Below are 68,483 nucleotides of genomic sequence, written 5' to 3' on the forward strand. Positions count from 1 at the left end.
TGTAGAGAGATAAGGCCAGTGGGTCATCTATAAGATCCGTGGTTAGGTTCTTAACCAATCAGCACATTCCATCCTTCTGGCCACAGGGTCTGGTTCCAGAAGGACATGTAACCAAAGCTGGGCCAATGAGATTTAAGCTTAGGGCTGGGGGTGTGCACGTGTTGCTGCTGGGGATATCTTGGCCCCACACAGGGAAGCCTGCTAGCAGAGCCAAGAGACAGAGAGCGAATCCATCCTGAGGATGTCATTTGAGCTCCTGGATCCAGCTATGCCTGAAAGATACACCCATTGAACATTTCTGTTCACGAGTCAATAAATCCCTTCATTTGCACTAGCTAGTTTGGTTTGGGTTCTCCATCCTTTGCAACCGAAAGAGGCCTGTCGGAAACAACTTGGTTCTCGCTGGGGCTAGGATCAATGCAGTAATTCAGTAGTCTGTGGGGCTAGTCTCATTATTCTGCTAGGGAGACTGGGGAGCTTCTACCCAGTGTCCAAGCTAACAGCCACCGGTCCCACATGGAGAACTTGGCCTGGGGACTGTTGTTCTCTTCTGGCTGAAGCTAAGACCCATCTCCTACCCCAGCCCTGAGGGACCCAAGAGTGTCTCTTGTCCTGTGTGTCCCCACACAGTCCTGGGAAATGTGGGCAAATGACCACCCAAGTTTCTTCCTCCATGGTAGGGGGATTAACAATACACACACCCTCTCTCTCCACCATTCTCCCACATCTTGGCCCCTTCTTCCCACCCCCACCCCCGATGTACTTCACTGACCCCTACCCTCCCATAACAGGTGCTGCCTGGAACACACCAGGCTCCACTCAGACCTCACCGTCAGGCACCTATATCTCTTTAGGCCTGGTGCCTGTTCTCCCCAAAGTGCCAGTGAATTCAGACCCTTCAGGGGCAGCCCTCAAACAGTGCCCGATGGAGGGAGTTGGAGAATCACTATCCCAGCTCTCCCCACCCCCCACCCAGGTAGGACATGTGTCCTATGCAACCTGCCAGGATTCCCCAGCAGGACTGAGCCCCACGTGCCTCTGGTGGGCACTTGCTTGATAACAAGAGTGACAAACTGTCCCAAATGGCCCAGGACTAAGGGTTTCCTGGGACACAGGGTTTTGAGTGCTGATACTGGTAAGCTCCAGGGAAGTTGATTATCCCAGCAATAACTCATCGTTGACTGCTCCTTCCCTTCCCTCTGTCATTTCCTTGCTCCCCTACAGCTTCTTTCTCTAAAACAAATGCACTCAATCCTTGTCTCAGGCTCTGCTTCTGGGAAACCTCCCCTACTCGACCTCCTTTACCCTCTTCCCACAGCCCCATGGGCTCAGCCACTCCTGAGCTGGGCATTCATGAGGGTCAGATGTGCTTAAAGCTTTGTCCACTACCTGGTATTTGCCTTGTGAGAGCCCTTCCAGGAAGGAAGTGTATTCTGTCATCTCTGTCTTATGTGAGGGAAAACTGAGGTTTGGGCAGGAAAACAATTTGCCTGAAGACACCTTGCTGGCAAGTGGTGCATCTTGGGAACTAGGACCTGGGGCAAAGGTCGGCTTCTTCTCCCCATGCTGCTGCTCTGGGGTAGAGGGCGTGGAATGTGCCAGGCACTGTCTCACCCACCCCATGTGGATTATCTCCTTTGATCCTTATACCGCTCCTGAGGGGTGAGACAACCATCGCCCCCCTTCCCGACTTTGCAGAGTAGGAAACCAAGGCCCAGAGAGGTGGCAGGGCCCAGGTTCAGGCCCAGGCAGGCTGGCGCTGAGCACATATCCTTAACCACCGGGCTGGTGCCTCAGTACGTGTAATTTCCTTTCAGGCGGCGGCCGTGGCCATTCGGGGAGGAGGGGGAGGGGCCCAGATGGCAGACCTGGCTGAGAGCCCCCAGGCTGGCATCTGGGCTGGTGGGCTGAGCCCAGACCTGCCCTGACCCCTTGCTGCCAGCCCCAGTTCCTTGGGGACCCTCCTGTGGCTTGAAGCATCCTCCACTCCTCTGCCCCCACCCCTATTTCTGTGGTTGGCCCAAATACCAGACAGGGCGAATCTTAGCTTTCCCCCAAGCATTCCATGCTCCTGTGGCCCGGCCCAGGCTGGCCGAGGTTACGCAAGCAGCGCTGGGGTGGTTGGTGGGGGTGGGACCGAGGGGACGGGCTGGCGTGTCCTCACCACCCCATCCGGCAGCCCGCCCACCCTCCCCAGGGCGGGGAAGGGGGTGGGCCAGCTAGTTCTCCACATCCCCCCTCCAGCCCCTGGGAGAACAAGCTGGGTGGAGGGTGGCCCGTGCCAAGAGATGGGGGGCCGTGGCAGCCACGGAAGAAGCTCCAGGAGGTGACTGCCTGGTTTCCATTAGGGAGACCTGGTCGGCATTTCAAGCAAGACGGCAGAGCTGGGGCTGGCTATGGTAAGGTGGGGGGGTGGGGGGAGAAGAGGGCAGGGGAGGGAGGGGAGTCTGCCTGCTCCCCCTACCACCCCCACCCGATGTGGGGATGCTCCTGTCTCCATGGTGACCTGGTGCCCGGTATGGGGACACCCTGACCCATCTGTCCCTCTGCAGCGGCTGAGCCTACTGCTGCTGCTCCTGCTGCTTTCCGGCCCCCGACCCACGCCCGGCATGGAGGACGCTGCCTTCCCCCACATGGGGGAGAGCTTGCAGCCCCCGCCCCGGGCCTGCCCCCCGCGCTGCTCCTGCCCCCGGGCGGACACAGTGGACTGCAATGGCCTGGACCTGCAGGTGTTCCCAGACAACATCACCAGGGCAGCTCAGCACCTCTCCCTGCAGGTGGAGCCCGGGGCGGGGTTGGTAGGGTGAGCGTGCGGCGTGCTGGGGTTGAGGCGGGTGGGGTACGGGGTCCGTGGGTGGGAGTGAGGTGTTGGCAATGGTGGAAGCTGGCCTTGATGAGTGTTGGGGTCTGTGCATTGGGGGCAAGAGGAGGTGGGGGTACAGATATTGGAAGTAGGAGGGGCTGAGGGTTTGGAGGTATTAGAGGTCAATGTCTTGGCAGTTACAGGGTTTTGGGGCGTCAGAGAAATGGAGCATTTGGGTCAATTGTGGGGGGGATGGAGTATCAGATGTCAGCGTCTTTTTTGGTTATGGGGTTGCTTGGGGTCAGGGGGCAATTACAGGAACAGATGGGGTGCCGAGGGTCAGCATTTAGGTGGTTACAGGGTTGTTGTAGATGCAGAGTAACGGTGCTCTGGGGATCAAGTGTAGGGGTGAAGGGGTGGCAAGGCTCCCTTGATTAAGGCAATGGGGGTCTGGCCGCCGGCTGAGGCTCAGGGGTCTGACTCCCTCCCCCCCAGAACAACCAGCTCCAGGAGCTCCCCTACAATGAGCTGTCGCGTCTCAGCAGCCTGCGGACCCTCAACCTCCACAACAATCTCATCTCCTCTGAGGGTGCGGGGTGAAGGGACTCCTGGAGGCAGAAGGCCGGAGGCCGCCCCTTTCCTCCCCTGCCGGCTCTGTGGGCAGCTCTGCGGTACTTCCCAGAACTGTCCTTTGCTGAGCAGGATGGAAACTCGGGGCATGGCGGGGGCTGTGGCTTTGGAGGGCGGGTGGGGAGGTGTGTGGGAAGGCGCCCGGAGGGGCCTCCGCTGGTCCCCAGACAGGAGCCTAGGGGCAGCTGGGGGCGTGGACTCCCTCACTGCCCCGCTCAGGGCCAGGCCCGGGGTCTTCTCACTGCCCGTCCCGCCCCCAGGGCTGCCCGATGAGGCCTTTGAGTCGCTCACACAGCTGCAGCACATTTACGTGGCCCACAACAAGGTGAGCGTCCCCGCCTGCCCCGGCCCCGGAGGCCTGGCCCGGCTGGGCACACAGGGCAGACAGGACAGCTGGGGGCCGCAGGGCAGGGCACCGGGACCAGTGTGGCTGTGCTCCCACAGCTCTCCGTGGCCCCCCAGTTTCTGCCCCGCTCCCTCCGAGTTGCGGACCTGGCTGCCAACCAAGTGACAGAGATCTTCCCGCTTACCTTTGGGGAAAAGCCTGCGCTCAGGTAGCAGCCCCTGGCTCAGCCCGGACCTCTCACACCTCAGATGTGCCTGGGGTCACCCCTGTCCCTGGGAGCCTGAGGGGATCCCGCCCCTGCCCGTGGGGGTCCAAGGGCCCAGAGCCCTAGCCTGGCGGTGTCTGAGGTGGGACACCCAGGAAACTCCGTCGGGAGACGTCCAGACTGAGGACGTGTGTACACACACACGAGCACACCCGAAGGCAGCTCTGGGGAGCGGGGTAGGAATGGGGGTCGGTGGGAAGGCCCGGGGCAGGCTGGTGGCCGGAGCCTGGCTCCCCTCAGGTCCGTGTACCTCCACAACAACCAGCTGAGCAACGCCGGCCTGCCCCCCGACGCCTTCCACGGCTCTGAAGCTGTGGTCACCCTCAGCCTCTCCAGCAACCGGCTCAGCTACTTGCCGCCAAGTCTGCCGCCCTCGCTGGAGCGGCTCCACCTGCAGGTGCCCCCCTCGCCCCGCCGCCCCCACATTCCCGCCTCCTCAGGGGGGCCCCCTTGCCTCTCTCCTGGGGGAGCCCTCCTCCTCCTCCTCACAGTCAGGAATATCTTTGAGTCTTGTCCACGGGTCATTCACAGGGGCTCTGAACAGCCTTGCTAAGTGAGCTCCTTGTCACTCCCTTACTCAAGAGCCTTCCGTAGCTCCCCGCTGCCCTTGCTCCCTGACCACCCCCCCCCCATTTCATTCTCTCCTCCCTTCCCAGAACAACTTCATCTCCAAGGTGCCCCGAGGAGCCTTGAGCCGCCAGACCCACCTCCGCGAACTCTACCTCCAGCACAACCAGCTGACGGACAGCGGCCTGGATGCCACCACTTTCAGGTGGGGCCCAGGACAGGGTAGGAAAGGGGTGCAGCCTCGTGCTGGCAGGAGGGGTTGAAGATTCAGAGCCTGGGTACCCCAACCCTCTAGCCCCCTCTGGCGCATGACTCCCAAACTAGGGCCTCGTTGGGTGAGCTCTTGCCAGTGCACCGGGCTCAGCCAAGCAGCTAGAGGCCGTCCCTGCTCCGGGCTGCTCTGTGCTCAGTTCCACCATCCAAATGTCATCACCGCTGCATGCCCATCTTGGACCCAGAACTCTGTCCTGCACTCCACACCTACCCTCAGGCTGGCGTCTGCCCTGACCTCAGCAAGCGGGCCTCCCGCCCAGATCTCTCAACTCACCCAGGCCCAAGCTGGAGTCTCCAGCTTCTATCTCGGGACCGCTCCTCAAGCCCCCACGCCCCACTCGCAGCACCCAGCCCGATGCCGGCCCTCTCTCCCACCAGCAAGCTGCGCCACCTCGAGTACCTGGACCTGTCCCACAACCAGCTGGCGTCGGTGCCTGCCGCTCTGCCCCGCTCCCTGGCCGTGCTGCACCTGGGCCGCAACTGCATCCAGTGGGTGGAGGCCGCCCGGCTGCGGGGGGCCCGGGGCCTGCGCTACCTGCTGCTGCAGCACAACCAGCTGGGAGCAACGGGGCTGCCCGCTGGGGCTCTGCGGCCGCTGCGGGGCCTGCACACGCTGCACCTCTATGGCAACAGGCTGGAGCGTGTGCCCCTGGCTCTGCCCCGCCGCCTGCGGGCCCTGGTGCTGCCACACAACCATGTGACCGCGCTGGGGGCCCGCGACCTGGCCGGCATGCCGGGCCTGGCCGAGCTCAACCTGGCCTACAACCGCCTGGTCAGCGCCCGCGTGCACCGCCGGGCCTTCCGCCCACTGCGCGCCCTGCGCAGCCTCGACCTGGCCGGCAACCGGCTGACCCGGGTGCCCGGCGGCCTGCCCAGCGGCCTGCACACCCTGCGGCTCCAGCGCAACCAGCTGCGGGCCCTGGAGCCCGAGCTGCTGGCCGGCCTGCACGAGCTGCGGGAGCTCAGCCTGGCGCACAATCACCTCCGGATCGGAGACATCGGGCCTGGCACCTGGCACGAGCTACAGGCCCTCCAGGTCAGGGGCGGGCTGGTTAGCCGCGCTGTCCCCACGGTCCCTCGGCCTCTCTGCGCAAGGCCTTGGGAGGCCACAGAGAGCCTGGCGGATGGGCCGGGGGTGGGTAAGACAGGGGTGGCCTCCGGGCCTTTGGCCATGCTGTCCCTGCCACCAGGTCCTCCGCGACCACCCCATCCACCTCCCCCAGCAAACACAGCACCGCTAGCTCCTTCTGAACACCCCAGGTGCCAGAGTTGAGAGCATCTGTGGGTGCCAGGTGCTGTTCTAGGAGTTGCAGATGCCACTGGGCACAAAATGGCACAGCTCCTGGCCCGGCCTGGACATGCTAGTGAGGGAGAGGGCAGTTGGCAGCCATCCTAAGTAAACAGGGTCAGGAGGGCACAAGATGAGGGAAGTATCACCTTTGTGAATGACGGACCGAATCCATCCGTCTGGCTGGCATCTCAGCATCTAGATCACGGGCTGCCCCAGAGGGAAGCCAGTGTAGCCCTGGCCAGGGGAGGCATTTGGAAGCTATGAAGGGGCCGCGGGGAGGGGCAGCAGGCCCAGGTTGGTGTGTGCCCCGGAGGAGAGGCTGGGGCCTGGCTGAGTGGATGACTCCAGGCCCGGGGCCACCATGGCGCCGTCTCCACCCTTCTGCCCAGGTGCTGGACCTCAGTCACAACGAGCTGTCCTTCGTGCCCCCTGACCTGCCCGAGGCGCTGGAGGAGCTGCACCTGCAGGGCAACCGCATCGGGCACGTGGGCTCCGAGGCCTTCCTCAGCACGCCCCGCCTGCGTGCCCTCTTCCTCAGGTGCCCTGGGGCGGCCAGGCAGATAGGGTCCAGGTGGGCGGGATGGGGGGCTGGAGGGCTATGGTGGACCCCAGCAGGCCTGGGTGGGTGGGGACGGCTGTGGCCCCCTCCCTTGGCACCCACCCTCATGCCCGCCTCTTGGTCCAGGGCAAACAGGCTTCACATGACCAGCATTGCACCTGAGGCCTTCCTGGGCCTCCTGCACCTGAGTGTGGTGGACACGGCGGGGAACCCCGAGCAGGTCCTGGTCCGGCTGCCACCCACGGCTCCACGTCAGCCACGGGCGGGGGGCCCCTGAGCCCACAGGGGCCCGGCAGTACAGCCCGGACCTCTGGGCTCCACTGGGCCATGGACTGAGGAGACCGTCCATGGGGACCTTAACCAGGCTCTCTCAGGCCTCAAGGGCCGCCCAACCTGTGCCGACCAAGAGGCTGGGGCAAGGGCACCCCCTCCACACACAGGGCGCCCCGGGAGAGGCTGAAGCGTGCAGCTCGCACACCGGGCACACAGACAACGCCAACCCTGCCGGATACACGCCCTACGCCCCGTGCAGGTGGAGACAGCAACAATAAATCCTAACAATAAAGCTCACCGCCCCCCAGCTCACCGCCCCCCAGCTGCCCTTCACCTTACAGGACAGGCTCTCCCCAACCCCAGCAGCCAGCTGAGGAAGGGGAGGCCATGGGAGGCTGAGAGGGTCAGGCAACTTGGTCCCATAGCCGGCGAGCAGCAGGCATGGCTCTCAAAGCCCTGATCCACATGTGGGCCACCAGGAACCATGTAAAGCCTGACCACACGTGTAAACCCAGACATGCCCAAGGCCACCAGCTCCAGAAACACACGGCACAGCAGACACCTCGAGGCAGGCCACAGGCCCTCACACGTGTCCCTGTAGCAAGTGTGCAAAGTGGACACATCCTTCACGGGCACACTCCCCCAACAGCCTGCCCCTCTTGCAGACACGTCACCATCAAGCCCAGGGGTGACTGTGGGGGGACCCCAGCTAGTCACAGAGGATGGAACCAAGAAACAAAGATAGGACAGAGTGAGCCAGGCGTGGCCCTGGCTGTTTATTCCCTGTGTCAGCCCTGGGGAGCCAGCTGGGCTCTGGCTGACCTCAGCGGCTTCTTTGGGGTGTGGGTGGGCTTCAGGGTTAAGGCTGGGGAGGGACAGGAAGTAAAGTGCTTGCAGGGGCCCTCGGGGCTTGGTCCTAGCTGCCCCCCCACCTCCAGGGCGGCCAGGGGCCCGACGCCCCAGGCTGTGCAAACGGGACTGTCCAGGGCCCACCCAGCCAGGCCTGGGTTAGGGGCATGAGCCAGCTGGCAGTGCCATCCCCAGCACCCCCTGCCAGGGAGCTGTGGCCTGGCTGGGGGAACCCAGTGAGGGGATGTGTCCATCTGGAGCTGACTGTCCGCTGATTGTCTGCTTGTCTGGTCCTCGGCTGTGGCTTTGTCCGCTCCTCCCAGGGCCAGGGCCTTGGGCCTGCTCCCCACTCTCCAGGGGCCGCCCGCCTGGTTGGCCTCTCACCTGTGGAGCCGCTGCAGCTGCGGGAGAGGCCACAGGGGTCAGGGGGTGCTCACAGCCACAGCCACACACACACCACCCCCCCACACCCCGGCCACTCACCTCACTCTCTACCAGGTTCCGCCTGTACAGTGCCTCCTTTGCAGCCTCCTGGTGGCCAAGAGGTGGTCAGTGGGCCGCTGTCGCTGCCAGCAGCCCTGTACCCGCCACCCACCCACCCCAGACCTGCCCGGCCCCCGCCCAGCTCACCCTGCTGCCGTCATTGCCCAGGCGCCGGGCGGCCTCTGTGTAGAACTGCAGCTGACGTTCTAGCTGGGCCGCATACTCTGCGGGGGTAGGGGAGGAACCAGGTCAGGATGGGGATGGCTGCCCCGCCCTCCCCCATGCATCCCTCCCTGAGACCCTACCCCTCCGGATGCCCGGGCCCCCCTGCTCCAGCTGTGCCCTCTGCCACTGGCTGCGTTGCACGATGTCCTGGTACTGCTGGGCCACTTCTGGGGGCACCGGCCGCCGCGCCTGCCTGAGGGCCAGGATCTGGGGGGTACAAAGCAGGGCACTGTGATGGCCCCACCCCGGGGGCCTATAGAACCCCCAATCCTGCCCCACCGCAGCAGGCACCCACCTTCCTCTCCAGACGCTCCTGGTCAAAGGCCAGCACGCTGAGGCTATGCAGGGGCCGTGCGGATCTATGGAGTTGGGGAAGGGTGAAGCGTAGCAAGGAACCCCCCAGCCCTGACCCCATGAATCTGACAGACACACTGGGCACTGGAGAACGGCAAGAGACAAGCCAGGACCACCCTGCTGTTCCTGAGCCCGCAGCCCAGTGGGGATGATGGCTGTTCACTCAGGCGACTGCAATGCTGGGTGATCAGGGAAGGCTTCCTAGAGGAGGCCATAGTCAAGCTGGGAGCCAAAGGAGTCAGAGCCAGGCAGGAGAGTGGGGCAGGACACATTTTGGAACACAGGGGAGACATACTATAATTTGTGCCCGATGGGAAATTGACCAGGAGGGGCTAAGACGGGAAGAAGGGGCTTCTCTCCCGGATGGCTTGACCCAGCCACCTACCTGTTCCCTGGTTCCCTCGCAGGGGCAGGCACGGGAGGGGCCTTGCCTTTGGGCCCAGCAACCTGCTTCAGTGGACAGAACCAGTGTAGTGATTAGCCCTACCCCCTTGAACCAAGCCTCCCTCCCTGGGGTTGCTGATGGGCAGGAGTCTCACTGTGGGCACAGCTGCTGGCACGGGGTCGATGACCAGCCACCTCTCAGTTGTGGTCTCCAACTGCTGGGCCATCAGTGGCTCCCGAATTCGGACCATCACCTCCAACCGCCCCCCTGTGGGCCTGCGACCATCCAGGACCTGCGTGGAAATGAGGGGAGGCTCCTAAGAAGCAGGCAGTGGCTGGAGGCCCAGGGTAGGGATCAGGGGGACCAGGGTGATTTCCAAAATATGAGCCCCTGGGTATGCTGAGATACGAACTGGTCAAAATGGAGCAGGGTGCTGGGAATATTTAGAGCTGGGTAGTAGGGAGGTCTGGGAACTGCCCCCCCCCCCCGCACCGCCGGGGGAGAAGCGGGTCACCAGAGGAGACCCTTGGGAGGCCCTGGGCCTGCAGAAGGAATCTGAGTCATGTTAAATGTAACAGAGCCACACCAGAGCCTGCGGACAGATGTCCACGTCTCACCTCCAGGATCTCCCGGACCTCGCATGCGGTCTCCAGGGCATCCAGCTTGAGCTGGGCCGTGCCCAGCACCCGGTCAGTCTTGAACAGCCCCCTGCATGTGTGACGGGGACAGGACGGTTGGCTCAGGGCAGCTCCCCCCACCCCTCCAAGTGCACCCAGCACCTGCACCCCCCAGCTCACCCCTTGTGGACCACTTCAAATTTGATGCCTTTGGTCTGGATGGCCCTTCGGAAGCCACGATGGCTGCGATTGATGCAGAGCTTGAACTGCTCCTTGAACTCTGCTCGGCGGTTGAGGACGGGGTGGGCGAAGAAGAGAGAGGGAGGGGTCAGGCTATGGTCTCACGTTCTCGCGGCATGGGGCTGGGGTGCCTCCCGCCTCCGCTCAGCCTCCGCTCAGCTCACCGGGGGAGTCCGTGTTCTTAATCACACTGGTCTTGTCTTTCTGAGCTTCTTCCTGCAGCCAAATAGGAGGCAGGAAAGCTTAGGGAGGCTGGGGCCTCCCCCAGATCCCTGCCCACCCATTCCCAGCCCGATGAGGCTTGAGTTCTTTCCTCCTGGGCTCTCCACGTACCACATTGGGATAGGGGAAGTCAAACCGAACAAAGACATCCAGGTCGCTGGGAGACAGTCCTGTGGGCAGACAAGGGTCAGAACTGGGCAGAGGGGCAGTCCCACAGCCCTGACCCCAGCTTGCCGCCTCTCACCTGGGGGCGTGGGCAAGTTGATCCCCTTCACGATGAACAGGAGCATGTCGTTGCTGCTGAGGTCAGGGAAGATCCTTCCGGGAGGGCAGGTGGGGAGACAGAAGCACATCAGCTCCACTGCCCGCCCACCATCTCTTCCCTCGGCAGGGCCAGAGAACAAACCCCTTGCTGGCCTTTGCGGGCTTGTTTTAAAATCCGACAGACTGGAGTTCTTTGTCCCGTTTGGCCAATGACTTACGTGTGAGACCTTTCTTCAGTCTGCACGGATCCGTCTGGGACCCACTTTTTGCCAGCTGGTGGCCTCACTGCCAGGGGAGCTTCCCTTCATTTAACATTTCTAGGGTCCCTGATATTTATCATCCAGTGCCCCAGCTGCTGTGCGGTTGTCTTTATTCGCTTCATCTGACATTTCTTGAGCACCTACCATGTACCAGCCAGTGAGTGCCCTAGCTGCCGGGGGACCTTCCCTTCTTTTAGCAATGTTTCTGGAGCCCCTCTATGTGTCTGCCAGTGTCCTCGCTGCTGGGGATATGGAAGAAAGTGAGACAGACCCCATCCCTGTGCTCATGGAGCCCAAGCTAGCTCAGTGAACAGAGGACCAACGAATACATAAATAGAGAAACAGCAACCCTGCAGAGAATTAAAATAGGGGAGAGGGTGGAGTGCACTCGGGAGGGACTGCTGTAGACAGAGCAGTCAAGGAGGACCTCTGGGGGAAGGTGACATCACAGGTGATTCTGGAGGCAGGGGAGGTACTGCTACATGGAGACCCAGGGAAGAGGGTCTAGGCAGAGGAAACAGCCAGTGCAAAGGCCCTGAGTAGGAATATGGTTGGTTCGTCTGAGGGACCAAAAAGAGGCCTGTGTGGCAGAAGGCAAGCAAAATGGTGACAGTGGGTGGAGACGAGTTGATGGGAAGCTGGGGTGAGGGGTGTGACTTGCCTTACATTATTGCAGTGGCTGCACCTAACCTCATCTATAAATGGGAAAAATGACCCCAATTCCAGGGTGTGGGAAGGCTTGAAAGGAGCAGGACCAATAATCACCTCGAGGGCTCGCCCAGGCCTTGGGACAAGGCCCATGTCTGCACTCACTAGATCTTCCCCAGTTCCCAATGTGTCACTGTCAACATCCCATCACCATCCTTCACTTGCACCTCATAGCTGCCTCAGGACCCTTGCATATACCATGCTTTCACCACCCAATCAAACTCTCCCCCAGAGGCAAGTCTTCTGCTGGCTTCTGGGGAGGGCAAATCCCTCTCCAAAGGGACATCTGGGCCAAGCGGCATCAGGGCCTTACTTGATGACGCTGAAGGTTCTCTGCTCAAAGCGGGCAGTGGGTGTGGGGAGACCCCGGGCGAATGCCTGCTTCAGAATCTCCATGCTCCGTTTACAGTCCTCTGCCAGCTTCTCAAATCTGCCACCAAGAGAGCCCTGTTCAGGTCCCTAGTCCCAAGGGTGGGCTGGGGGTGCAAATGTGTGGCAGAGGGGGGACAGGGGCACTTACTTGCTGGTTTCGGCGATGTTGCCCAGGTGGGTGAACTGGTTAGAGTGGTTGAGGCACATCTGAAGAGCAGGAGACAGTAAGGGGAGGGTTGGGGACCATGACCCTGAGGGAGGCCTGCTGAGCTGGGCCAGGGGCCCGCCTCACCTCGTGCTGCTGCCTTATGAGCTTGGTGAGTTCGCCATAGCGGCGGGCAGACTCCTGAGACAGACCTGGGCCGGGCCGCTGGACCAGAGAGAAGTCGTCCTTGTTGACGGGGGCGGGTGGCACCTGGGGAAGACAAGGCTCATGGGGAAGGGCCTGCTGGTTAGCAACAAACAGGCCCACCCATGGAAATGTCAACCCTGCTTGGAAAGGCCTTCCTGGACCACTGTTTTGCCCCCCCCTGGTCTTTTCTTCTTCCCGAAGGTGAAAAGTGGTGCAAAGAGAAAAGTGGATGGTCCCTCCCAAAGTGGCAGCATCTGTCAACTGTCTCCCCCAGATGTGATCCTTACCCTGTCTCCCCTAGTAATGGCGTTCTGGCTAGGCACACAGACAAGAGACTACATGTCCCAGCATCCCTTGCAGCTAGGTACAGCCATGTGATTCAGCTCTGCTGGTGCAAGGTGAGCAGAAATGATAGTACACCATGTCACTTCCTTTAAAGGAAACTGCTTGCCCTGCCCTTTTTCTCACCGCTTCCCACGGACCGAATGCAGACAAGGCATCAACCCACTGTTACCATGTGGACAGAGGTGACCTCCTAGGGCGCAGCAGAGCAACAAGACAGAAGGAACCTGGGCCCTGGCGGGCTTTGTCGTTCAGAGCCCAGACTGCCCCGAGCATTACATGCAAGAAATATGTCTGTCTTCTTTCAGTCACCATCTTCGGGGGACCTATTTGTTATAGCAGCTTTGCCTGGGCCCTAATATTACTCCCAGTCACATGGCTAAGTGGCCAGAGCCCCATGGGTGGGTGCCTGGGAAAGTCCAGCAGGTCTAGAGAGTTCACCTTGGCGATGTCCACAGGCAGCCCGTTGCGTGAGGCCTCCAGCATGGGCTCCAGCCCCTTGGCCTGGCGCAGGTGCATTTTGGCACCCTCCACGTCATTCTTCTGCTTGGCTCGCAGCGCGGCCTGCAGGAGCTGCTTCTTGCGGCCCTCCAGGAAGGCCAGCTGCTGCTGGGCTGTGGGTACAGGGGTGTCAGTGGCTACTGCCCAGCCTATGGCCAGGCAATGGGCAGCCAGGGAGGGGAGGACGGACCTACCTCTGGTGGATGTGCCCTTGGGGGCTGTTTTGGTTGCTGGGGTGGAGCCTGACGGGGTTGCTCTTGAGGGTGGGGCCTTGGGCTGGGCTACGGGGGCCGGAGGGCTGGTGGGCTGCTGAAGGATGGAGAGGAAGTCAGAGCTGTCCCAGTGCCTGCGGTCCTTCCACTCCCCAAAGGGTCAGGGCCTGATGCTGACAACAGGGCCTGTCTTAGTTTCTGTTTTCTCAGCACTGAATACAACCTATGGTCCCATTCTCGCTGAATCTTTGCAACAGGACTGGGAGACAGAGACTGTCACCACGCCTACTTTACAGATGACGAGACAGGATCAGAGAGCAAAATGACTTGCCATGGCCTCAGAGCTGGGAAGAGGCAGGGCAAGGATAAGGCCGTTCTTCGCCAATGCCAGGATTTTGCTTTGCTGCCACCCTACTGCCTCACCCCAAGACCCCAGCCGCTCACACATACCTTCTTAGGTTCTTCATCCTCTTCATCCTCTGGGCCTTCATCCTGGTTGGCCAGCTTCATGGCAGTTTCCAGGACCCCCACCAGGCTCTGCTGGGTGGGCTCAGTGGCCTCCAGGCCCTGGATGGGGGGAAAGCCTGGGCGGCCAGTCAGGGCCCAGTCAGGAGGGAGAGACCCATGCCACTCTGGTGGAGACCTGGGTTCCTTCCCCTCCTAAGGAGCTTCAGGGCTTTGGATATACTCTGAATGCAGGAAGGAGCTCCTGCTGGTTCTGTGGAGACACCAGACCATTCCAATCTCCCTCCTGCCTCTTGGTGCCTCTCACCTGACCCTGGGCCTCGATCAGACTCCAACAAGCGAGCACCAGATGAGGTGGGTTACTGGGCACAAGAAGTGATCACAGGCCTGGGGGGATTCCCAGGGCACCAAGGTGGTGAGCAATAACTGTTCCCATGGGGGACACACAGGCAGCTCTGAGAACCCAGAGGAGACCCCCAACCCACTGGGAGGCTGATGGGAGCCTGAGTAGGTATGTGTAAAGCTGGGAGCTGATGACTAGGAGAGAGTGAGTTGAACAAAGAAGAAATGGAGGGATCAGGTGGCGGTGGGCTGATGAACGGGTTCTCCAAATAAACGCCCCCGATTTTTAGTGCCTGCCCATTCCCATGGTATAAACATTCCTATTGGGACCTGACTTTAAGCTACCAACGGCCTAACAGGTTTGCAGAATTCCTGAATGCGTGGCAGAGAGCTCCCTGGAAGGTACCATCCGAAGGAATAGCAGCTGCAAAGCCTCAGAGGCCAGAGAGCTAGGGGGAGGGACAGCACCTACCTGGGGGCACCGGCAGCTCAGCCACATCTACAGCCCGGCCAGCCTTGTGGGCTCGGATAGCGTCTTGGTATTGCTGCAACGGACACGGTATGAGGGCCACCTGGCCAGGTCTCCGGGGGCTGCCTACCTGCCCACCAGGCCCCCACACACCTTGACGATGCGCTCATGCATGCGAGCTTTCCGCTGGTCCCCTTTGGCCTTGGCCTGGGCTGCAGCCACGTGGTATCGCTCCATCCGCTGCTCCAGGGCCTCCAGGAGAGTCCGCGGAGGTGGGGGAACCTCTGGGGCAGACGGGGGTGGCGGGAAGCAGAGGGGCAGGGTTCAGAGTCTTGGGAAGGAGGGAGACTGTCTTGCCCTGGCCTGCCCACCACACAGGGTTTCCAGGAGCCTACCTGGTGTGGAGGGCACCGTGGTGGGAGTTGGAGGCTGTGGTGGTGGTGATGGTGGGTCTGGGGGCAGCTGGTCTGAGGGCAGAGAGGTCCAGTCCAATGAGGGGCTTGCTTGGGCACCCCCTACCCCCAGGCTGGCGTGGCCTGAGGGGGTTCCCAGGTGGCCAGTGACGGTGGCGGCATCAGGTCCTGAAGGGTGAGCAGGGTAGGGTTCTCACCAGGGGGAGGTGGCAGGCGGGACAGGTCCACAGGCTCCCCCCGGCTCAGGGCCTCCAAGACGGCATCGAAGCTCTGAGAGAGAAAAGGAGATCAGGGCGGGAAGCTGCAGCTGGGGGCCAGGACCCTGTGGGGAGCCTCTGGGCCGCACCGTTTGACTGAGGACTCCTAGCTCTATCCGTTCCTCTGCACCATCTTGTTTAAGCCCCTTCCCATGTTTATGCCCATTTCATAGACAGGGTAAACTGGGGCTTTAAGAGGTACAGCAAACTACAGCTCCAGAGTGACCGGCAGCCGGGACCCAAATTTGGGCCTGTGTGACTGCAGAGCTCCTGTTCTTTGCAGCCATGCAAAGTTGAGAGCACCTCGTCTTCTCCCTCCGACCCCATCCTCCTGCCTGGACGCACCTTAGCCACACGGAAGTGCCTGGCAGCAGTGACAGTATCTCCCTGCTGCTTGGCATGGAGGGCAGCCAACTTATATTCCCGCTGGCGGCTCTGCAACTGGGCCAGGGGGCCGGGGCTGCAGGGACCTGGAAGGGGGGACAGTGTATGAATCATTTCTTTCTCTCTCTCTCTCTTTTTTTTTTTTTAGATTTTATTTATTTATTTATTTGACAGACAGAGATCACAAGTAGGCAGAGAGGCAGGCAGAGAGAGAGAGAGAGAGGAGGAAGCAGGCTCCCTGCTGAGCAGAGAGCCCGATGCAGGGCTCCATCCCAGGACCCTGGGATTATGACCTGAGCCGAAGGCAGGGGCTTTAACCCACTGAGCCACCCAGGCACCCCTCTTCTTCTTCTTCTTCTTTTTAAAGATTTTATGTATTTTAGAAAGAGAGAGGGGAGAGGGCCAGAGGGGGAGGGAGAGGGACAAGCAGACTCCATGCCGAGTGCAGAGTCCCCTGTGGGGCTTGATCTCATGACCCTGAGATCATGGCCTGAGCTGAAACCAAGAGTCGGACGCTCAACCGACTAAGCCATCCAGGCACGCCTGAACCAGTTCTAGTTAATCCTCACAACAAAGACTGTTCTTGAGGTCCATTTTAAGGATGTGAGAACAAGGCTCAGAGGGGATGTCACCTCCCTGAGGTCACAGCTTGAAGGCGGGCACCCAAGCCCAGGACTGGCGGCCTTCAGAGAATTTTGGAAAACTTCTGTAGCCTCAGGCATTTTTAAGTTGGCATCTAAAAGTTTTTGTCTGGGGTGCCTGGGTAGCTCAGGGGATTAAAGCCTCTGCCTTTATTATTATTTTTTTTAATTGTGGCAAAATACACATGAAATTCACCACCTTTTTTTTTTCCTTTAAGATTTTATTGATGTATTTGACACACAGAGAGAGCATGAACAGGGGGATCAGCAGGCAGAGGGAGAGGGAGAGGCAGGCTCCCCGCTGAGCAGAGAGCCCGAAGCGGGGCTCGATCCCAGGACCCTGGGATCATGACTTGAGCTGAAGGCAGATGTTAACTGACTAAGCCACCCAGGCGCCCCTGAAACTCAGCATCTTAACCCTTTCTAAGTATACAGTTCAGTGGCATTCAGTTGACCCTTGAGCAATGTGCGGGTTAAGAGTGCCAACACCCCTCCCGCCACACAGCTGAAAATCTCCTTTGACTCCCCCAAAACTTCACCACGAGAGCTTATTGTTGACCAGAAACGTTACCCATAATAAAAGCAGTCGATCTACACCTTTTGTATGTTATGTGCATTATATACCACGTTCTTATAAAAAAGTGAGCTAAAGAAAATGAGACTAGGAAATCCACAAGAAAGAGAAATACAGTGTTGTACCGTGTTAATCAAAGAAATAGTGACCCGCTCAGTCCAAAGCTATATTGTTCAAGGGTCATTTGTAAATGTGGGTGTTTGGAAGCCTTTTCTTGACTGCCCTATCGTACACTTGTTCAGCCAAAATCCATCCCCGCAGTGCGTTGGCCAAGCGAGGAAACAAAGAGTTAAGCTTCTTTTCAATGTGTTAGTTACAGGATCAAATAACACAGTTCAGTAGGTTTCCAGGGGAAGTATCTCTAAACTGAAAGTAATCCGTGCAATTTTTGGTATAAAAAAGAAAAAGTGTAATAGATACACCACCCAGAGTCCACAAATCCTAGAAACGCCTGGAAAGCCGCATGTGTTGTACCTTCTCAGACTGACAACCGCACCTACAGCTTTCAGTTTAGGTGTAGTTGCTGGAAAAGCTGTCTGTAGGTTGAAGCAAAAACACCTTGACATTTGCCTGGTTTTACAACCCATCACTTAAGTCTCTGAGTTACGAAAACATTCTTCTGGGTTCAATCACTGTTATTATTAGCATGCAAGAAAGCAAAGCCTAAATATGTCAAGCTTCCAGATTATATGCCAAGCGTAAAATTTTGTGAGCAAGGTACCTCTTGCCTGGCACGGTCGGGCTGGGCCCACCCTCTACCGATGAACTGTTTCCTGGTTTACTCTTTCCCAACTTCCCTGTTTTCTTTTTTTAACACATAAAGAAACCTGCTTCACACCAACAAACAGATGGCAAGAGCCGGAGTCTTGTCATCACCCTGCTGGGGGATCCCCTGAACCCCTGCCAAGCCATGTGCCTAAACACCATCGTGAAAAATGTTTTGGTGATTTCGGCAGTGAAGTTCGGGCGATAATGTCCAACAATCCTCCTTGACCTTTGCCAGAACAACGGCTTAGAAACTAGTTTGGCTGTGGAAAGATTTAGACCTGCTGTTTACTTTGTCAACCAGGCCAGCCCAGTTTTAAGTGCCTCCTTGGTTCACTTGGGGAGTGTCTGCTTCTGGGGCAGAGCCTGCGTTGATACTCTAGAAGGCACCAGGGCGGGCACTCCTTTCCCGTAGTGGGAGGAGGGCAACCAGAGAAGGAAAACCTCTTGGGAGGTTGGAAAACCTCCAGCAGGTGAGTTTTAGGAGAGGAGACAGACAAGCTGAGGGCTTGGAAATTATCCACTTTCAACTCTCTGTGTGAGAACAGTAGCCCTCCAAAGGAGCAGAGCTCTGATGCCCGCGGCCACATTACACGAAGTGAAAGAAGCTGGACCCAAAAGGACAAAGAGCATGTGGTTCTGCTTACACGAAAAATCTGGGAGAGGCAAATACACAGACAGAGAGCAGATGGGGGGAGCCAGGGGCTGGGGAAGGGAGAATGGGGAGTTTGTGTTTCATGGGGACAGAGTTCTTGTCTGCAGTTGACAAAAATTCTTTGGAAAAAGATAGAGTGGTGGTGGCACCACGCTGTGTGAGTGTGCCACACGCCACTCAATTAATTGCACACTGAAAAATGGTTACAACGGCCAATGTTATGTTACACCTATTATACCACCACACACAGAAAAAAGGTATTGGTGAACTCCAGAGGCATGAGGACCTAGGAAGGGGAGGGGTGTTCAGAATATCTAACAATCGGGGTGCCTGGCTGGCTCGGTTGGTTAAGCCTTTGACTCCTGATTTCGGCTCAGGTCATGATCTCTTGGGCTGTGGGTCTGAGCCTGGTGCTGGGCTCGGAGCTCAGCACAGAGCTGGGATTTTCTCTCTCCCTCTGCCCCTCCCCCTGCTCACACATGCCTAATGAATGAACGAATGAATGAAAGAATACTTAATGAATGAATGACTCAGCACCCCCACAAAATGGCCAACTGCTGAATACCACCTCCACAAATCCCACGTCAGCCCCGCCCCGCCCTTGGCCTACCTGGAGGAAGCTGGGGCTTAGTCAAGCCAATGGATGTGGTGGGAGCAGTGGCAGGAAGGCCTTCTACCGTGACCCTGGGCTCTGGCACTGGCTGGTTTGCAGATGATGGCTGGGTGGGTGTTGGAGTGCGGCAGGACGTGGCTGCCAGGCCCTTCCCCACTGCCACAGGTGGCGGGATGTCCCCTTCATCGATGGTGTTACCCTTCCGGACTGAGGCCAGCAGGTTTTCAAGTGTCTGAGATAAGGTGTGAAAGCGGGTTTTAGAGGAGCCTGGAGCTGGAGGCAACGGGCAGTGGTAGGGTGCCAGCACCCTCCTGTCACCTGCCGGCTCACCTTAAGCCCTCGGTCGTAGCGCCGCATCTTGGCACCATCTCCAGCTCGCCTAGCACTTTCGATCGCTGTCTGGTAGAGGGCCAACCTCTCCTGCAAGGTGGCCTCCACCCCTGGGCTGGGGGCTGTGGCCTTTGGCTGCAGGAGGGACCGGGGCTTGGTCTGGGTAGCAACCCCACCTGAGTTCTCCCCAAGAGTTCCCTTGTCAAGTGTCCACACACACCAGGCATGTCGCCCCTGGCCCAGCTGTCCCCAACTGCCCCCCACAACCAGGAAACCATTATCCCTGTTCCTGGTGCCGAGAACTGGGTCTCAGAGGTGTCATGTCATGTGCCCAAGGTAACATGGCTGAGGGGCCAGGAAAGGCCTCGAACTCTGGGCAATGGGGAGCAGGTTGCTGGGCTGTACCTGAGTGGCAGGAGGGTGGGACTCCACAGTCTTCTGCTCCTCCCCAAGGACCTCGTTTAGCTCTGCCTGCAGGGGCACACGGCCACGGGCCGAGCATGAGGGCCCGCTGGATGGCGCAATGACAGCATGGGAGGCCCCTTGCCTTGCCCCGGGGTGCTCACCAGCAGGTCATCATCAGCCTCCACATCCTCCTCGTCTGTACCCTCATCCTCACCCTCATCCGGGTCTCTCATGCACAGGCTGGCCATCTTCTCAATGGCCTCCATGGGCAGGGGGCCTGGTGGCAGGGAGAGGCCCCAGCTGGACTGGGATCCTTCAAGAGTCCCAGCCTCCCATCCCAGTGACCCATGGCCCCAAAGAACAGGGCAGCATGTCCCCCTCCCAGCCCTTCCACGGGCACCCCATGGTCCTTGGGCCCACCAGGTACGATCCCGATCCCCGCAAAGCCCACCCGCTTCATCTCTTCCTGATCAAGCCCGCCTCGGCACCCTGGCTCCACAGCTCTCTTGCTCTGGAGCCCTGGGCAAGTCACTTGCCCTGCCTGGGACTCAGTCTTCCCACCTATTGGATGAGGACAAGAGTTTCTCCCTCACAGGTGGATGGTGGGAAGTAAAGATGGAGGAAACTCCAGAGCAGCACGTGGTCAGCATTTTGTTACTTGAGTTATTCTCATTAACTGCCTTAATTACGTTCTATGAAACTGCTGTAAACGCCCACTGGACCACTGCCCCTTAGAGGAGATACAAGGCTCGGGTCCCATGAGCCTCTGGGCACAACATTTTTGTCAACCAGTGAATACGTAACCTCGCTTGATGTGTGTTTCTATCTAACGATACCTTTTTAAAAATAGATTGTTGATTTGTGAACACTGAACTCAAGGCCAACAGCGGCCCTATAACTCACGTCTGAATAAAGCTCACCTGCTATGTCTTTCCTCCATAAGACACTTCACCGCCTTTTCGCTCTTAGAGACACGAGACAGCACTAAGCCCTACACTCGGAAGCCACTTTGAAGAGCAAAACCACCAACCAAAGCACCACAATGAGAAAAAAAAAAAGCAGCCTGACACAGACTGTGGAAAGGAGCCTTGTTCACCGCCCATCCAGGGACAAGAAGGCAGAATAAAGTGTCACCGTGCTCTGCCTCAGCTGGGAGCATCTGTGTTGAGCAACTCCAACTTCCGGCAGCTCGGCGCACGCCTGCCAATAATTGCAAAAGCTCCGCAAGCATTGATTTGGGTGTTACAAATAAAGTTGAGCCCGTAGGGAAAATTCACAAATATGGAATCCATCAATAATGAGGACTGACTGAATTACTGGTAAAGTATCAAGGTTCCATTTGCCCTCGGAGCTCCAGCCCCTCTGTCCACTGCAGAGCTGCTGCCCTCTGCCACCTCCCCTAGGGGGCTTTTGCAGGGGCTGTGGCCTCTCCCAAAAGCGCTTCCCAGCTCTCAACCTGGCCCTCCTTGCTGTGGGTGCTTCTTGCGGGCATCTGGACCCAGCTCACAGGTCTCTCCCACCGCTCTGTGCTTCCCTCATCCCAGCCCTGATCATGGGACAGCAAGCTGGAAGAAATGCTAGACCCTCTGTGAAGTGCTTTACGAACACTAGAAGAGTAACTCCCGTGATTAAGTGCAGTCACTATTCCCATTTTACAGATGGGGAAACTGAGGCCCACAGAGACGTTAGGACTTACCAAGTCACAGAGCCAGTAAGTGGCAGAGGTGGGATTTGAACCTTCACCCTGGGTCCAGAGTTCATCACTCCACCCCTTACCCAGGCTGCGGGTTCCAGGAGGTCAAAGACCCTCTCTGTCTCCTTTCTTCCTTCTCCCCAGGGTCCAGCGCTTAGCCCCGCCCACAGCAGGAGCTCAGAAAATGTTCAGGGGTGTGTTGAGAGTCTTACCTTTGCCTTTGAGCTTCTCCAGGACTTGGGGCTGGCCCCCAACCAAGGCCAAGAACTCGGCCTCCAGTTCCTCATCATTAACTCCATCCTCAGGGATCATCAGGCCGTCTGGGGAGAGGTCAACCAGCAGGCCCAGCTGAGGGAACAGCAAGGGTCCAATCAGACCTCGGAGGCAGCCAGGATGGACCCAGAGTTCCCTCAGGAGGAAGGAAACCCAGACCTCCTGGGGAAAGTCATTTTCCCTGGGGAGTGCCAGGAGGCCGGAACAAGCTCAGAATGCAACAGGTGTCCTGAGATGGGCCCGGCCCTCTGGCACAGATCAACATGGGCAAAGGGCAGGCAGAGACCCTGCTGCTCTGAGCCCACGCCCATGATACCCTGCTGACCAAGTTCAGTGGGAAAAGCAGGCCCCACACCCTGCCCAAAGCAAAGCCACCCTGCACACTTGGGCTTTTCCTTCCAGTATACTCAGCAGAGGGGGCCATGCAGGAAGGCTGCCAGAGCAAATAGAAGTCCGGACAACAACAAAGAAGTTGAAAGTGGGGTTTTCATTGGATAACGGACCTGGGACAAGGGAAGCTATCCCATCCTGGTTCATGACCAATCATGATGTGATAATATTATGTTGAACTATACAAAATTGTCTTTCCTGTGGGTCAAAATGGGCAATTATGTATGGCTCTTTTTAAGAATAATAACGAAGTTACACTTACTGAGTGCTATGTTCTAGCACTTTCCATAAACTATCTCAATGAATTTTCACACCTGTCCTGTGACATAGGGACTGTTAGGGCCTCCATTTTATAGATGAGGAATCTGAGGCATAAGAGCTGTGAAGCTGAGTGTCCAACATGCAGAGGCCAGCAGGGAACTCCAGGCTGGCCAGACTCTAATACCCCGGCACTAAGCTGTGGCCTGGGCTTCTTCCATCAAAGCTGAGAAAAAACAAACTGTCCAGGTGCCTGAGGCAGAGGAGATGGAGGAGGGAAAGGGGAGCCAGACATAGTCCCATGGGCTCATGGCAGCAGCTCTGGATTTGCACTTAGCTCTGGCCAAGCTGTTAATCCCTATGACCTTGGGAAGCTGTCTTCACCTCTCTGGACCTCAGTGTCCTCATCTGTACAGTGGGGATAAAAAGAGTCTGATCTGGCCTGGCCGATGGGAGGTTCCGTGCGTGTTTGGGCCAGGAGTGCAGGAACTATCCTTATCCCAGGTCCGAGGCCTTCCCCTCCCAAACTGGAGAGGCTGCGGCAACAGGTGGCCCTGAGCCCAGGGCGGGGCGCCAAGAGCTGAGGAGCTGGGGAGCCGGGGCCAGCAGGCCGCACTCTGGGGGCAGAACCTCATCTGGAGGGCGGGGACCGGGGCTTACCTGCGGGTGGTGATCGGGTTCCCCTGGGGGGTGGGGCCCTCCCCTGAACCTGTGATAGGGCTGAGTAGGGTTCCCTAGGCGAGGTCGTGGGATACAAACTCACCTGGCGAGCGGCGGCGGCACCTCGGCCTGGGGGTCCCGGGGGTCCCTTCCTCTTGTGCATCTTCCAGGCTGGATGCCCGGGCCACTGGCCACCTCGCCTGGCCTTCCCCTGCCTCCTCCCCCGGGGCCTATTGCCGCGCACGCGCACTTCCCAAGCCCCGCGCCCCTCGCGAGCTCGCCGCGACCGCTGACCCTGCGCCCTAGACCCCAGGTGTGGCCGCCTCACTTCCGCCTCGGCCCTCGGGCGCCGCGGCACCGGAGCGCAGCCACTGGACTTACTGGGCCCGCCGCACTGAAACTACAACTCCCGGCAGGCAATGCGCGGGCACGCGTGCGTACTGCGGGGCGGTGGGCGGTGCTGTGGGCTGCGCCGGGAAAGAGGCGGGTCGCGCGTGGTGTGTGAGTGTGAGGGGCGGTGCTAGCATAGCGCATGCGCACGACGGGGCCGCTGGTTGCGCGGGAAAGAGGCGGCGCGCGCGAGCAGGTGTGAGGATCGGTGGCGGCTCCCCGACTAGCGGCGTCTGGGGCCACCTGTGGGCTCTGGCTTCTCCTGGCGGTCCCGTTCTGGGCATTCCGCACTTTTAGGTGGCCGAGGTGGAGTTAATGTATGTCTGGTCACCGGAAGTCGGGTTCATAGCTCTCAGGCTTCGGGCCTTCCAGCCCTTCAGCTCCAGACCCCCTGCTGCCCGGCCTCCGTGAGAGCCAACTTTGCCTTTTATTTTCTCAAAAAATCCTGACGCAAATGACTTAACCGAATTGTTTCCCAACAGATCCGGGCAGACCTACTCAGTTCCTGATAAGGACAGAGCGACCTTGACAACTTCAGTGGCCCAGGTCGGTTGGGGCCCCAGGGCTGGCAGGAGCTGGTCTGTGGTGACTCCTGCTTCCGGGCCCCAGGCATCCCCCACAGGGCTTCCTGACCCTTCGAAGGGCCCCAGGTGGCTCCTTCCAGAATCCTCAGGTATCCCTGCAAGGGTCTCAGACCACAGCCAGAGGGGAGGGGGCTTCACATAGCCTGTCCCAATTTAGGGACTAGAGTTGGGGTTGTCAGGGCTTCCCTGGATGGGCAGATGGGCAGTTCCCTCTGCTCCCTGCAGCATGAAGGAAGGTTGAATTCTTACCCAGTCATGGCCCAAGGTGGTTGTGACTCCCCCCCACCGTGTCCCCTTGAAGCCCAGCTTGGCCCCCCAGCCGGATAGGGTGAGGTGGAGTGAGGGTGGTTTCTGCCCTCAGCCAGGGTCACTGGGTCTGTCTGTACCCAGAGACAGGGACTACTTGTAATGATGGGATTCTGCTCGTTTTCAGATTTTTCAAGAGAGGGATAAAATGAGTAAGAGGAAAAAGCTTCGGACTTCAGGTATTTGGACATTCAAGTTGGCACTGCTTTATTGCTGCTTCTGGTTATAGGAGGATTGTAGGTTTATTTGTTGCAGAAATGCTAACATGACCACATCAAGCTCCTTGGGGAAAAAAGTGATTTAATACATGCTAGTAAGAAAAATATAAATTGTGGGAAGTTCATACAGTAGAAAGTGAAAGCTTTCTGGAGTTTCCTACAGCCTCTGGTGGAATCCCATGGGCTTAGGCCAGGGGTGCACTCTCAGAGACAACCTTTGAATAGAGCTACAAGGTCTTTGAGGTGCTACAGGTCATTGGGTGTGTAGCTAAGTGTTTCGCTCTGGAACCAAAACCCTGGATTCATCCCAGCTCTCAGGTTCCCTGTGCTATGGCAGATGACTTACTCTGTACCTCATTTTCCCCCTTCTGTAAATAGAGAATAATAAAGGCACCTTCCCTTTCCATTCAAACAGTGATTCTCAACCTGGTTGGGGGAGGATTTGTGCCCCTCAGAGGACACTGGAAATGTCTAGAGACATTTTTGGTTTCTATAACTGATGTATGTGGTGCAGGCTGGTTACTGGCATTTAGTGGGTTGAGGCCAGGGATGCACTAAATCCTACAATGCACAGGACAGTTGCCCACAATACAAAATGATCTAGTCCCAAATATCAAGAGTACCAAGGCAGAGAACTCGCCCTTAGAGCTCATATGTGGATTAGTATTTGTAAAGCATGAAGGATAGACCTTAGGTAGTACACAAGTGTTAGCTGGTATTATGATTCTTCTCCCAGACTTAAAACAAAACAAAATAAAACAAAAACCCACAAACCTTTTCATTCTGAAATAATTTGGGACTTACAAAAAACTTGCAAAAATAGTTCAGAGTTCTTTCTACCCTACCTCCAGCTTCCCCTAAGGTTAATGTCCAATGCAACCACAGGACAATGATAAATCACAGGACAGCATCAAAAGCCAGGCAATGAACCTCAGTACCCTACTTCCAAACTTCTTTGTATACACAAATAGAGTGTTTTTTACTAGACAATAGAATCATCACACATGTTGATCTGTAATCCCCACTTTTCATTTTTTGGAATATCATTACCATCTTTACTTGTCCGTGTGTGTGTGTGTGTGTGTATACACACACATACATGTATATATATAGTTTTCTCGTGCACAAAGAAAAACACCTAGCACTGCATAGCATAGCTCCATTTCCTTGTCATTGTTGAAGATAATTTAAACTTAAAAGTTTAGAAATGAGGGTGCCTGGGTGGCTCAGTTGTTAAGTGTCTCTCTTTGGCTCAGGTCACGATCCCAGGGTCCTGGGATCAAGCCCCTCATCGGGTTCCCTGCTCAGCTGGAGGCCTGCTTCTCCCCCTGCTTGTGTTCCCTCTCTCACTGTCTCTCTCTGTCATATAAACAGATAAACTCTTTGAAAAAAAAAGTTTAGAAATGACTACTTACTGGATAATGAGCATAGGGAGTAGCACTCATTTTTTTTCCCCCACAATGTGGGATAGAAAAATCAGCAACGGATTAAAAATGTTTTGTGTAGAGATGAGAAAGAGGCTGCTCGGAAACATAGGAATTTCACTGACCTTGCTGGGGGAAGCTGGGGACAGCCAGGCCCACCCACAGCAGGTCATTTGGGGCCTCTCTTGGCAGTGGGCTCCCTAGCTCAGTGGATCCGAGGCTGGTCCAAGACAGCTGTTTCTGTGTGTCCTGGAAGAGGTGGGGACAGAAGACGACGATTCTGGCAGGTGGTGAAAGAAGCCCTTCCCTCCCAACATCTTTGGCCTTTGGTGTTGAACATAAGGTTCTGCCTTTAGTTTTTCTTAAATTAGTCCTGTGGGGATAGATCACAGGAAGGAAATGGGAGGCTCTTCACTTCTGTTGATATTTTGGTTTTTATTTGGTGCACATGTCCATTGGATGAGCAAAGTGAGCTAGTGTTTGGGCATCTTAAGAAACCAAATAAACAAAGCTGCTTAATTTTGCCTCTTTTTTTTGGCAGACCACAAGACGGGAATATGGTTGTGTAAGAAGCATTCATTGGAGCCTTGCTCTGAGTGCAGCACTGGGGTGGACACCTAAGCAGGGTGGGGTGACAGGCAGGACAAGGAGGAGATCAGAGGATGCAATAGACTCAGTTCCTGCCCTCGTGACCCTTAGGGTCTACTCAGGGGAGAAAGAAAAAATGCTTCTAGCACTAATCAAATACACAGCAGTACAGTGAAGTTCTAAACGGGCACACCATAACTTACGGAATCCAGAAATTATAGGAAAGTCACGGTGGTCTTCTGGAACACAAACAGCTGAGTGAATGCTAATGAGGACCCTGGTGATCAGTACTGGGGAGAGGGAGCTTATTCAGTGGGTTTGCTTCAAGCTGTGTAAGGAGCTGAGGTTGGAAAGACAGACCTCCAGAAAGATCAGGCCAGGGTCTGATTTGCCTTTTTGTTCTCACTGTGGGGTCAGAGGCATAGTCCATAGTAGGTGCTCAATAAATACTCAAGTACCCTTAGGTGTGCGGCCTCTGGAATTGCACTGACTGGATCCCATTCCAGATTCCTTGGGCTCCATGTGCCTTTGCTTTCTTATCCATAAGATGGATGTAACAGTGGGAACCCTACCTTGAAGTTTATCATAACGCACCCAACTCCTCAGGACAGCGTCTGTCATGGAACTCATTAGATTCAACCCTTATCATTTTTTTTTAAGATTTTGTTTATTTATTTATTTGACAGACAGATCACAAGTAGGCAGAGAGGCAGGCAGAGAGGAGAGGGGGGAAGCAGGCTCCCCGCTGAGCAGAAAGCCAGATGCAGGGCTGCATCCCAGGACCCTGAGATCATGACCTGAGCCGAAGGCAGGGGCTTAACCCACTGAGCCACCCAGGCGCCCCTATCATTTGTTTTTTGAATGATTGGTTTGGGGCCAGGTTTGGGGAGGTCTTAGAAGTCAGCCACTATTGGCAGTTTCTGTATAAGGAAGTTTCCTTCATTCAGCAAATAGGTGTTAGGCTCTTAATTGTTTGTTTTTTCAGTGGTGGGGAAGGTATCACAGAGATAGAAGAGACCAAGGGGCAGCTGAGACATCATTTTCCTAGTACTTGACGACTCTAGGTCCCAGTTTTCCCAGGACAGATAATCTGCAGGCATCACTGAAAAATTGAGTGGCACATAATTTAGTCCTCTCTGTGTTTCCTAGTGGTGATCTCTGTTTTACAAAGGTGTTTATTCAGTCATCTACCAGGTATTTATTGACCACCAACAGGTACTAGATGGTCTTCAAGTCACTTGTGACTCAGCAGAGGGTGAGATAGACCCTTCCTTATATTGAGGGAGACAGAAAATAAGCAGTGCATAGCTACTGGCAAAAAAAAACAAACCAAAAAACTGTGAAGTGGGATGCGTGGGTGGTTCAGGTGGTTAAGCTTCCAACTCGACTTCAGCTCAGGTCATGATCTTAGGGTTGACCTCGAACCCCGTGTCAGGCTCTGCACTGGGTGTGGAGCCTGCTTAAGAGTCTCTTTTCCTCCCCTCCCCTCTCTCTCAAAAAAAATTAAATTTTTTAAAAAGCTGTGAAGAGAATAAAAAAAAAAGAACATGGGTCTGAAAGAGGGTGCTCTATAGAGGAGTCAGCAATGGCCCTTTGCAACATCATTTGAGCTGAGACTCAAGGAAGCCAGTACACACCTCTCACCACCTTCCTAGAGAGACAGTTGGCTGGGCCAGGTTATCTGGCATAGTTGGTGCCAGGCCACCTCAGGATTCAGTCTCAGTCATGACCGGTCCTTAGGTAAAAAGCCTTTAAATCCCATGGCCACCTAAGCTCTAGGACAAGGTGCCATCCCATCTATCTCTCCCCAGGCTAGAATCAGAGCAGGGGTTTCCTACCCTTGGAATAAGCTTGCTCATGTTGCAGCTGTGGCCCTGCCAGGTTTGGTGTCAGCCATGGCAGTGCACACTCCCTGCATCTCCCATCCCTTTATCTTCCTTTCTCTCTAAATCAGGAGGAGAAGGAGTCCGTCCTTCGAAAGCCCCAAAAAACCCAAGGCTAGGAGACTCTGACAGGCCCCCCCAGAATTCTGAGTGGGGCTCTTTGTGTCTCCCTGAAGAGTCAGAAAGCAGATCAGAATCCGTTTCCTCTGCAGAGCAGAAGACGGAGGAACCAGTACAGACAGCCTCCAGGTAGGTGCCTTGGAACATTCCAGCCAGCCTCCCCACCAACAGAGACACAGCACCTCAGCCCAGTATACAGGATGCAGAGGGGAGGGGACCAACATAACCCATCCAACTCCACACCTCCCCCTGGGTGGGGCGCAGGGGCCCTCGGGGTTGCTTCTCAAAGCCTTCCTCCCCAGACTCTCCTCTCTAGCAAAAAAAGTTGATATTTTAACCATGAGCAAGGAAAAACTTGAATTTTTCAAGGTCACTTAATAATAGAATGCATCTTGTCCTGTCTGCTGGTCAGATCCATGTTAATCCTGCATACCTTCTTGACCAAGAAGGGACTGATGGAGTTGTAGGTCTGCAAAATAATAACTCATGAAAGGAGATAGTAGTTATGTGCCAGAAAGTATGCTAATGATAAACACTTTACCACCTATCTATTCGTTTGTACTGTGAGATAGGTTTTTATCCCCATGTCACAGGTGAGGACTCTGAGACTTGGAAAGATCAAATGACTTATTTGCCCAAGGCCACTGAGCTGGTGCAGGGCAAGCTGGGGGCCTGGCTGTGTCTGGCTCCTGTGCTCGTAACCACCGTGGTTTCTCAGTTCCTTTTTTTTCTTCCCAGGAATATGTAATGAAGGGCAATGGGGGAAAAAGGAAGATCTGGAGAATAGTTTGTTCATGGGGTTAAACCACATGTAACTAGAGCAAAGTAGAAAGGTTTACCAGGAGTTAGGAGAAGGCGGGTTCCTGCCACCAGAAGTCCTCAGAGAAAGCCTCATGGACTGGTCTACCAGGTTTTCTGAGTAAACAATTGCAGCACACAGTCTGACCAACAAAACTGTTTTTGGAGGTGGAAGGTGTGTGATCTCAGGTCTCTGCAGTTTTAAGATTAAAGACAGCACTGCTGTGTGCATGATATGAAGAGGGGTCACATGTCACACTTAAGCCATTCTCCCAGGTGCCACAGTATCACTGTACTCACCTGCTGGTGAGGCCAACAGGGCTCATGGGGTCCTAGGCACTGCCCATCTCGCTGTCTGAGTCCGTAATAGTCAGAACACATATAAGTGGGTTCCCACCCTCTTTTTTCTATTTTTCTTTTTAAAATGTTTTATTAAGAAATACCATGTGCGTGGTGTCTGGGTGGCTCAGTCGGTGAACCGTCTGGCTCTTGATTTCGGTTCAAGTTGTGATCCCAGGGTCGTGGGATCAAGCCCTACATTGAGCTCTGCACTCAGTGCAAACTCTGCTTAGAGATTCTCTCTCCCCCTGCCCCTTCCCCACACATGTGCTCTCTCTCTCTCTTTCCCTCTCAGATAAATAAATACATCTTAAAAGAAAAAAAAAAGATGGAGTGCCTGAGTGGCTCAGTCGTTAAGCATCTACCTTCAGCCTAGGTCATGATTCTAGGGTGTTGGGATCGAGCCCTGCATCAGGCTCCCTGCTCAGCGGGAAGCCTGCTTCTTCCTCTCCCACTCCCCCTGCTTGTGTTCCCTCTCTTGCTGTGTCTTTCTCTGTCAAATAAATAAAATCTTAAAAAAAAAAAAAAAACAAAGAAAGAAATACCATGTGCATAGAAATATAACAGAAAAAAAATATAAAGCAAACAAACTTAACACATTTATGTTGAGAAATGAAATATTATCTTACAGGCCATCCAAACAACCCATTCTGAATAAAAATTTTCAAATAGGGGCGCTTGGGTGGCTCAGTCGTTAAGTGTCTGCCTTCAGCTTGGGTCATGATCTCCAGGTGCTGGGACTGAGCCCCCTCTTCAGGCTCCCAGCTCAGCAGGGAGTCTGCTTCTCCTTCTCCCTCTTCCTCTTCTGCTTGTGCTCACCCACTGTCTCTCAAATGAATAAATAAAAAATATTTTTAAAAATTTCTTTTCACACAGACTCTTGCTATCAGTATCTAGATTTATTCTTCCTCCATCAGCTCCCTCATACAATTTAAACCTGTTACACATTTTCATGCTTTTTCCTGTTCTACCTCTAAAATTTCTAAAATTGAAATTTTTTTTAAATTTATTTATTTATTTGACAGAGAGAGAGAGAGACAGACAGTGAGAGAAGGAACAGAAGCTGGGGGAGTGGGAAAGGGAAAAGCAGGCCTTCCACTGAGCAGGGAGCCAGATGTGGGGCCCGATCCCAGGACCCTGGGATTCCTGACCTGAGCCGAAGGCAGACACTCAACAACTAAGCCACCCAGGCGCCCCTAAAATTGAAATGTTGAGGTTTTAGTTACAGATTTTGATCTTACATCCACGTTTATTTAGATAAAACCGTAAGTGTCAGATGCTTTTTAAAAAGACCTCGTTTTGGGGTGCCTGGGTGGCTCAGTGGGTTAAAGCCTCTGCCTTCGGCTCAGGTCATCATCCCAGGGACCTGGAATGGAGACCCACATCAGGCTCTCTGCTCAGTGGGGAGCCTGCCTCCCCCTCTCTCTCTGCCTGCCTCTCTGCCTACTTGTGATCTCTCTCTGTCAAATAAAATAAAATCTTTTTAAAAAATTTAAAAAACAAATAATAAAAAGACTTAGTTTTTTAGAGACTTTTAGGTTTACAATTTAATTTTTTTAAAGATGTTATTTATTTATTTGAAAGAGAGACACAGTGTGTCGGGGCACTTGGGTGGCGCAGTGGGTTAAGCCTCTGCCTTCGGCTCAGGTCATGATCTCAGGGACCTGGGATCGAGCCCCGCATTGGGCTGTCTGCTCAACAGGGAGCCTGCTTCCCTCTCTCTCTCTGCCTGCCTCTCTGCCTATTTGTGATAGCTCTCTCAGTCAAATAAATAAGCAAAATCTTAAAAAAAAAAAAAAAAGAGAGAGAGACACAGTGTGAATGAGTGAGTAAGCACAAGCAGGGGGAAGGGCAGAGGGAGAGGGAGAAGCAGAGTCCCCACTGAGTGGGGAGCCCAGTACGGGCCTCGATCCCAGGACCCCAGGATCATGACCTGAGCTGAAGGCAGACGCTTAACTGACTGAGCCACCCAGGTGCCTGGTTTACAATAACATTGAAGAGAAGGTGTGGAGATTTCTCAGAGCCGCCCCCCATGTCGCCCCCCTGCCCATGATCACCATCTCACCAGAGTGGTACATTTGTTACCAAGGATGAACTTGCACTGACATATGATAATCACCCACAATCCACAGTTTATTTTAGAGTTCACTCTGTGTTGTATGTTCTTTGGGTTTGAGCAAATGCAGGATGACATGTATCCACCATTATAATCTCATACAGAGTATTTTTGCTGCCTAAAATCCTGTGTTCCATCTGTTCATCGCTCCCCTCCCCAACCCTGGCACCACTGATCTTTTTATTGTCTTCATAGTTTTGCCTTTTCCAGAATGTCAAAAAGTGGCAATCATACAGTATGTAGCCTTTTCAGACTGGCTTCTTTCACTTAGGAATATGCATTTAAGTTTCCTCTCAGTCTTTTCATGGCTCATTTCTTTTAGCGCTGAATAATACTCCATTGTTAAGAAAAAAGATCAAAATCTGGAACTAAAACTTCAAAATTTCAATTTTCGGGGTGCCTGGGTGTCTGGATGCACACGGTTTATCCATTTGCCCAGTGAAGGCTGCCTCAGATGCTTCTGCATTTTGGCAATTACGAATACACCTGCTTTTTTATTTTTTATTTTTAAAGATTTTATTTATTTATTTGGCAGAGAGAGAGCACAAGCAGGGGGAGTGGGAGAGGGAGAAGCAGGCTCCCTACTGAGCAGGGAGCCCAATGCGGGGCTCGATCCCAGGACCCTGGGATCATGACCTAAGCCAAAGACAGACGCTTAACTGACTGAGCCACCCAGGCACCCCTACACCTGCTTTTTAGACACTTTTTTTTTTTTTGATCTACAACTTCATTTCTCTAGAATTTATAGAGTTGGGGGTTGGAGTGTTATTCCAAATGGGAATTCCTATTCTTATTTTAGGAGCCAATTCCTGGGATTGTAAGGATAAACTGCTGCAAGAGCAGGCAGCTTGGATTCTAGCTGTGGATCTCTGCACCCTTCTTGTCAGCCAAGTGTCACTGTAGGCACTGCTTCCCTTCTCCCTCGCATCCGCTCTAAGCACGTGCTTTAGGGCCTCCCTTACAGGAGATTGAGCACCACTTTCCTCTGTTTGCCTCACCACGTGCACTGACAGCGTCCCAGGACTTCCGAACCTCCCCTGTTTTGTCTTTCTCCATCCAGCTCCCATGATGAAGAAGCAGGAACTCCCTCCAGGCTCCTCGGGCAACCAGAAAAGGAGCCAGTTCCCTCTCCTCTTTCCCAGGTGAGCCTGTTTCAGGGCCTCATGAATGAACCGATGACACTGCCTCCCTTAAGCTGGAATTCTTGTCTCCGTCCCTCACCAGCAGCCTGACAGGCCGGTGGGACTGTGCGCTGGGGATGGAGGGCAAGGGCTGCATTTGATGCTGCAAGAAAGAAACTGGTTTGGCATTCGTTTTCTGAAACCTCATTCCTCCCCCTTATCTTTATTGCTGTTTTGTTCTTGCTTCCGGTTCACAGAACCCAGCCAGGAGGTTTGTCCCCCAGTTTGCAAAACCCAGGAAGACAGTGACAGGACAAGCAGAGCTGAGGGAAGAGGACCTCAGGGATGGAGCCCCTAAAATCAGCCAGGTCAGCCCCGCAGATACAGCTTTTTCTTGGCCCATCCTTGGCAGCTGACTTCAGCCTTGGTTTTCTTTGGCACTGGCTAGACCTGCACTGGTCAGCATGCCCCTTTTCAGTACACCGTACTACAGATGTCTGTGGAGTGCACACCAGGCCTATGCGAGGTACTCAGGACAGCTGTGCCTGCAGCAAAGCAGTCAAGGCCACAGCCATCTTTCCCAGGATGCATAAGAATAGTAAAAATGCAGAAAGACAGCCTGTATTCTATCCCTGAACCCCTTTGCTTCTTGGAAGATTTTGTGTGGTTTGGGGGAGGAGGGTGGGTCTTATAATATATTCTCTCGTCCTTTCCACTGTGAGCTCTGGGGATGATGATGTCTCTGGCAATAGAGGCCCCTGCAAAAGTGAGGGGTGGGCATTCCCAGCAGCTGTGTTTGTAATCATCCCAAACTGGGAACACCCCAGATATCCTTCAGTGGGTGAATGACTGAACACACCATGGTAAACAACCCAGCAATTAAAGAGGAGCAAACTAGTGAAACATGCAACAGTCTGGATGGACTTGCAGGGCATTGTGTGGAGTGGGAAAAGCCAGTCCTGAAAGGTGATACACTGCAGGGTTCCATTTGCATGACATTATTGAAATGAGAAAATTATAGAGATGGTGGGGAGGTTAGTGGTTGCAGGGGGTTGGAGCAGGGTTGGCAGGGTGGAGGGAGGCGAGTGTGGCTACACATGGCAGCACAGTAATCCCATGGTGGAGATTTTCCGTATCTTGTCTGTGTGGTGGATGCACAGCCTCCACCATGAGAAGAAACTTCATACACACATGCAAACAAGTATAACTCAAACTGGAAAGCCAAACAAGGTTGGTGAACTTTATCGACGTCAGCGTCTGGGTTGTGATATTGTATTTGAGTTATGCAAGATGTTACCCCTGGGGGAACCGGGTAAAGGGCACGAGGAATCTTTCCCCATCATTTCTCATGACTGAATATAAATCTACAATGATCTCACAAAAAGTTTAATTTAAAAACAAGAAGCGCTGGGGCGCCTGACCAGCTCACTCAGTGGAGCATGTGACTCTTGATCTTGGGGTTGTGAGTTCAAGCCCCATGTTGGGAGTAGAGCTTACTCAAAGTTAACTAACTAGTAAGAGGGGTCCTAGCTTCACTGTTGACTGCGGGAAACACTGTGTAACTCAGCGGCTGGTTGCCAGTGGCTTCTCTGAAGCCAAATTGACAGGCTCTGGCCGTCAGTGGTCTGATACTGGCAGTGCAGACCCTCCTAGAAAGGCTGGGCCTGATTGGTGTAAGGAATAGCTGTGGCAGAGGTTTCTCCCTCAGCACTGGTCACTGCATGAGAGAAGTGTGGGAAGGCGGACAGCTGCTGTCTATAGAGTGCCCTTGGGTACAAACCTCGGTCCCTACCTACCAAATGTAATTATTTGCAGTCCGGTTTGGAGGGAGACTTGATGGCATGGGTCTGAGGGGAAGGGAGTCAACGGAGGGCTGACTCCGTGGTTTGGGGCCTGAATAGCTTGAAGGATGGAGTTGTTGTAGTCGAGACAGGGAGCCTCTGAGGGCACGCTCAGGAGCTGGTGTCAGCCGTGTATCGTCGGAGATGACCGGGAGATACCAGGTGGAAATGTTGGCTACCAGCATCCAGAGCTGGGGGAGATCCAGGGGCTGCAGTGCTTCTGGAGGTTTAGGCTTGAGAGCTTGGATTGAGCTGCCGTATACCTAAAGGACAGTTACATATCTACATCCCAGCCAGAACCCTCCTTTCCCACCCTGCTCCGTTAGGGACATTTCACTTCACTTCCTTCTCCCTCTTGCTCTTTTAAGTCTTTATCTTGAAATAATTATGGACTCCTAGAAAGTTGCAAAAACAGCACAGACCCAAGTGTCCATCAGTAGATGAACAGATAAACAAAATGTGGCGTATCCATATGATGAAATATTATTCAGCTGTAAAAAGCAAAGACATTCTGACACCTGCTACAACATAAATGAACCTGGAAGACATTATGCTCAGTGAAATAAGCCAGCCACAAAAGGACAAATACTATAGGATTTCATTTATAGGAGGTCCCTAGAGGAGGCAGGGGCTCTTGGGTGACTCAGTTGGTTAAGTGTCCAGCTCTTGATTTTGGCTCAGGTCATGATCTCAGAGTCATGGGATCAAACCCCACATCGGGCTCCATGCTGGAGCCCGCTTAAGATTCTCTCCCTTCTGGGGCGCCTGGGTGGCTCAGTGGGTTAAGGCCTCTGCCTTCGGCTCAGGTCGTGATCCCAGGGTCCTGGGATCGAGCCCCGTATCAGGCTCTCTGCTCTGCAGGGAGCCTGCTTCCCTTCCTCTCTCTCTGCCTGCCTTTCTGCCTACTTGTGATCTCTGTCTGTCAAATAAAATAAAAATTTTTTAAAAATCTTAAAAAAAAAAAATGATTCTCTCCCTTCTGCTTCCCACCCATCATGGTGCACACACACTGTCTCTCAAAAAAAAAAAAAAAATTTGTACAGGGAGAAAATAGTTGGTGGATACCAGGTGCTGGGAGAGAGGGATGGGGAGTTGTTTCATGGGAACAGAGTTTCAGTTTGGAAGATGGAAAGAGTTCTGGAGATGGATTGTGGTGATGTTTGCACAACAAAGTAAACGTACTTTATGCTGCTGAACTGTACACTTCAAAATGGTTAAGATGCCGAGTTTTATATAATGTGTATTTTACCACAAAAAAAAAAAACAAAACACTTCAGAGAGGTCTGTGTGTGCTCTCCTCCCTTTTCCTCCAGGGGTAACATGTTCTATAACTAGCATCTTTTGCCAGCACCAGGCAATGAGCATGGATACAATCCACAGGCCTCCTTGATTTTTGTATCCTTGATCTGTCCAAGAGCCTCTGTGTGCCTGGTGCTGGTGGAAAGGAGCTGATGGAAGGAGGGATTCCTGTGCTTCCTCTTGCCCGTGCAGCCCCTGGCTCTAACTATGGCCAGCACTGGTACTGAATGTTATTTGGGGACACCATGTGCAGCCTCTGAGACTTTATATGGGGGTAATTACAACTGGAAAAGTTTTGGGGCACCTGAGTGGCTCAGTCAGTTAAGTGTTCAACTCTTGATTTCAGCTCCTGTCTTAATGTCAGGGTCATAAGTTCAAGCCCCACGTTGGGCTCCACGCTGGGCACGGGCCTACTTAAAAAAAAAAGAAAAAAATCTTTAGAAATGGTTGATAATTGAAGGCTCGAGGCTGAGTGTTTTTCTCTCCACAGGAAACACCACCAGAGCCCAGTGCCCAGCAGGCCAGAAGCCAGCTGTGGGAGGAATCCCTAGGGCTTGCTCCCTGGGAGGCCAGTGAGCTGAGTGCCCAGACCCAGAGAGACAGCACCCACCCTGAGCACAGAGACCAAAAGCCCATGACACGTGTGCCTGGCAGTGGGAATCCTCAGCCCTCAGCCTCCATTGATGCCTCTCCAGAATGGGGGACAGTGCCCTTGGCCTCCAAGAGGGCCAGCCAAGACCACCTGTCGGAGCAAGTAGCCAACACACCAGAGGGTGAAAGCAGGGAAGGGTGTTGGGTTCTAGGCTATCATGGCCAGAAAGGCCCCCTGCTGAGCAGTGGCACTGCAGAGAAGGAGTCAGAACAAGGAGCACTCCAGAAAGCAGGTCCCCGAGGGGGAGCAGGGGCTGACCTGCCTGAGAGGCATCAGGAGGAAGGAGACAGTGTCGTAGGTCCCATCACTCAGGGCCCGGAGCCCAGATCTGCAGCCCAGGGCCTCTCTGACCCCAGGCAGATAACCAGCAAGACTGGCAGGGAAGCAGAACAGAGTTGTAGCAGCCCAAGACACTCCTCCCTTGGGACCGTTGTCATCAAAGATCTGGGCACACACCCCACTGATCCAGAACAGAGGGCTCCGGAGGTTATCAGGCCAGATGAGCAGGCCAACACGAGGGCACCTACTTGTCCCAGTGGGAAGGCCCCTGATGGAGGCTGCAGTGGGACCCTGCTTGGTGGCACACCTCTCATTGAGGGGACAGGACATAGAGGGGAGGCAGGGTGGGAAGACAAGCTCCCTGGCAACATTCCAGGGGGCCCTGCAGCCTGCCTGGCTCTGGGTCACAGGATAAGAGAGCCCACGATAGGTGCAGGAGATTTCAATCTTCTAGCCTCAGAAATGGGCCCAGGTATTAATCAGACAAAGGTGCCTGGCCTGGATCGAGACGGGCTGGGAGGTGTGTGTGTACTGCCTTTGCTGTTGCAGTCCACAGGTAAAAAAGCAGTTGAGTTAGGTCACCAGAGCCCTGAACAAGACCTTGAGGGGTTCAGTCTGTCTCTTGGAGCCTTTGCTCCACCAGTGCACAGAGAAGCAGTGGGTGGCCCTTCCCAGGAGACCAGGGCCTGCCAGGACAGCATAAATGTCCCTGCGGACCCCACAGGCTGGCATGAGCCCCCTCCTGGCTCTGCAGACCAGACTGTGTTGGGGGAGTCCCCAGCCGTGGAACCTGACTTCCTGCCAGACAGCCAGATACGGGATGCCCTGGAAGCCCCTGACTTTGAAGCCTCACCTGAGCAGGTAAGAGCTTCCCCATGTTGTGGCAGACCGTCCCAGGATAGGTGTCCAGTGGCCATGAGCCTCTTCCAAACCACCCAGTAGGGGGTGCGTGGAGTTTGGGGTGCATGACAATCTGTTTATATGGCACACACATCTAGAGGAATGAGTTGCAGATTTGGTGGGTATGGAGTCAGTGATATTCCAGAAAGGACAGACCTGCCTTTCTGTAAGGGGTCTGTTTGGGAGCTGAAGAGCCCCGGGCAGTGACCTGCATGTATATTGTCAGCCTAGGCAGAGTTAATGGAGGTCCTCCCTTCCTTGACTGGAGCCCCCAGTTCTCTCCACACTTCAGGGCCTGGCTCTGGCGGCAGGTTTCTGAGAGATATACAGAGACTGCCTGAGACCTTGAGGGATAACTTTGAAAAAACCAGCCATGTCAGAGCTGGGCTTAGGGGAGACGACTTCAGTCCCCAACTGGAAAGAGCCTTTGTCCACCTTAAAGGTCATTTCAGGGTCCTGATGTGATTTTTTTTCAAATATAGACAGAATTTTGCTTTCCTGCTGGAATTTGTAGGGACTTTGCTTTCCTTCAGGGATCTGCCTGCCCACCAGGCAGTGGGAGAGCTGCCTAATATCTCCTTCCCCAGCTGCTGAACCTATGCAGGCCATTGGCATTCACCTGTCTGGGGCAGGGTGTCCCCAGGGAAGCACCCGCCACATCCCTCACCACTGGCACACGGGGGTCTGGGTTAAGTGCTTTGCAGTCACACCCTGGGAGGTAGGTGGTTCTCTTTCCGCATCCTGGGTGTGGTTAAGAGGCTGAAGGAGTCCAGGCACCTGCCCAAGGTGACACAGCTAGGAGGGAAACAGGCTGGGTCTGCTCCCAGGTTGGCCTGATTCCACACCTGTGTCTCAGATGCCTTGTCCTGGAGCACGGAGCCCAGCTTGCTTCACAAACAGTGGCCTCTGTTTTTTTGGCTGTCCTGTTGAGATCTTTAAAACATTAATTCAGTTACATGCTTATTAAGGGCCTGCTCTGCCAGGAGTCAACAGATTAGGCGTGGTCTCTGCCCCTGCAAGGTTTGTGGTAGTACCGTTCCCACCTGTATCCCAGAGTGAACATTGTGTACCCTATCATTTCAGCACTTAAAGAGTCTTTTCACACGACATGGCCCTGAAACACAGGCATAGTGTTTCCTCTGGTACCGAGCCAAAGAAAGCCAGCTGCTCCAGCTGCAGAGGGGAATGTGGCTGGGTTGGGCAAATGCGAGTCTCCAAGGTGCCGCTTTCCCAAGGGAGGGCCAGGGGTCATTTCTGGCTCTTCACAGTGTTCACCTGCAAGGTGACGTCAGAGCAGGCCCTCCCTGCCACACGTGGGCCCCTGACTCCTTGCGCCACCCATTTCTCAATCGCCAGATGAGCAAGATCATGGAAAGCAAGTCCCAGTGCAGTGCAGTCCTGGGGTCTGAGCACAATCGCCTAGGATAGGTAGGCGTGCAGGTGCAGGCACCACTCAAATTTTATAACTGGAGTCTCATTCATTGAACAATATAAATCCCTCCCTTGGAAAGAAAAGGAGTCTGTTACCCCCCAGTCTCTAGCTGTTGGTCAGTGGCTAAAGGAAAAGCCGTTGTGATATTTAGTGGCATCCAGCAGGTGAAGGAACAAGCCCTTCCTGCTAGGCTGGCTGTCGTTGACTCTGGGCTTTAAAACACCAAGGAATCCGCAGGCAGGGAATGGCAGACAGCCGGGGTGGTCAGACCTGACGGGCCCTCCAGGGGCAGAGGCGCTGCCCTGACAAGATTGCTGACGTCCAGACACATTTTGTTTTGATACCGGGCGTTCCCAAACATGTCAGGGCGACCTCGGCATGAGCAGGTTCCCACAGAAAGGTACCAGATAGAGCCTGGCAGGAAGGCTGGTGGACCGGGACACTTGGGAACAGAATGCAGGTGGATGGAGAGAGTGGCAGCAGTGGCCTCCCACCAGCAGGCCCTCCCGCCCACAGTGGGCCAGCTGTGAGCACTGCTTCGGAGGAAGCCTCACAGAGGTTACACAGCAGTGACAGACCAGTGTCCAACCCAGGTCCCCTCACAGGAAAGGGTGGTATTTTCTTTTTATAGTAGCTCCCTTAGGAAGTGACACTCAACCACAGGGCTGGTGGAGCCTCTGTACGCCGCATAAGGAGTGTCATTTAAAAGCTGATTCCAGGGCGCTTGGGTGGCTCAGTCGGTTAAGCATCTGCCTTTGGGTCTGGTGGTCCTGGACGGAGCCCTGCGTTGGGCTTTGTGCTCAGTGGGGAATCTCTCTCTCCGTCTGTTGCTCCCCCTGCTGTGCTCTCTCTCTTGCTCTCTCTCTCTCAAATAAATAAATAAAATCTTTTTTTTAAATTGTTTTAATTTTTTTAAGGTTTTGTTTATTTATCTGAGAGAGAGAGCATGAGCAGGCTGGAAGAGCAGAGGGAGAAGCAGGTTCCCCACTGAGCATGGAGCCCATTGTGAGGTTGGATCCCAGGACCCTGGGATCATAACCTGAGCCAAAGGCAGATGCTTAACTGCATTAAAACCAGGGTGCCCCAGTAAATAAAATCTTTAAAAAATAAAAGCTGATTCCAAGGTCCTCTTGGGTCTCACAGTGATGGCTTCCAGCACATTCAGTACAGGGACTGCCCTTTTTGTGTCAAACATGTACACAGCCCAGGTGGGAGCAGTGGTTGGAGTGTTAGGTGAGGGAATAGTCCTCATAGCTGAAAATGGTGCAGTGAGTTGGGTGAGTTGTTTTTAAACCAAAGAACCACTTACCTGGAACAGGAGGCCAGATGCCTGGGAGATACTGTATTGTCTACAGCAGGCTTCCGGTTCGGCACTGCTGCCATTTGGGGCCAGATAGTTCTCTGTGGTGGGGCTGTCCTGTGCAATTTTGAGTGCTGAGCAGTACCCCTGGCCTCTACCCACTGGATGCCAGTAGTGGTCCCCCCACCAGAGCTTGCTGACCAGTGTGAAGCGCCTCGGGGTGATCGTCCCCCAGTGAGAACCGCCAGGCTACAAGCAGTTCTCCGCATCTGTTCTTGAGACTCAGGGAGTATCTGCAGCTGTAAGCTGTAGCTCAAGCTGTCCATCCCATCCCCCACCCGGCAGGGGGGAGGGGCCTGCTTTTGAAATGATGTCTTTGGAACAGATCCCTTCTTACTCCAGGACTTTGTCTCCTCAGAAGAGGCCGTGGACTGGCCACTCCACCCCAGCCTCTTTGCCTCTTCAGAGGGACACATGTCCCCTCCATGATTGAGCTCGACATTTTCCATGAAAATTAAACCACCGCTGACATTTAGAAACTTAAGCTTCTCCGGTTTATCTGGCTCTCTCCCCTATTAATTATAAATTTTTCCCTTACAGTATATTTATAAAATCTTTCCCTGACACAAAATAGGTGGCTTACCTGGCCGGCCTCTTCCCCTCAACACCAGATGCCCACTTGACTCCAGTCACCATCACTGAGGGTCCTCTCTGTACCTTTCTAGATACTGCAGGATGAGCAGGAGACAGTGCCACGGCTCAGCCGCCAGGAACAGAGCCATCGTCCAACACAGATCAGCCCTTCAGAAAGCACAGGCTCGGCAGGGGACACCAGGGTCAGGCCTAACATTGCCCTGTCTGCTCCTTCTGAGTGGGGAGGGCAGGCGCAGCCTGGGTTGGTGGCCCCCAGGATTAGCTGTCACAGCATCCTATCCCTTCACTCATCACTTTTCTGCGGGGGTCTCTACCTCTGTGCTCCTGGCAAGGCCCAGGAGAATTGAGAGGTTCCCTGCATGAGCTCTTCCTTCCGTGTGCAGGGCTCAACCAGCTAGGCCACTCACGTGTGTGTGCCCTCTTTACAGTCGTTTCCTCCGGGGAGCAGGCGGGCCTCTTGTTGGCCTGGCACAAGCCCACATGCTGATGGAAGGCTTCTCACGGAGCTCCAGCTGAGGTAGGCAAGGGGGAGGCTAACCCAGGACTCTTATCCCAGCAGCAGTCGTCCCTAAGTCCCTGGGAGGGGAGAGTATCACTGCTTTCCTGGCACTGGCACCCCGACATTCTCCCTCACCCCAGCCCTGCCTCTCCCTCCATGGGCCTCCGTGAGGGAGCCGAGCCCCGTCTTTCACACTGTGCAGCCCTCATTCTATGCAAGTGCAGCGCTGGTGATCCTCTATCTACAGCTAAACCAGAGTGTCTCCCCAGGACTCCTGGGATAGTACCCCCAGTTCCATAGTTTGTTTTAACATACTAGGTGTTTTTCTGGAGAGAGGATCTAGAGCTTACCCTGAATCTCCGTGGAGGGGAAGGGGACTCAGACAGGGATTAAAAACCACTGGTCTTGGGGCCTCTCCCCACTCTGGCATCTAGAGGGCCCTGCAGAGTTCCTGATTTGTCCCATCTCCTCACTTGGCTCAGTGCCCTCAGGCAGGCTGCTTTCTCTCCCTCCTGCAGGCCATGGAGTGAGTGAGAGTGTGTGTGTGTGTGTTGGCGGGTCCTCTGTCTCCACCCCAGAGCCTCTTATAGTCCCTCACCTCCCTTTTTCCCAGCCTTGCCAGCCATTAGCACTGGGTGACAGTCCTCTCCTGTTACCTTGTACTTGAACTGGCCTCTCTGCAGAGGCTGCAGCTTATTGATTATTCATGGCCGAGTTTCTGTTTGTGTCTGGCAAGAGGTGTGGAGGAGGGGTGAGGGACACAGCCCTTGGCAGAGCATGTCTCCTTTCTCTTTCTCCTCCTCCTCCTCAGGGTGACCACGTCCTCACCTCCCGCTCACGCACACATTTGTACATAGTACCTGCTGTACCACTTGTTGCCACACACATGCGCGCGTGCATGCACACACACACACACACACACACGCCCTGCATGGGATCAGAGGCAGTTTAGCTAGAGCGGCTCTACTGTTGTTTGAGCAAAGAGAAGGGAGCTTCTTTTCTGAATCTCCAGTGGCCTCTGATGTGACCCACACTGACATGTGGAGGCCCCCAGGCAGGTCACGGGTCTGGTGCAGTGACCTATGGCTGAGAGAGACAAGCATTGGCTAAGGCCAGGCCCACATGCCATCTCGGGGTGACTGCAGTGGGTGGAGTAGAGCTGGAGTTCCTGTAGGGATAGCCCAGGGGACACTGGCATGTTGGGGGTGGTGGAGGATTTAGGAACAGCTGCTGGCCTGAGTCCAGGAGGGTAGCCCTCCGCCCACACCCACAGGCCGCATGCATTAGACACAGGGGTACTGTGGTGCTTCCGCCCCTTCCATGGATACTAACGCCATCCAGTGCCAGCTCTTTGAGGAATTGCTGTGGGCATGGGCAGACAGTGTGGGACAAAACATACAGCTTCCCTCTGGTGGGGGTGGGAAGGTGAGAGACAAGCAAATTAGTCAGATGGTGGAGTGTTGAGGAGAAAAAGACAGTGAGGAAGGGGTTAAAATTTTAACGTGTTGATCAGAGAAGGCTCCCTCCCCCCATCAGGAGGAGACTTTGGGGAAAGAACATTCCAGGGCCCTCAGAAGTGCTCAGGGAACAGCCAGGAATTCATTGTGGCTGGAGCAGGGGGGAAGGGGAAGGAGAGGGGAGGGGATGGGGGTCCGGAGGTGTTGGCAGATGGTGCAGGGGCTTTGAGGAGGGATGCTGGGCTGGGTTTCTGTTTTCACACTCCACTCCACCCCAGTGCTGAGTGGGGGCACAGGCTGTAGGGGCAGGAACTGGGAGCCAGAGAGGCTGTGGCAACAGTCCAGATGGGGACCAAGGTGGTGGGGAGAAGAGGCTGGATTCTGGTTGTGCTTTCGATGGTAGAGCCAGCTGGGTTGGCCATCAGGGCTCTGCCTCTGGTGGCTTCATATCTGGAAAAGGTATTAATATCTGGAGAAGACCACTCCAGGTCCTGCAGAAGCCCCCAGAACAGAGTTTGGCAGAGCTGTCCAGTGAGGTCAGACCTCCCGTCTTCCCTCCTTTCCCGCCAGGACCTGTGTAGGCATCAAAGGCTGTGAGGCCGCCAGGATGGAGGATGCAACAGACACGGTGCTGGGTCTCGTTGTTGAGCTCTCCCACCTGAAGTAAGCCCTGGGCTGGGATCCACGGAGGAACCGGAGGAACCGGCTGGGAGGCGTGGCAGAGGGGATGGGGCCTTGGGGGATGGCTGGGAAGGCCCAGTGCCTGCATCTCTGCCTGTGTGTGTGTCCGAGAGCTGTGAGTGTTTGTGTGTGCAAGCTTGTGTGGGGGTGTGAGCAGGCACTCGGGTACCTCGTGGAGCCCACACAGCTCCCGTTGACACTTCCATGCAGCCGGCTGATCATGAGCACCCACCGAGACCTGGAGGCCCTCAAGCGCCTCAGCTACTGGAAGGCGAAGGCGAGGCTGGCAGGGAAAGCCCCGGCACCTTATACATCAAAGGGGGCTGGGAATCTCCCTCCAGGGGAGCGGTCCTGGAGGGATTTGTAGATTACTTCCAGACCACCTCAGAAGCGCCTTGTGTGCACACACGTGCGTGAGGGCTCAGCGCCTGTGTGCTTCTGCTCTGCGCTGGCCCCAGAAGTGCTGCTGCCAAACAGCTGGGAACAGTCCCTCAGCAGACCCCAGAAAGTGTGCAGGGCCCTATGTGCCCCCTGGTTCATCCTGTAAGATGCTCCAGCAGGCCCTAGTGGGCCCCAGAAGCCTCCCCTCAGATGACCCAGAAGTCTGCTTCCCATGGGAAACCGAAGAGGCCAGGCCCATGTCAACAGCCTCTGAGGGATGTAACTTGTTCCCTCCTGGGACTATAGCAGAGGCCACAGGCAGGAGGCTGGCTGTGCCCCCTACGCTCAGGAAGCCAGCTGCTTCTGAGCAGAGCCCAGAGCCACCCAGATGTTTATCTGGATTTGCAAATTTCATTCTTTAGCTTGGTTATGGGAGGTTCAGAATTTGTTTTTCTCCTGGTAGAGAAAAGGGCTCCCTTTGTTGTTGGTACCTTTGTTTTTCTCCAGATTTCCATTTTATCTCTTCTGGTTAAACCATTAATAAATCATTCCCTGGTGTGGACCTGTGACCTGCTATTTGGGGTTTGAGGTATTTTCAGTTCTTTAATGTTCCGCCCACAAACCTCCCTAACCACCTCTTTCTCCTTTTACTTCTCATCCTCCCCAGGAAGGCAGGTTGGGCTACTACAGGGCCCGGTGAATCAAGGAGGTCCCTACAAGTTACTGAATGTGTCAGTGTCTCCAGGAGCGGGTGGCTGTGTATGTGCACGTATGTGTACACATTCAAGCACAGACACCCCCGTATCTGTGGAGAGCAAGCCCACTGAGACATCATAGCCAATCACCCAACTGAAGAGTTGGCAGGTTTGCTTTCGGTGCTCTGATGGGCTCAGGTGGCCTTGCCCATCCTCCAAAGCACAAGCTGTTTCTAGGCCCCAGACTGGAAGGAGGCGGTCCTGGGGGACTGTTACTGATACACAGCTAGTGCCTGCAGGGTGCTGAGGACAAGGCTTACACATCCCTGATGTTGTCCTAAGAGGTGCTGCGCCAAACCCATTTTATAGAAAACTTCTAAATTGCTTACCAAAAGGTTGGCCAGACCTGAGATTTTATTAGTCCTTTGGCCTGTGACTCCCACACCCCAATTCCTACAGTTAAGGCAGGTTCCCCCCTCCCACTGCCTTCTTAGACCCTGGGAAACCCCATTCTGGAGGGAAGCGAGGCGGGGTCAAGGTCCTCCACCACTTCTGGCTGGATGTGCAGCTCCTTCCTTGAACCTGCCAGGACATGCCCGTTCTCCTGGTTCCCTGGGTCTCAAACCCCAGCGGCTCTGGTGTATACAATCAGCACTTGCAAACAGCTGGGGGCGACTGGGATGTTGTGTCCCCTAACTCAGTTAGAAATTCTTAGGGCTGCTAAGGAGCCCTCTTCTGTGTCTTCTTTCTCTTCCTCCCCTCCCCTGGGCAATAGGCTGTCTTCAAGGGTTGTCTCCTCTCCCCAACTCACCCCAGCCCTCCTCCTTGGGTGGCCTCAGGACCCAGTTCAAGCCCAAAAGCCAAGGGCAGAGGGTCCTCCAAAGTCCAAATCCTGCTCCCACTAGTAGACAGCGTGGGCTACTACAGATGGAGCCCAGGTCCCCAGGCCAGCCCTTGGCTTGGGGGAAGAATTGGAACAGACACTTGCCACCTGCTGCCCTCTGGAGGCCAGAGGAGCAGACAGGGAGTAGGGATTCCCACAAGCACAGCCCAGGCCCTGAAGAGCTGGATCACGCTCCCTGGGCGCTGATCATCTCCATCTCCCTCCCATTTCTGCCCAAGCAGAGCCAGATCACCTCCATGGTGCCTCCTGCCCAAGGTCTTGGCTGGCCCAACCCTCCAGGACATATTCCATTCTTTGCCTAGCCCTGCCCCCACCCCCGCCCCAGTCCTTCCCTTTTTCTGAAGGGTCTGGCATGTGGCTCCATGGCCCTGGTTGCTGTGGCATCTGTGAGGACATTATCATTCACTGAGGGCCTCTTTGGTCAGGATGATTTGAGGGAGGAGGAGGGAGGGCTCGGTCTAATTCTCTCTCAGATCCCCTCTCAGATCAGGCCCCTACCTCCAGTGTGGAGAATTCTACCCATGTGGCATGTCGTTGTGTGAGGGATGGCTGGAAGGGAGTTTGAAAATACCAGACATCACAGAAATGGCTTCATGGGCTAACCTAGCGGCGAGTGCCATGCTCAGAAGTGCTGGGCTGGGGTGACCCCGCAAAACCCCACATTCCCCCTGTGGTGCCCACTTCCATTTCTCAGCATAAAGCAGCTCACCCAGTGCTCCAGGATGAACCAAAATCCAGGTAACAGGTGGGGAAAGTGGGGGTCAGAGTAACATGTGGGGGGCTGACGAATGCAACCAGGATAGAAGAGCGGTGCCCCAGACCCTCTGGAGCTGTTCACGCTACCTCATCCCAAGACCTGGCCTACTATGCTGATCCATTCGTAAGCATTTATTGAGTGCTGACTGGGCACCCAGCGCTGGGGAGGGAGGGCCAGGGGATCTGAGGGCCACCTCCTTCCTCATGGAGGCGCTTTCAGCTGTGCTCCCAGGCCCTGCTCTCTTACCAGGCCTCCAGGCTGGGGCAAGGGCCCAGGGCCAGGTCCTTGCAAGGTGGATCTTCCCCAATAATACATCCTCCATTGAGCCTGGGTCCCCACACCCAGGGGAAGGCAGCATCTCCATCCTCCCTGCACCAGTCTCCTAGGCAGAAGTAGAGGGGCAGCAGGAAGAGGGCGAAGATCCAGATGATTTCCCAGCACCTTTGGAACCTGGATTTTTAAAAGTGGAGGGGAAAGGGAGAAAGACAGTAATAGGGTATGATTCAGGGCTCCCAGAGGCTAGGACAAAACTTTAGGACTGTTGGGGCTCTAGCGCCACCTGCGGGCCTCTCCTGGAGTAGCACCCCTGTGACACTCCAGGCGGGGCCAGCCCGGGGTGGGACCCCGAGCTGGACACAAAGCACAGAAACGCTTAACTCTGGCTGGCTGTGCTGCCCCCTTGCGGCCGCAGGGCTCCGGGAACCCCAGATTTGTTACACCCGGGACATTACAGGAGGCTGGCCTACCAGGATGGTGGTGAGAGCTGCTCCACCCCACCCTCCATGCCTGGGGAAGGGAACTTTCCTGTTCCCTCCAACCTGAGAGAAAAAAGAAGGGTCTGAGACCATCATCTCTATGTCCCTTCAGCTTCCCCCACCTCCCAGGTGGGCCTCACTGAGGCTCTTGGGGGAATAGTATCTACTTGTGGAGGCACTCAATTCTTCTAACAAATGTTCACGGCACAGCTGTCGGGGGTGAGGGTGGGGTCGTCCCGCCCAGTCACCTCCCTCAGGGAGCTCACACTCTGATGGGGAGGCTGTACCCACACAGGGCACCCAAAAGGGCAGGAATATGGCGCAGTCAGGCCCACCTCCCCTGTTGGCTGACTTCTGAAAAGACAAAGTTGCTAAAACAATTTCTGTTTTAAAACCCCACAGGAGCTGAGGCCTTTCGCATCTACAATACCATGTTCGCTCAAACTACGCAAAGCCTGCAGCCTCCCTGCTCCCTGGCCTTCCCACACGGCTGGGAGCTGGTTAGTTAGAAATGCAGGTCCTGGGGCCCCACCCAGACTTGCAGAAGACATGCACAACTGGAATCTGCATTTGATGAGACCGGGTGACCCCACACGGTGGGCCAAGCAGTGTGGGGAGAGCCAGACCGCAGGGAGGCTTCAGCCCCAGCTCCCCCCGCCCCCAGCTGATGCACACACAGTGAACTCACAGTGTTCCTCTCCAAACACACATTTCCCCAGGTGCCAGGCCTCTCTCCCTCCTTGCTGCCATGGACACCTCTGCCTGGAAGACTAGTGTTCTGCCTTCCAACAGTCTTAAATCTGTCCCCGCAGTCCAACCAGTCAGCCGAGGAGGTCGAACACACTCTAACATGCAGACCTCGTCTTGCCCCTTCCGTGGTTCCCTAGTACCCAAGTCCAAGACCTATAGACTCTTCTACTGTCCCCCAAATTTCTGACGCCTCCCTCTCTACCACACATACACACACATTTTGTTCCAGATACACTGAATTTCACTAAGTTCCTGAACGAGCCCCAGTGCCTGGGTCACACTTCTAGCACTCCATCAAACCGAATTAGACTTCCAGAAGTCACTTTCTCCAGGAAGCCCTCCTGGACCCCTTCATCTGGATCAGGTGCTTTTTTTAGACTCCTCCATTCAGCACTCATCACAGTGTTCTAACTGCTGTTCTCCCTTCTCCCCTTTTCCACTGCTGGCACAGCCCAGCACTTGGCACAAAACACACACACGCCATTTGGCTAATGAGTGGACAGAGGAGGAACATGAGGAAATGGGTTCAGAGAGGCTGAGAACTTCTCTCCGGCCGCACAGCTCCTAAGTGCCAAGCAAGTCTGGAGCCCCTGCTTTCCCTAACCGCAGATCCCGTCACCAAGTCCCCATAGCCTCCCGACAGAGCACCCATGCCTGGAAAAAGACAGCAACTTCCCCACGGGCCCAGAGAGGTCCCTGCCCAAGGCCACACATTAATCCCAGCTCTAACTTATTCACACTGAGCAACATTTCTAGAACGTTGTGCTAAGTTTTGTACACTGATTATCTACCCCCCCCCACCCTCTAAAGTGGGCACGGGGGTTAATCCTACTTCACTAACCCCAAGGGTTTAGCCACAAGCCCAGGGTTGCCCCCCTCCACACCAGGTCCCCCAGCCACCTGCACACGCTGCAGCTCCTGCGCCGCCTCGGCGATGCCCTGGGTCCTGCATCCTTGCCTTGTCAGGCCGGGACACTTTCTTGCCAGCTGAGTTGCGAGTGGTGTAGCTGTAGACAGAGGTGTAGCCCTGGCCAGTGAGCGGGCAGAAACGGCGTGTGTGGGCACGGTCACGCGTGGCACCACACTGGGGGCACACATAGTCACGCAGGATGGGACACAGCACCCGGCCCGCCTCATCCTTGAGCACGTGGGACTGATAGATGGCCCGGGACTCGCCGTTGTGTTTGCAGAAGGAGCACAGGCGTTCAGGAGCTGGTGACGATTCCAGGCTGGGTCTCTGACCCTCTGCTCCTGGAGTTGGCTGTGGCTGGGGGTCCAGCCTGGTTTCAGGCTCCTCTTCCCCACGCAGAGCCCCCACCAGGCGTGCCAAACCCAAGTAATCTGTCCATAGGTCAAAGGTTCCCATAGCTGGGCAACGCGTGCCAGGCAGAGGGGGCAGAGAGAGAATAAACCCTGCCTGCCCAAAGCTCGTCTTTCTACCCCTTCCTCTCTGCCCCTCCCTTCCCCTCTCTGGAGCCTTGCAGTCTGGGCTGTCAGTTCCCTCCTTATACCTCCAAGGGGGTGTGAAGGGGGAGGAGCAGGCTGTGGGAGGTTCCTTATTGTCACAGGGGGGCTTGCTACTGCTCCCCCATAAAGGCACCTGCCAGGGGATGCATGGTCTCTGGGTGGGCTGGCGGCAACAGGGGGTGACAGGACACAGTCTGCAGGGGGCACCTGCAATTGGGAGACACACACCCCCAAAGGGCTTTGGGAGGGCTACCCCTGCCTTCACCTCCTTGGAGGAGGCCTGTGAGGCCTGCCACTCCTGCCCCACAGGCTTCCACACCCCCACCCCAAAGACAAGCATTGATGTAGTCAGTAACTTAGTAACTTCTTTCTTCCTTCCCTTGGGCTGGGGGAGGAGCCAGGTGCCCCTGGGCTCTTTGGGGAAGGGGGGAGCTACAGATGCTCCAGTTGTCTCAGGAAGGGGGATGGTGCCTGGCTCATTGTGGGGGAAAGGACAAGGATTAAGGCCCCTAGCTCAGATCTCCCTCAGGGAGCTTTCACACCCATTACCTCAGCAGAACACCCATTTCATGGATGAACTCACTGAGGTATAAGGCCTCCTGCCATACTTATTCACAAACACAAACGCAAAAGCCTGTCTCCCCCATTCAGTTACGATAGCCCCCAGGGCTAGGTGCTGGCCCTAAGGTAGACAGGAGGCGAGATAAAACATTAAGGGGGGGAGCAGAGACACAGGCTGGGCTAATGGAGGGGCTCCCAGCACTCATCGGTGCCTCATTCCTCACCCCCTCAAATGAAACCTCCAGGAGTTACCCAGGTGGGGCACAGACTGGCAGATGGAGGGATCAGTGGGACACCAAGGTGCTAAGTGGCCAGGGAGTCGAGGGTAAAGTAGGGGTCTGTGGGTCCTGGGCAAGGAGAGGGAAAAAGCTGGGCCCAGGACTTGGATACAGAGAAGAGGAGTTATGCTGCCTGCCCACCCCATCCATCCATCCATTCATTCATTCATTCATTCATTCAAGAAACCTTTACTGAACCCTCTAGGAACAGGGCTCATCACCCCCTTAGAAAGATTTTTCAGATGCTCAACCCTGAGCTTGTGATCTGCCCTCCAAACTAACCCCCCCCACATACCCAAGGATTTATCCCCCAAATCAGGCCTGTGTCCATCAGGATCCCAGATGCCAGCTCCCCCCAAGGGGTGAGAGGCTGAGATCAGAGCACTGTATGAGTGGGTCTTGTTCCCTAGCCCATTCCCCTCCGGCTGTGTCCGGCCCAGCCACAGTGACATTCATCCCTCGGTGGGTCTAGCCTCCGTCCTCACAACCCACCGACAACAATGAATGTTGATTGTGACCTTCGCTGTGGCCTTAAAAAGGGGGATGCTCAGGTTGGATCTGGGAGATACCCTGGCCCCCAGATCTGGAAGGTAGGGGTCATGATGGGTGGATGGCAGTTCCAGGCCTCGGGGTCCACTCAACGGTCGATGGTTTGTCTGAGCTGCCCAAACTCACCGACAGGTTGAATGTTCCCCCAAACCCTTGGCAACTTCTCCAGGGGGCCAAGACTGGGGGGGGGGGGGCAGAAAACCTAGATAGGGATAACATGGGGAAGGAGAGAGGAGGGAGGGAGGAACCTATTGACTCAGTAAGTCAGCAAGCAGGACCTGTCTGCTCCAGGACCTGGAAAAAGCACAAGATAAATATAAATAATTACTGTAGATATTTATGTAGCCTTTGCTACACATACGTAGCAGTGCTGAGCTTACTTTTTGACATATTTACTCAAATCATCTTCAAAACGGCCCTAGAAGGTGCAGATTATTCCTGTGTGTCAGTTTGAGAGTCTGAGGCCAAAAGGCTCTTCTGATGAGAGGCAAAGGAGCGATTGCTAGTGGCCCCAAGACGTCTGGCTGCCTGGCGGTTATTGCCCCCAGGACATCGATGCAACAAAGAGATAAACAAGTCATTTTAATACAATGTAATACCTTCCGTGAGTCTCAGTGTTCTGGCACTACTGTTTATGAATCACAACAACCCCAGGGCGGGGGGGGGGGGGGTTGTTCCCTGTGCAAATGCCGGGCCAGCAGTGGGGCTACAGTCTGGCCCTCCCCAGGGTCCACTTGCCCACAGGACCAGGGAGAAGCCAGAGGACTAGAGGGGACACCTACTGGCAGCCTGGAGGATCTTGACACCTTAATTCAGGCTCTTCTGAGGTTAGTGCCCATGCAAACAGCTATGCGGGGGCGGGGGGCGGGAGGGGGACTGCCCTCTTGATGTGGGGATACAGGGTTGCTCACCCTCGGGCTTCAAGATAGGCGTCTGTTAAATCCCTGCTCCAACTCCGACTACGCGAAGATGCTGCCCCTCTATTCCCTCACCTGTAAAACGGGGCCCCAAGTCCCTCCTTCCAGGGGCCCACCGATTTGGGCGCCTGTCCCTTGGGGTCCCCCCCCCCCGGGCACGCAGTCTCAGGAAAAGCCGACCCCACCTGGGTCTGGGGACCCCCAGGGATTGCCTGGGGAGGGGCCTTCAAATTTCCAGTCCCTCCCCACTTCCCTGGGGAATATTAAGTCCTAAAGGAACCCCCTGGAGTAACCCTAAGACGGATCAGGGATCCCAAGTGTGAGCTTAAATGAACCCCAAAACGCCCCCTGGCGGAGGCAGACAGAACCGGCACAACTCTCCAAGCCCCCGTCCCCAAGATCCCCACCCAGAGCCTGCCCACAGAGACAGCCCCCCCGCCCCCCCGCCGAAGCCACCGAGCCAGGCCCTTCCCTAAAACCTGGCCCTGGACGCCCACCCACAGGTAGCCGGTTCTGAAGACCGGTCTTTTAAGGCCTGCCGGCATAGACTCCCGTGAAGCCCGCCCCCAACTCAACCTTCATAAAACGGCCCTCTAAGCCCATCTTCAAAAGCCCAGCTCTCTGAAGGCCTGCCCCAGACCCCGCCATCAGAACCCACCCCTTCTCCGCACACTGGGGGCCTCGGGAGCACCTAAGGCCACTGAACCCCGCCCCTCAGAAACCGCCTCTGAAGCCTGCCTGCCTGCCTAGGCTCCCACGGAGTCCCCAGGGCCACTCCCTTGAAGCCCAACCCCCCTAAGGTCCGCCTTGACGGGACCTGTCCCCAAATCGGAAACCCGTGGAGCCGGACCCCCTAAACATTCGCTCCCCGTGGAATTCCCTTAGCTCATGAAGCCCCTTCCCCAGAGCTCACCCTCTGGTCCATGGGCAGGGGTCCAGTCACGTTCCCACACTTGTCTGGAGTTCAGGGTAGAGAGTGCTCCCCCACGGCCCATCAACCCAGCCCACAGGGCTCCATTCAGGCGATGGGGTGAGGACTGCCCTTTGCCAGGCTCAGAATATCTAGGTCCTTCTAAGGGATCTTGTGGGGTCTCCTGTCTTGAAGATCCAAGTCCTAAAGAGCAGAATCTAGAACTCAGGGAGAAGGACAGTTTAGGAGGGCAGGGTTATAATAATGTTTTATAGAGGCGCCTGGGTGGCTCAGTGGGTTAAAGCCTCTGCCTTCGGCTCAGGTCATGATCCCAGGGTCCTAGGATCGAGCCCCACATTAGGCTCTCTGCTCAGCAGGAAGCCTGCTTCCTCCTCTCTCTCTCTCTGCCTGCCTCTCTGCCTACTTGTGATCTCTGTCAAATAAATAAATAAAATCTTTAAAAAATAATAATGTTTTACATACATCACTCGATTATTAGGATACCCATTTTATCGAAGAGGATAGTCAGGCTCTGAGAGTTTGGAACAGAACTTTGTGATGACTATAGAGCTAGAAGGAGGGGTCATCGGGCATGAGGTACTGGCCACATTGGTGGGGGACTCCTCAAGACATACTCTTCCTGGGGCGCCTGGGTGGCTCAGTGGGTTGAGCCTCTGCTTTCGGCTCAGGTCATGATCTGGGGGTCCTGGGATTGAGCCCCATACCGGGCTCTCTTCTCGGCGGGGAGCCTGCTTCCCCCTCTCTCTCTGCCTACTTGTGATCTCTCTCTGTCAAATAAATAAATAAAATGCTTAAAAAAAAAAAAAAAAGACATCCTTTTCCTTCTGTGCCTCCTCTCTGGCTTGCTTCCTTGAGGGCTCTGACCTTGACCCACCAAGAAGAGAAGTCTCTAGAAGGGTTGACCTCAAGACAAGGGAAGGACCATCAGAGGGTACCTGGTCTAGAGGGTCAGGGCTGGGATAAGAAGGTGAGGTTTCCAGCTAAAGGAAGGGGTGGGAGGAAACCCTGCAGTCCCTACCCGCCTTATAGGGGAGGGCCTGGGGCCTCTCCTGGGTCTGACTGCCTGCCTTTGTCTGCGGTGGTCAGTGCAGTGCCCTCCATGTCTGTCTGGGTCTGACTGGACTTCATGAACCAGTATTTGGGTCTCCCGCCCTGGGTGTGCTCATATCTCTGGCTGTCTGGGTCTGCCTGTGTGTGTCTGCCTCTTTACACCCGATCTGTGTCTGTCAGCCTGTCCCCTCCATGTCTGGGGCTGGCCCTCGGTGAAGGATGGCCTCTGTCTGCATCTCACTCTCTGGACTTGGGGCGGTTGGGAAGGTAGTAGAGGGGAGGCTGACTGTTCTCCCGTCAGGCATCCTACCAGCCTTCTGGAAGGCCAACTGGGCTTCCATTTGACTTTGAAGCCCAGCATAGGGGTGCGGAGCTGTCTCCTCCTACCCCCAGACCCTGGTGCAAGGGAGGAGCACTCTTCAGGGCCTTTTAGCTCTATTCTGCCTCTTCCTACTCCTTAGTCCTTGGGGTACCTCCCCCGGCTCTGCAACATACACACACTCCACCACATCCCAGCTTGGCAGGATTTGTCTAGGCAGGGGGTTGGGAGTCATGGGATGAGGGGAGCCATCCGGAAGCCACATTGACCTGCCCCCACCCTCATGCTCACCCTGAGCTCCGGGAAGGCAAGGCAAGGCAGCTGGCGTGGATCTAGGGGTCAGAGTTGGAGGTGAGAGGTCCAGTGGAGCCAGATGGGGAGACGAAAGATTGAGGCAGCTCTGCTGTCAAGTTGAAGAACAGGGAGCAGGGGCATGAGGTCAGAGACACAGAGCTTCCAGAGGGTGTCGGGCAGCCTGTGTGTCCCTGGATATATGTTCATGCACGTGTTCCTGTGTGCATGCCCCTGGATGTATATCCGGTGTGCAAGTGTCCCGGTGTGTGTGCCCTTGTGTGTGTGGATAGACATTGGTGGGAACAATGTCCTCCTCCCCAGCAGGAGGAGCTGGGGAGGGCCTGGCAGACAAAGAGCCCATGATGGAATGTGTAACAAAAGTGCACTTGGGGGTCCCCAGGTGGGGTCCAACTGATGGCCCAGGCTGTGTAGGGGAGGGGGCTCCTCCTTTCCCTGCTACCTCCATGGCCTCTCAGGTTCCCACCTGTCCTCCCCATGCTACCCTCCTGGCTTCCTCTCCAGCTGACTGGCCTTTCAGGTGGGGTCCTCTGCCAAGGGGTTCATCTGTCCCAAGACCTGGGGCCACCCAGTGGGCTGGGAGCCTGAGTTTCTGTCCCAAGGCCACCAGATATGGGGCCAGGGGTGGGGGAGGCAAGAAGGCTCGGGCTTCTTCAGGGCTAGGGTTGGGCTTGCAGAGGGGCCTTGGGCAGGTTGATGGGAAATTCAGACACTTCTGCTGAGGTTCACGGAGCAGGGGGACCCTGGGTCTGGGTCCAGATGGACTCCATCTACCATAACGCCGGCAGCATCTACCGATGGACCTGTTACCGGGGGGCTGCAGTGGGCTTGGGTTCCAAGCTACTCGGGTGGGCTATTCTGGGGCTTCTGTGGGTGTCTGTGTAACCAGGTGGGTGTGCGCTAGAGTGGGTGGCTGTCTCAGTGCCAGCGGTGTCTCTGTGTTGGCACAAGTGTCGGCACTCCCGTGGGCTTCTGTTTGTGTGTGGATGTCAGTGTGACTGTGGGTGTGTGTCAGGCTAATTGTGGGTAATTGCAGGTCGATGCGTGAGCCAGGGTGTGTGGGCGTCTGGCGTCTGTCAGTGTCACTGTGGGTGACTGTAGTCTGTGTGTTACCTGATTGTGGCGCCCCCCCACCATTCCTCTCCCTAAAATGCCAGCTCCAGGAGGGCAGGGATTTTGATCTCTTGCATCCCCGGTGCTAGAACAGGGCCCGGTACATAGCAGGTGCTCAATAAACAAGTGTGGGGTTTCTGGCCATCCAGGCAACTGTGCATTTCTGCCTGTGCCTGTCATTTGCCTGTAGGTCTGTGTGCCGTCGTGCGTGTGATATTCTGTCTGTGTGCTGGCGTGATGGTAGGTGTCCAGGGGTATAATCAAGTGTTAGGGTAAGTGACTATAGGTATAGTTACTGATAGACTGTTCATATCTGCGTGTGGGTGATTGTTATAATGGGTGTCTAAGAGGTCAGTTTTACCATGGGCAACCATGTGTCCTCATGTGCAACTGTGCTATAGGGGGTCTGTAGGTGTGTATGTGACGATTACAATGACTTGAAGTCAGCATCTGTACGGGCCTCGTAGCATCAGTGTGTATGTGTTGGGTATTCGGGTGCCTGGGTGACAGTGGTGATGGTAGGTCCCTGCTCAGGCAGGCACACGGATGCCAGTACTTGTGGATAATGGTATCTATCTATCCCCGTGTCTGGGCATTTCATATATCTGTGGTAGTCACAGTGACCCTGGGTGACAGCCCTTGGGTGCCCGTGCAACAGCGAGTGCTCCGCGTGTGCAGTAGAGAGCCATGTGTGTGTTCGGGTTATGTGCAAGGCTGTGTCTGCACTGTGGCCACCGTCCGTGGTGGCCGCATTTTTCAATGTAGCAGTGTTTTCCAGCTGTCAGCCCTGGATGTCCTCGTCATTGTGGGTGATGCGTGTGCCCACGTGGCAGTCTTATTGTAAGGGACTATGTGTGCGAGCGTGTGTATGAGCATTCCTGCAGGTGATGTAATAATGGGGATGATGCCTGTCCACGTATAAAGTGTGGATTGGGAGACTTTGGGATTTGGGAGTGTCTAGCTGTGGCTCCGTAAATCTATCTGTGAGTAGTCCGGGGCAGCGGCGAATGGGTGGGAAAGGAGATGGGGGGGATGAAGTGCACTGGGGTGCAAGGGGGGCCGCTTCTCAGCTCCTATCAGCCAATGAGAGATCTTCATCTCGCACCCTCGGCATGCCCTCCAGGGCGAATTCCCTGTGAAAGGGGTCCTGTCGCTTTAAAAGGTCTCCTCAGCAGTGGGATTCTGGGCCATTTTTCCCTTCTATGGCCAGTTTTGGAGGGCGTGTTCCTGTTAGCAAACCTCGGCCCCAGTAAATACCCTGCAGCCGCCGCCGGTAATGACAGGACGGCGGGGAGCCCTCGGAGGGCGCCGGGGATCCTGCAGGCTTCGCCGCTGCAGCCCCAGAGCCACGGCCACAGCCGGGCCCCAGCCAGGCCCCCGCCGAGATCGATCTCCGCAGGGCCCGCGCAGGCCCGCGCGCCCGTGAACTTGGCCGGGGCCGCCTTTCCGAAAGCGCGCGCCGGGCCGGAGCCTCTCCCAGCCCTGGATGTCCAAGGCCCCCACCCGCTGGGCTCCCCCAAGAACAAAGCTCGCCGCAGCCCGGCCCCGCGGCCTCCCCGTGGTCAGGTGTCGGGCGGCCAGTGCTCCGCGTCCCCTAACCCCCTCACCAAGCGTCCCCGCTCCGCAGGGGCATCTCGGCCTCCCCTCCCCTCCCCCCCGCCTTGGGGACTAGAGGGCCTGTCCTCTTTGGGGGATTTGGCCTTCCCCGCTCCCCTTCTCGGGGAAGGCGAAACGCAGAGATGCCGCCGGCCCTCCCCGCCCCCCTTCTCCAGCCTCCGCAACAATGGAGGGCCGGGCCGGAGAGGCCGGGGCGCCAGCCCCCGGGCCACGAGCAGGTGCGCGAGGGGGCCGCAGCCGGGTCCCGCCGCCGCCCCGCCCCGCCGCGCCCCCTCCCCGCGGGCGGCACCCCCGCCCGCCCGGCGCCCGCGCTCACCTCGTTTTGGGCCGCCGCCGCGTTGCCCCTCTGCTTTCCAAACCAGCCCGGAAAAGCCCCCTGAGTCGAGGCGCCTGTACGGGAAATTGCATTTCGGCGGCTTCGGTGCTGGGCGTGGGGCGGGGGGGGGGGGGGGGACAGGCCGCGGGCCGGGGGAGGGGGCAGCGGGGCTCCGGCGCCGGCTCGAACCCGCGGCCGCCGCCTCCCTCCCGCCCGCCTGTCTGTCTCCGTGACGTGCCCGCGCTCCCCGCCGCCGCCGCCCCCTCCCTCCTCCCCGCGCCGTGCCGGGCGGTCGGTCCCGCGGCGGCCGTGTGTGTCCTGAGGCCTCCCGCCAGGCACACCGGGACGCACGCGGGGATGCCCACGGGGCGTCAGGACGCAGATCCCGGGGCCCGCGCGGGGGACACGGGGGCGCGAGCGGGCACACGCAGGGACCCAGACGCACGTAGACCTCAAAGGCGCACGGGGAGCACACGCGCACAAAGGCACGCGGACCACAAACACAGGGAAGGGTGTGCAAGGGGTTTCCAGACACATACCCATGGGAGGGGATGTCAGGACATGTAAGGACACTGGGGTACCAGCCACACGAGGATATCCATAAAACCCAGCTACACACACAGACCCAGGGAGCACATAGACACATGCAAAATGCAGACACATTACTTGCACAGGACCAGAGGATTGTCCTCAGAACTGAAATACGCGGGGGGGGGGGGCGGGGGGTGGTTTGGAGTGGCAGGGACAGACACACAAAATACTGACAGGCATGAGCACAGACTTCACCTGGCAGGGATGGCCTCAGGGCGTGCATACACACACACACACACACGGATGAGAGCACACACCACAAGATAGACAGGGATACACACAAGACCATCCTAGCTCCCCACCTACCAGGTGCACAGTCATGGGAACACCCCGGTGCACAATACCTGAACATGCATGGACATACACACAGAACAGAGACATGTCAGGCACACAGACACAGAAATATGTGCACAATACTCCTGTACAAAGGGCAGAGAGATACGCTAGAATTCATCGAACCAACGCTCATCCCCACAAAACCCACCAGGCAGGTCCCCAGCGCCACGGGGTGGGGGTGGGGGCATAAGGACACAGGAAATACAGAGACACCTGGGGACATGCATCCCTGCGGCCATCTGGCATAGGCACATACACAGGCCAGATACACAGGCCACATACAGGAAGTCAACTCAGAAGCTGTACACACATCGGGGCTCCCCTGACCTGGAGATGATTACATGGAGCCCCCCATACCCCCCCCACACCAGGTACTCAAGCACCCCCAGCGGGAAATGGACACTTGCTGAGGCTCCATCCAGGGATCCACATGCCCATAGCCCCATAAACTCCCCAACACATACGCAGTCCCTGCCTGCTGTGGCCACGGTGGCTGGTGGCTGGTAGAAGGAGGTCACCTCAGGGCAGACTATGGAGCCAAGTGGACTCCCATTGGCCAGGGCTGAGCTGACAAATTTCTCTTTCTGTTTATTTATTTATTCCCCATCCGGGTCTGACTGGGGGCCAGAGAAACCTTCCTGCGCCCCACTCAGGCCCAGGCTTTAACCCTTGTTGGGCCATGGCCCCGCTCTACCTGGCCATCCCCTTCCCCATTCTGTCCCCCAAGACAGCCCTGCCTGGCTCTCCCCTTGACAGGTCCGCCTCCCCACACCCTGCCCCCTTCCTCAGGTCTCAGCCCAGAAAGCCAAGCTCCAGCTGGCCCAGGTGGGTGGATGGCTCTAGGCAGCCGCCCCAAAAGGCTTCTAGGGTCCAGCCCCTCTCTATCCCTAACTCCCCCTGAGAGGGAGGGCATGCAAGGAAGAGGGTGAGAGTAAATAGTAATTGGGTCTTAGTGGGTGGGGTCATCTCCCCAGCGCTCCCCTCCCCTAACTGAAAAGGAATATACAATATCCATTCCTTCATTGACAATCATTTCAGACTCTTCCTGGCGAGCCAACGAAGTGAATATTGTCCTTTGCCCCAGGTGGCACAGCCCAGAGGCAGCAGAGCCACGATCCTGGGATCCTGGGCGAGGCCTTTCGCCATCTCCTTTCTTCCAGGGTTGGCCTGAAGAAGCGCTCCAGCAACTCTAAGTTAAGCTTCCTGAGGCCACCAGCAGGGGGCAGCAGACTCCAGAACCCTCTCCTCGTGAGGGAGGGCAGGGAGCTCCCGTCGCCTCCCACACCCCTTACTTCTCAGCAGCTGGGGACCGCGCCTGCAACCCACCCCCAGGCTGGAACCTCCATTGCCAAAATCCAGCGGGCCCAGAAGGAAGGAGCTCTTCTTAAATAGAACCCCCCAGGAACTGAGGTCCCTACAAACGGCTCCCTGGCACGTGGTCCCTCTTAATGGCTAGCTCTACTCCGTGCTGCAACATGTTTGTTGGGCGGGCAGCCTCTGCATTCCTGAACTGGGTCAGACTGGGAGAGGAATCCAGGAGCCCAGTCTAGTGGTCAGGCCCCCCCTTCCCCACTTCCTCCCCCCAGAGTCCTCTGAATATCCCCCGGAGCCCCGCACAGGATGGGAGAGGCAGTGGGGGAAGCCCCAGTGCCCCAACCGCCTGGTTCCTCTGGGCGTGGGAACTGCCCTCCCCACCCCAACCCCAGCCCCCAGTTCCTGGGGCCCCTGCCAGTGCTGACTCATAGGGGACCCACGGCTGTGAATCAGCAGCGGCTCTTCTTGAACCACCCCCTGAGAGATTTCCCACCCCATGTCACCTTCTGTCCACTCAGGGGTCTCCTTAGAGACTCGGATGTGGGCCAGGTGGGGGTGTGAGCCAGAAGGCCCTGCTCAGCCAGGAGGGCTCACAGCCCCAGCCCCAAGAGGTCCCCAAGGTTGTGGCCATGGATGCGCCTGCCGGGTCAACAGAGTCTTGGGTGGTGGCCACCGGTGCCCAGACGGGTGTGTAGCTTGCACACTCAGGACACCTTCCTTTGCACACCAGCAGAGCCTTGGACAGGGACAGTCTGGACGAGGCCCTGGGCAAGAGTTCTTCCTTCCAACCGCGAACCAACTTCTCCAGCCATCTTCTAGGTCCCCGGAAATGGCAGCTCTATCATTCCAACTGCTGGGGCCAAAACCTTTCTTAACGAAATGTGCCCATGAACACCTTCAGTTACAGTCCCTCCTAAATGCTCTGGGGCCCCCAACAAGTCTCTCCCCGGTCCCATGCAGCCACCACCTCCCTGCTCTCCTGCCCCAGCCTCATACAGTCTGGTCCACCCATGGCAGCCCGAGGGCACCTGGGAACCCCGGAATTAGGTCGTGTCCCTCCTCTGCTCAGAATTCTCCATGGCTCCCACTTCACTCAGACCTAGCTCCCGTGCTCGCCACTGCCCTGCACACTCAATCCTGTCCCACCCCCGCCGCCCTCTCCCCCTCCACTCCTTTCCTTGCTCACTCTGCTCTGGGTACGTGGGTCACTGTTGCTCAGACACACCTGCCATAGTCTGGTCTCAGGGTCTTTGCACTGGCTTTTCCCTCTGGGAGAGACTCTCTTTCCCCTGGATACCCCACTAGGCTGCCTCCCTCAGGTCTCTGCTCAGATGTCACCTCCTCAGTGACATCTTTCCTGCCTGTTTCAGATCACACCCCCTTGCTCTATCCTGCCCTATCTCTTCCATCACCCCCTATCACCTTTGACCACACTGTATGTTTTACCGCATATCTCATTTGTCGTCTCTCTCCTGCACTCAGGTGTCTGTTCCTTTAGGGCAGGAAGCTTTGTCTTGATCATTGTGGCAACAGAGTCGAGTCTCAGACAGTATCTGTTGCATCGATATATTGATAATTACCGTGTTCCTGGCACGCTGAGGAACAACATAGACGTGGCACCCGCCTGCCACGGTCACAGAGCTGGCTGGTTGTAAGAAGGAGTTTTCAGAGAGCTGGAGGCGCACGTGAGTGCAGGGGAGGCCTGGGGGCCAGCCTGCAGGACAGGGTGCGATCAGGGAAGGCTTCTGGGGGAGGTGGGGTCATGCAGGGCCGCAACAGCCACGGAGGAGTTTAGATTTAAGTAAGACAGGAAGAATTTGGAGGGTTTTTATTTTTAGTTCAGTTTCTTGAGGTAGAATTTACAGAGAGTAAAATTCAGCCTTTATACAAACTATGAGCTTTGATAAATAAATAGATTTGTGCCGCCACTGCCTGAATCACGGAAAAGCAGAGTCTTTGGGAGGTTATAAACAAGAACACGAGGTCACGTGCACCAGCTCATGCGCCTTGCCGAGGGTACAAGGTTGGAAGTGGAGGGTCGGTGGGGAGACAAGTGTGGCTGTCCAGGAGGAAATACATGGGACTGGATTAAGGGGGCCCTGGGGGACAGGTAGGAGTGGACAGCTTCGGGAACTGGGGCCAACAGGGCTGAGGGATGGGCCAAGTGTCGGGGTGAGGAACCAAGGAGGAAAGGTGAGGGTTCACTGGGGTGGGGAGAGTCGGAGGCCCTTGTGGGGTGGGGCACTCTGGGGAAGGCATTCAGAGAAAGGGCCATAAATATACGGTGCCCAAAGCTATGCCTGGGGAGGATAGCACTGGGGAGGCATTTCACAAAGAGAACTGAAGAGGATGAGGGACACCAAGAGAAAGTAGTGTCCTGAGGCCGAGGCAGAAGAGACCAAGGAGGGAGGCCTGGGTGGCTCTGTCGGCTAAGTGTCGGCCTTCGGCTCAGGTCATGATCCCAGGGTCTTGGGATCGATCTGTGCATGGGGGTCCCTGCTCTGGGGGGAGCCTGCTTCTCCCTCTCCTCCTGCCTGCTGCTCCTCCTGCTTGTGCTCTCTCTGTCAAATAAATAAATAAAATCTTAAAAAAAAAAAAAAAAGACTAAGGTGACAGGTGCTACCCAGAGATGGAGGACAGTGATGACTGGGGAAGTTGGTTTGACTGGGCAACTTGGTGTCAGTGGTGTGATCAGGCAGCTGCCGAAGAAGTCCCTGAGAGGGAAGGAAATGGGTAGCCAGCAGAAGGCTCCTGCAAGCCACAAATGTGAGCTGCCACACGTGTGATTTTTAAAAACTTTTAGTTGCCACGTTAAAAAAAAACAGGTGAAATGAATGTTAATAATGTATTTCATCTAGAATAACAGATCCAAAATAGTATAATTTTGACATGTAATCAAATAAAAAATAATGAAATTGTTTATATTCTTTTTTTTGAAAAGTCATCTCTACAACCCAGCGTGTGGCTTGAACTCACCACCCCGAGATCAAGAGTCCAGGGCTCCACCGACTTCGGCCAGCCAGGTGGCCCCGGTTTACATTCTTTAAGGAAAAAAAATAGACCCCGGTTTACATTCTTTAAGGAAAAAAAATAATCCACACTTAAGACACATCTCCAGAGCCCCGTGTGACCAGTGGTAACCTCCCCAGAAGGCTCAGGTCTAGGCAAAACCCAATTTTGCCCACTTATGACTCACCTCTCTCACATCTCCCTAATACCAGCCCTATCAGATCCTGTCTTTATTTAACATGCTGATATTTGGGGGGGGCACCTGGACGGCTCAGTCAGTGGAACTTGTGACTCCTGATCTTGGGGTTGTGGGTTTGAGCCCCAGTTGGTTGGAGAGATGACTTAAAAATAAAATCTTTGAAAAAAATAAAAAAATAAAATAAAATAAAATCCTTGGGCGCCTGGGTGGCTCAGTGGGTTAAGCCTCTGCCTTCAGCTCATGTCGTGATCTCAGGGTCCTGGGATCGAGTTCCATGTCGGGTTCTCTGCTCAGCGGGGAGCCTGTTTCCCCATCTCTCTCTACCTGCCTCTCTGCCTACTTGTGATCTCTCTGTGTCAAATAAATAAAATCTTAAAAAAAAATAAAATCTTTCAGATACATGTATGTATACATATATATGTGTGTGTGTATATATATATATACACACACACATACATATATGATTTATTTATTTGAGAGAGAGAGCGTATGAGCACAGAGAAAGAGGGAGAAGCAGGCTCCCTGTTGAGTAGGGAACCTGATGTAGGACTTGATCCCAGGACTCTGGGACCATGACCAGAGGTAAAGACAGAGGTTCAACCAACAGGCCCACCCAGGCGCCCCCCAAAATAAAATCTTTAAAAAAAATCAAATGGGGTGCCTCAGTGGCCCAGCGGGTTAAGCCTCTGCTTTTGGCTCAGGTCATGATCTCAGGGTCCTGGGATCGAGCCCCACAACGGGCTCTCTGCTCAGTGGGGAGTCTGCTCCCGCCTCCCCGCCTGCCTCTCTGCCTCCTTGTGATCTCTCTCTCTCTCTGTCAAATAAATAAAATCTTTTTAAAAAATTTTTAAAAATTAAATTGATTGTAGTGGTGGCTGCACATTTCTGTGACTCCATTAAAAACACCAAATTGTATACTTTGAATAGGACAATCATAGGACATGTGAATTTTATCTCAATAAACTCCTCTAAAAAGTGTTTCGGGGTGTCTGTCTGGCACACTCGGTAGAGCATGTTTCTCTGGATCTTAGGGTTGAACATTCAAGCCCTGCGTTGGGCGTAGAGATTACTTAAAAATAAAATCTGTTAAAAAAAAAAAAATTCATCTTGACCGAGTGCGTGACCCCTGTGAATTCTGGGACCCAACCCTACAGAGTGCCTCACTCTCCTTAGCTTGAGGATAGCTAAGGTGGGGAGAAGGCCCCACGGTAGGCAAGGGGGGAAGGCTGGGGGGAGAGGTGGTGAAGCGGGGGAAATGAGGCCAGATGTGCCCACAGCACCCCTTTTCCTGCCAGAGGATTCCCTGAGCTGTAGGCTCCCAAGCAAGGGAAGGAGGGGAGCGGGAAGGATGGCTCTTCCTGGGGATTCCACAAAGCCTGAGTCCAAGGGCCCCTGCCTGCCGGCCTTACCAGACGGCCTGACTCAGTTTGTCCACAGTGTGCATGTGACCCACTGTTGTCCCTGGAGTGACTCAGGCGGCCTGGAACCCCATTCCCAAGGGGACACCCCGCTGCCCACGGTCACTTCTCACAGACATGGCGGAAACAGACTGTCTCCATAGACTGGCCTCCCTGGCCAGGCAGGGCTCCTGGGGGCAGCCCATCAGGGTCTTGGCTTCACATCCCAACCTCCAGAGGGCCTAAAGGACCGGAGGAGGGGGTGGGGAACTCTTCTCAAAGGGCCTTTGTGGGAGCGGCTGGGGGGGCTGCTGGGGGACCCCGCCCTGCATGACTCACGCCTCATTGCTGGGCAGTGACTCACGCCCAGGCCCCCCTCTGCCCGCCTGCAGCAGGTGCTGCCAGCTCCGGCTTCGGGATGGGGGCCTCTGCAGCCTCGTTCATGCCATCCTACGGCGGGCCTGTGACCCACACCCATTTCCATGGTCACCCGCCCTACGCTGACCTCCTTGCCCTCCAGAGAGGGCTCAGGCCACCGAGAAAACTTCCTACACTCCTTCCATTCCTTGGAAGGGGGCAGATCCCCCGGTACTGAGATGTGCCAGCCGCTGTCTCACTATTGATTCCTGGATCCTCAAACCACTCGGGAGGGAGAGAATTCTTGCCACCTCCTTTTAAGGTGGGGAAACTGAGGCTCCATGAGATTATGGAGTTTGCCCAGAGACACAGGGGATCAAACCGAGTCGGGGATACCACAGCTGCTGCCCTGGAGTGTAACTGGGTAATAATGCCAGCTGCCTTGTGCATCCCTGGTGGGTCACTGCGTCCTGCAACGTCGCCTCCATTTTACCGATGAGCAAACTGAGGCAACGAGCGCGTCAGTCACAGACCAACAGTGGGAAGCTGGGTCGGAATTCGAACCGAACCCGAGAGCTGGGGCCTTGTCCCCATGGGCCGCGGGCACCCACTTGGGGGCTGGGACGCCCCCGCCGCCGGGCCCCTCCAGCCGCGGGGGCCGGCAGAAGCCGGGCCGCCCGCCAGGCTGCCGGGCGCGATGCCCGGCCGCATCACGCCGCGGTGAGTCACCGCGCGCGCCGGCCCCGCCCCCCGCGCTAACAAACAGCGAGTTGCCGGGCAACCGCCGCCGGGGGCCCGCCCCGTCCGCACGCGGGAAGCGGGTTCGAGCCTCCCGCCGGGTGGAAGCCGTGCGGGGCTCAGGGACCCGTGGCCTTACCGAGATTAAGGACTCCGATCAGGCCTGCAGTCCTGGTGGGCGCGCACAGGAGGGCTCAGGAGACTGCTGTGGTTCCGTGGGGGTTGGGGGACAGAGGGTGCGTCGCCCAAGGCCGGTGCGGGGTCAAGGGATGGTACAGTGCACTCGCGGTGGGGTGAGAGGAGCCCTGAAGAGCTGGGCCGGAGCTGTGGCCAAGGGGTCGAAACCATTTTTGAGGAGGGACTTAGGGTGCCTGCCTGGGGTTAGGGGATCAGGAGGACTGTAGTGGGAGATTTTGGCTTCTCCTCATCCTCTCCGCGCCCCCTCCCCTCTAAAGGAGTTAACACTTAATAAATACATTGTGTTCCAGGCTGGTCTACACACGTGTGTACCCATGTATATTACCTAACTTAATGTTCACAATTGCCCTCTGACAGTTCACAGGTGTTATTCCCACTTTACAGATGGGGAAACTAAGGCTCAGAGGCAAAATTCTTTGCCAGAGGATGCAGAGCTCCAAGTTTGAATCCGAGCAGGGTGTCGTGGGCTCCCATGCCTCTCTCAGACAGGTGTGTGCGCAAGCCATCCCGGCCGTGGTCCTACCTGGGGGATCTGGAGCAGAGGTATGAGGCCAAGTCTACCCCGAAGTTTAGGTGGGACATGCAAGGGTGTGGTGGGGCCTGTCGACAAGACAGCTGAATGTCTTGCCCTCCAGATGTGGTACCAGGCTCCCTCCCGGATTGCCAGGCTATCTGAGGGCAGGGAGAAAGTTTCCAGAAGCCAGTTTTCACTCCACTCTGGTTCCCCAGGACCTCACCAAGCTGCCCACTGGACCCCTAATGGGTGGGGAACAGAGCAGGCACCAGCACTAGAGCAGGGTGGGGTGCGCATGTGCCTCTCCCGACCCCCTCACCTCCACTGGGAAGTGACCATCTGTCTGGAAAGGGATCACCTCTGCATCATTTAAGAAATATATTATTATTATTATTTTACTCAAATGATTGAATAAATTGCTCACGTGGTTAAGTGGAGTACAGAAGAGGATACGGGGTTCCTGGAGAGTTTAAAGTCAGAGGGTCATGGAGGGAGGTAAGGAAGGCTTCCAGGAGGAGGTAATGCCCTAGGATCTCCAGGACGCTCCAGAGCAGGCAGGTGAGTGTGACTGGCTGGGGAAAAGTGGGGATCTGACAAGCAGGGCATGTCGTCAGAAGAGGTGGGGATCACGGGGGAACTTTCTGTTCGGGATGGTAGAGGGAGAATGTGATTCAATTGTCTCTGGAAAAGGGGTGGAAGGGGTAAGGCCAGAAGCGAGGAGACCCGCGAGGTGTCTGTTGGGAGTGTTTTCAGGCCAGAGATGTTGGTGGTTGCCAGATTCAGCAAATAAAAATACAGGAGACCCAGTTAAATTTGATTTTCAGGTGTAGAACAAGTAAACTGCTTTTTAAGTATAAATATGTCCCAAGTATTGTGTGGGACTAAAAAATGATTGTTTATCTGAAAATCCAAATTTAAGAGGGTGTCTTGTGTTTTATCTGGTGGGAGTACTCCAAGGTCTCAAGCCCCCTATTCTCTGCCTCCTCAGGGATGGGGAAAAGATAATAGCTAACAATATTGTGCAAACGCACTTTGAGGGGAACCCTATCGTCCCATTTTACAGATGGGTAAACTGAGGCCCAGAGAGCTTTTGGTAACCCCTCTGTATAATGAGTGACCCTGGCCTGGAAGCGAGGCTTGTTGCAGTCCACCAGCGCGTTAAAACTGGCACACCCCCTCCTCCACGGGGTGGGGGACGGGCCCGGACACTAAGGTTCCCTCGGTTTCTCGTGGCCCGAAGGCAACAGAATCCTCGGTCCCCTCCCGCAGCCTGGGATCTATGCCACCCGCCGCCCCTTGCGCCCCTCCTCCCAGGACACCGAGGCAGTGGGAAGGACGGGAGGCGGCCTCTGGGGGGCTCCTCTCTCCGGCTGCGGCTCGGCCTCGCCCTCCTCCAGGCCCGCAGGATCCGCCGTCTGCGCCCGCCGGCAGGGGGAGGGGGAGGGTTATTTTTACCTCCCTCCAGGCAGCCGGGGCGACAGGAAGTGAGCGCGCGGCCCGCCAGATGTGGGGAGCCAGGCAGCTGGGAGCAGCCACAGCTGGACTGGCGGCCGGCCGGGGTCGGGGCGGGGGAGGGGGGGCGTGGGGAGGCGGGGTGTGCGGAGGGCGGATCCCAGGCGTCGGGTCCCCCTTTGTTCCCCGCCGCCCCAGCCTCGCGTCCGAGGTACCCCCTCACCCCCATCCCCCGCTTCTCCGGGTGGTGGCCTCGCTGTCCCCAATCTGTGCCCCGGTGCCCTCGGTGTTCTAGGGTCCCGGGCGGGAGAGGCGGAGGGAAACTGCTCCCCGCCGTGGGGACCCCCGGGTCCCAGCGGAGTGAGGGGTGGGAGGGGGAGACGGCCCCTCGTCGGCCCCGCCTGCCACCGCCATTGTTTACCCGTCGGCTGCCTCCTAGGAAACTTAACCCGCCCGCGGTAATTTTATTTGGGAACTTCGGCCAGTTGCCATAGCAACCCCCAGTGACGTCAGAGGGGCTGGGGCCCGAAATCCCCGGGAAAGGGGGGGGATGGGATTACGGGGGAGACCCTCAGGAGGGCCCCTCTTTAACCCTGCGCCTGCCAGGCCCCAGTCCGAGGGGAGAAGACAGCCAGATGGGACACCTCTTGGGCGCCCCCATTCTGGCGCGGCGCCAAGTGAGGGTGGCAGGCCAGGCCCTGATGTCATCTGGTGCTGGGTGGGTGGTGAGTCAGTACTCCGGTGGGGGCTGGGCCAGGCCTGGGGGCTATTCCTGTCTGACTCACCCCTCCAGTGCCCCGGAGCAACACCCAGACCCTGCCCTAGGGATTTCAGGCGCCAGGCTG

At 55.9% G+C, this 68,483-nt stretch overlaps 4 protein-coding genes across 8 annotated transcripts; 2 read left to right on the forward strand and 2 right to left on the reverse strand.

Moving 5' to 3' along the window:
* Positions 1-2,396: 2,396 nt before the first annotated feature.
* Positions 2,397-7,011, forward strand: PODNL1 (podocan like 1; the record flags this gene model as incomplete). Its single annotated transcript, XM_080819761.1, has 9 exons — positions 2,397-2,777; positions 3,299-3,392; positions 3,694-3,758; positions 3,878-3,987; positions 4,285-4,441; positions 4,701-4,816; positions 5,263-5,920; positions 6,565-6,713; positions 6,861-7,011. 9 exons carry the CDS (start codon positions 2,397-2,399, stop codon positions 7,009-7,011), a joined length of 1,881 nt encoding a protein of 626 aa, XP_080675887.1.
* Positions 7,012-7,747: 736 nt separating this feature from the next.
* CC2D1A (coiled-coil and C2 domain containing 1A) lies at positions 7,748-23,318 on the reverse strand. 4 transcript variants are annotated; one of them, XM_080820252.1, is made up of 29 exons: positions 23,084-23,318; positions 21,612-21,747; positions 19,868-19,983; positions 19,707-19,772; positions 19,302-19,436; positions 18,969-19,203; positions 15,685-15,809; positions 15,280-15,352; positions 15,065-15,136; positions 14,823-14,953; positions 14,673-14,745; positions 13,844-13,977; positions 13,376-13,490; positions 13,122-13,294; positions 12,279-12,401; positions 12,135-12,193; positions 11,928-12,044; positions 10,627-10,700; positions 10,494-10,552; positions 10,325-10,376; positions 10,101-10,200; positions 9,921-10,011; positions 9,458-9,595; positions 9,304-9,368; positions 8,860-8,923; positions 8,645-8,771; positions 8,487-8,563; positions 8,340-8,387; positions 7,748-8,257 (listed from the first exon to the last, which is right to left on the reverse strand). In XM_080820252.1, exons 1-29 carry the CDS (start codon positions 23,141-23,143, stop codon positions 8,237-8,239), a joined length of 2,859 nt encoding a protein of 952 aa, XP_080676378.1. In that variant the 5' UTR covers positions 23,144-23,318; the 3' UTR covers positions 7,748-8,236. The 4 variants fall into 4 exon arrangements, with proteins under 4 accessions (XP_080676378.1, XP_080676381.1, XP_080676379.1 ...); XM_080820255.1 differs by having other exon boundaries at positions 9,304-9,365; positions 13,376-13,487; positions 23,084-23,275; XM_080820253.1 differs by having other exon boundaries at positions 13,376-13,487; positions 23,084-23,275.
* Positions 23,319-24,408: 1,090 nt separating this feature from the next.
* BRME1 (break repair meiotic recombinase recruitment factor 1) lies at positions 24,409-44,816 on the forward strand (the record flags this gene model as incomplete). Its single annotated transcript, XM_080820287.1, has 9 exons — positions 24,409-24,439; positions 28,445-28,622; positions 32,807-32,888; positions 33,125-33,235; positions 36,498-37,799; positions 41,296-41,406; positions 41,653-41,741; positions 43,751-43,843; positions 44,072-44,816. 9 exons carry the CDS (start codon positions 24,409-24,411, stop codon positions 44,226-44,228), a joined length of 2,154 nt encoding a protein of 717 aa, XP_080676413.1. The 3' UTR covers positions 44,229-44,816.
* Positions 44,817-46,980: 2,164 nt separating this feature from the next.
* On the reverse strand, positions 46,981-49,469 carry NANOS3 (nanos C2HC-type zinc finger 3; the record flags this gene model as incomplete). 2 transcript variants are annotated; one of them, XM_080822275.1, is made up of 2 exons in its annotated part: positions 46,981-47,048; positions 49,010-49,469. In XM_080822275.1, the coding sequence occupies 2 exons, from the start codon at positions 49,467-49,469 to the stop codon at positions 46,981-46,983; spliced, it is 528 nt and encodes a 175-aa protein (XP_080678401.1). The 2 variants fall into 2 exon arrangements, with proteins under 2 accessions (XP_080678401.1, XP_080678400.1); XM_080822274.1 differs by having other exon boundaries at positions 49,004-49,469.
* Between the last annotated feature and the right edge of the window lie 19,014 nt (positions 49,470-68,483).

Source organism: Martes martes (assembly GCF_963455335.1).
Source record: "Martes martes genome assembly, chromosome: 1".
Taxonomy (NCBI): domain Eukaryota; kingdom Metazoa; phylum Chordata; class Mammalia; order Carnivora; family Mustelidae; genus Martes; species Martes martes.

Coding starts and splice junctions, on each gene's coding strand:
- CC2D1A (XM_080820252.1), bottom strand. CDS start 23,143: ATGCACAAGAGGAAGGGACCCCCGGGACCCCCAGGCCGAGGTGCCGCC. Junction 14,954..15,064: donor CACGGTGCCCTCCACACCAG/GTAGGCTCCTGG, acceptor CGTCTGCCCCAG/AGGTTCCCCCACCTCCGCGG. Junction 10,377..10,493: donor ACTTCCCCTATCCCAATGTG/GTACGTGGAGAG, acceptor ATTTGGCTGCAG/GAAGAAGCTCAGAAAGACAA.